Source organism: Scomber japonicus, chromosome 13, assembly GCF_027409825.1.
Source record: "Scomber japonicus isolate fScoJap1 chromosome 13, fScoJap1.pri, whole genome shotgun sequence".
Taxonomy (NCBI): domain Eukaryota; kingdom Metazoa; phylum Chordata; class Actinopteri; order Scombriformes; family Scombridae; genus Scomber; species Scomber japonicus.
The window spans coordinates 11393156-11464785 of record NC_070590.1 but is presented as its reverse complement, the minus strand read 5'-3'; the positions used below and the strand labels follow the sequence as shown (position 1 = coordinate 11464785).

At 38.5% G+C, this 71630-nt stretch overlaps 4 protein-coding genes across 7 annotated transcripts in view; 1 reads left to right on the top strand and 3 right to left on the bottom strand.

The window, feature by feature from the left end:
* Window positions 1-9172, bottom strand: part of ddx46 (DEAD (Asp-Glu-Ala-Asp) box polypeptide 46) — an 11709-nt gene extending 2537 nt beyond the window's left edge. Inside the window, exons 1-18 of the mRNA XM_053332374.1 lie at window positions 9043-9172; window positions 8656-8820; window positions 7823-7939; window positions 7582-7669; window positions 7251-7419; window positions 6680-6921; window positions 5166-5276; window positions 4788-4953; window positions 4465-4585; window positions 3912-4087; window positions 3565-3686; window positions 3086-3164; window positions 1840-1922; window positions 1485-1649; window positions 1168-1330; window positions 762-955; window positions 491-628; window positions 25-174 (exon numbers count right to left, since the gene is read on the bottom strand). Coding sequence (XP_053188349.1) covers window positions 25-174; window positions 491-628; window positions 762-955; window positions 1168-1330; window positions 1485-1649; window positions 1840-1922; window positions 3086-3164; window positions 3565-3686; window positions 3912-4087; window positions 4465-4585; window positions 4788-4953; window positions 5166-5276; window positions 6680-6921; window positions 7251-7419; window positions 7582-7669; window positions 7823-7939; window positions 8656-8820; window positions 9043-9059 — 2466 coding nt within the window. The 5' untranslated portion in view covers window positions 9060-9172. The remainder of the gene's footprint in view (window positions 1-24; window positions 175-490; window positions 629-761; window positions 956-1167; window positions 1331-1484; window positions 1650-1839; window positions 1923-3085; window positions 3165-3564; window positions 3687-3911; window positions 4088-4464; window positions 4586-4787; window positions 4954-5165; window positions 5277-6679; window positions 6922-7250; window positions 7420-7581; window positions 7670-7822; window positions 7940-8655; window positions 8821-9042) is intronic.
* Window positions 9173-13299: 4127 nt separating this feature from the next.
* On the bottom strand, window positions 13300-16648 carry camlg (calcium modulating ligand). Of its 2 annotated transcripts, none has more exons than XM_053332394.1 (4): window positions 16396-16648; window positions 15177-15640; window positions 14927-14992; window positions 13300-14584 (listed from the first exon to the last, which is right to left on the bottom strand). In XM_053332394.1, the coding sequence occupies exons 1-4, from the start codon at window positions 16547-16549 to the stop codon at window positions 14393-14395; spliced, it is 876 nt and encodes a 291-aa protein (XP_053188369.1). In that variant the 5' UTR covers window positions 16550-16648; the 3' UTR covers window positions 13300-14392. The 2 variants fall into 2 exon arrangements, with proteins under 2 accessions (XP_053188369.1, XP_053188370.1); XM_053332395.1 differs by having other exon boundaries at window positions 15177-15637.
* A 2781-nt stretch (window positions 16649-19429) lies between these two features.
* sec24a (SEC24 homolog A, COPII coat complex component) lies at window positions 19430-39825 on the bottom strand. Of its 3 annotated transcripts, none has more exons than XM_053332368.1 (23): window positions 39457-39825; window positions 35610-36251; window positions 32809-32979; window positions 31466-31528; window positions 30505-30671; window positions 29781-29968; window positions 29324-29426; window positions 28857-28983; window positions 28238-28347; window positions 27938-28050; window positions 27608-27726; window positions 27174-27229; window positions 26659-26865; window positions 26307-26430; window positions 25725-25883; window positions 25265-25438; window positions 25069-25179; window positions 23382-23557; window positions 23120-23257; window positions 22772-22876; window positions 21853-21945; window positions 21610-21713; window positions 19430-21043 (listed from the first exon to the last, which is right to left on the bottom strand). In XM_053332368.1, exons 1-23 carry the CDS (start codon window positions 39509-39511, stop codon window positions 20929-20931), a joined length of 3420 nt encoding a protein of 1139 aa, XP_053188343.1. In that variant the 5' UTR covers window positions 39512-39825; the 3' UTR covers window positions 19430-20928. The 3 variants fall into 3 exon arrangements, with proteins under 3 accessions (XP_053188343.1, XP_053188344.1, XP_053188345.1); XM_053332369.1 differs by having other exon boundaries at window positions 32809-32976; XM_053332370.1 differs by having other exon boundaries at window positions 39713-39791.
* Window positions 39826-42414: 2589 nt separating this feature from the next.
* sar1b (secretion associated, Ras related GTPase 1B) lies at window positions 42415-52437 on the top strand. Its single transcript, XM_053332398.1, has 7 exons — window positions 42415-42573; window positions 45553-45628; window positions 48000-48119; window positions 48407-48472; window positions 48773-48876; window positions 49652-49783; window positions 50699-52437. The coding sequence occupies exons 2-7, from the start codon at window positions 45571-45573 to the stop codon at window positions 50813-50815; spliced, it is 597 nt and encodes a 198-aa protein (XP_053188373.1). The 5' UTR covers window positions 42415-42573; window positions 45553-45570; the 3' UTR covers window positions 50816-52437.
* The last annotated feature ends 19193 nt before the right edge of the window (window positions 52438-71630 follow it).

Here is a 71630-nt window from a genome sequence, read left to right as displayed (position 1 = left end):
AATAAAAAATATAACATCACTCACATCCAGGGCTCCGTCCTCATCATCAGAGTCCTGCAGGCCGAGAGCAGCTTTCTGCAGCTTCTTTCTCTCATTGGCCAGAGCGTGTTCTGTCTCGTCAAACTTAAAGCCTTTTCCTGAGAAGCCGCTGCTGCTCTTAATGGTCTTACCCTCCTGCAAGTATGAAAGCGAAAAGGAAAAAGAGAGAGAGAGGGGAAATATATATTTAATTGTCACATATGCATTCCTAGATTGGTCAACTTGGTAACTGCGACAAGGATTGAACCTATTTATCCTGGTTCATTTCAGGTATTGATAATATCATTCAGCATCACAATAAATTATTTCTGGGCAATGACATGCTTTAAAATTTCAGGAATTCAAACAGTTACCTGCTATTTCTAAGTGCCTCCTAATGCAGCTTTAAGATTGAATGCAGGCTTGATGCACAGATACTCTAAATGTTTCAGATCACTATCTCTCATCTTACCGCTTTCTGTTGGTCTCTGAAGGAACTCCAAAGCTGCTCCAGTTCGGGAGGAACAGGAGAGCCGGACAGCTCCAAGGCTTTGATGATATCGCCAGCATAGCGTACCTGATCATCTGTGATGAAAGTGTAGGCATAACCCTGAGAGAAGGAACAAGATATTAATGTTGTAAATGTCAAGATTTAAACTCTGATAAAAGAAAAGATTTATATGTGTAATTTTACAGGATTCCAGGAAGTGAACTAAAAACACACTCATCTTTAAATAACTGACCTTGTTTCCAGCTCTGCCTGTGCGTCCTGCCCTGTGGACATAGTCCTCATAGTGGTTTGGACAGTTGTAGTTGACCACCAGGATCAGCTGTTTGACGTCCAGGCCTCTGGCAGCCACTGAGGTCGCCACCATCAGACGACAAGCTCCGTTCTTGAAGTCGTTGATGATGCTGTCTCTGTCGTACTGGTCAATTCCTAAGAAGAGCACAGGAAAGGAATATCAAAGACCAAATACTAAACATGTCCATCATAGAATACAGTCAGCAGATACTCTTCAGAATGGGTTATTTTCCTTTATCGATATGCAGACTTAAAATTGACCAACATATTTCAATTTTTTCAAGTTCTGTAAAGTCAGTAATAAGAGCCTGTTTATATTTATTCCCCGTGTAAATATGAGCCAGTACCTCCATGCAGAGACATGCAGGGGTACGAAGCTTTCATCAGGTCTTTGAGAAGCGCGTCTGCATGCTCCTGTTTGTCCACAAAGATGATGACAGAGCCCTTTTCCTGGTAGTGGCCAAGGATCTCCAGAAGCTTCAGGAACTTCTTGTCCTCCTCAATCACTAACTACAGAAACAAATGAAAAGAAACGGGAACAGGGAGACTGATGTGAGACCACATTTCAACTGTATTACAAATATGAATCAGAAAAAAAGGACACTTAAAAAGACACATCAGCTCATGAGAGCAATGAGAAAGAGATGAAACATAGATGATTTACCACGTGTTGTTCCACATCAGAGCAGACCACACTACGGCCTCCCACCTGGACCTCTAGGGGCTTTGACAGGATCCTACGAGCCAGCGCCTCCATGGCTCTGGGGAAGGTGGCCGAGAACATCACTGTCTGACGGTCTGGACGCACATTGTCCACAATACGCATTACCTGGTAGAGGAACCAGACACCTGGAGGTTAGCAAATACAATTTCTCATCTGCATTATTGATCTTACTAATCCCAGGTTTCTCTGCTTTAACAGAAGGCATAAATACTAGGCTACAAGAAATTGGCACAGTAGTTAGACATTTGTGTCAGATTTAAATCTGGTAATGGTGATGTATCTGCATGCCACCTACCTGTGGCTCAAAGCCCATGTCAAACATCCTGTCAGCTTCATCCAGCACCACATACGTAACTCTGCGTAGGTTGGTGACACGACCTAAATACCAAGGAAGAGGAGCGAGAGTAAAACAATTAACTTTAAGAAATGTCTGTCTTCACACGCATCCTGCCTTCTTCAAAACATAAGAAACTAATCTTTCAAACTCAGAACACCGTTTCCATCTCGAGACTATCGGACATTACTTGAGAGTAAAACAAGGCATCCTAACTTCAGCACATTCCTCTAATCTAGTTTCAAGTGGCCAAGTTTTTATTTATTTGCATTTTAAAATGATGTTCATTTTTTTAGTTGTCTCTGTTCTTGCGTACCATCTCATGGGCATGAGGGACCTGTAAAAGTCAGAAAACAGCCTCAAGATACAATACAAGAGATGGAGCCCCATCAAGCATTATCTGACCAAGCGCCTTTTCACCTACAAGGGAAACATATTACAGATTACCTCGCATGTGTGGAAACAATAAAACCCCTTCAATTATAATAACTGGTTAGAAAAGATTTACATAATGCACAATAAAACTGTCAGCAAATATAACTACTTACTATTCTAAAAACATTTCCAGGATTTATTCACATTTTTATGCAAATGATTGGTGCTGTACAGGGCTCTACAATGATATTTATTCTCAGAAGCAACATGAGCTCCTAATTAAAAATAATTAGGGAGACCAGCGATGCGTGATCTGTGAAAACAACAGGAAAATCTCTCTCTGAGCTTTGAATCTCAAGATGCACATGTGTGCCTTTTATCTCTTTAATGCAGTTTTGAATTTATTCAGGAGAGTATATGCTTGTTAAACAGCAACACTGTAGAACCCTGGTTGACCATTCTGGCTACTCTTATTTAATATAATAAGTTACAGGAGCTGACCAACCAACATTCATGTGGCAGTATAGTCATGAAATATTTTGATCATCTGTGGCTTGTAGACTGAAGAACTGCGGAGGCAGCACCAGGTCCACCTACCTGTACTTGCCCTGATCTTCAGGAAACACATCACTGTCTTGTAGATATGACTGATCCCAAAGGTGGTCAGATAATGTCAACAGTTTAGTAAGTGGTACTGACTTAGTTCATCATGTATTTTATCACACTAGAACATTTATTCCATGCAAGGTAATTTACACAAGACTCTCAAGGCATCAAAAAAAGCTAATCTGCATCCACTTATTATCAGAGTAAAAAAGTGTCTAAAACTCACCACTGTTGGCACCCAACATGTCAATCATTCTTCCAGGTGTGCACACGATGATCTCAGCTCCTCGCTTCAGCTCAGCAATCTGGACAAATAACAACCAATGACATTAATGCAATGTTCAAAGTTTGAATATGACAGATGACCAAAAGTAGCAGTCTGTCCTTATTTACTTATCTGGGACTGCAACTAAATCATTTTCATGGTTGATTCATCAAGTTGTGATTTTCTAAATGAATGGATTCATTGTTCCATATTAAAAACATAAAAAATTATCAGGAACAGTCAAACCTTCTGACAAACATTTGCTGACTAATATGATGATGTTTGGGGACTTTTCAGTGTTACTAAGTGGTTGCTAGGGCATTCACATCAGTATGTAGCTTCACAACTGAGGTTTACACTGAATAATCAGACCATTACAAGCCAATTAAAGCCCACTGGAAATACAATTAGACAGGCATCATTACTGTGAGTATGTTTACCTGTTCACTGATACCTGTGCCTCCATAGACACACACCACCCTGAGTCCCAGCGGTTTAGAGAATTTCTTGCACTCCTTGGTGATCTGCAGAGCCAACTCTCTGGTCGGAGTCATGATAACAGCTGTGTGAAAAGGAGCAAAACAGAATGAGAGAATATGTTTGTGTCTTTTACCATTTTGATGGTTAGGGTTTTGAAAGGAACGGGGGTAGGACGTCACAAATCCATGTCCCACAATTTAAGCCACATCAGTTATTCCAATTTTACTTAATATAATCAAAAGAAAATGGACCATATTTCATGAAATATTCAAGTGAAAAAGAAAGTATTAAATAATCTGTTCCTTACAGATGGGTCCCTCAGACTCTTCCAGGGGCCTCTGGTCCATGATGTGTCGGAACATGGGCAGCAGGAAAGCTATGGTTTTCCCGCTGCCGGTCTTAGCAATGCCAATGAGGTCTCGGCCTGCCATGACAGAAGGGATGGCCTGGGCCTGAATGGGGGTGGGCTTGTCGTAGCTGTACCTGAATACATTTAGGAGAAAACAGTATGAGTGCTTGACATAATTATAAAGAATCTATAAATGTCATTTAATGATCTGAAACACAGAGGATTTTTTTTTTCAGCTAGATCTTAAGAAATTCTCCTCTGTGTGTTTTAACAGCTATTTCACAGTATTGCTGCATTACCAGCAGTTTCATGTCCAGCTAAATGAATCTATGTACTTCACGCAACAAACAGGAAGCTGTTCTCTGCACATGAATCTAAAATCAGCCATTTACCCATTTACACATAAGCTGACTGCAGAATTTCTGAATTTTCAATTGGCCAGATAATTACTATACTGCAAAAAAGAAGTTGCCTAGTTCATCACATTATTGTCTCCCTCAGGCAGACTCACTTCTTCAGGGCATTGAGAATCTTCATAGACACCCCACACTGCACCCAGGTCTTGATGGGTTTGGGAGAGCCCTTCCCTTTAACAGTAATGCCCTCCATTTCCAACCGGTAAGCATTCACATCTGAATTGATTAAAAAGTCACATAAAAAGATGTTAGACAGGTAGCAAGGGTGCTAAAAAGTAATTAAACTTTACCAAGAAATATACATGCACATACAGTATTTGCCATTTTAATGCTGGAAACAAGTGGAATTTTATATTTCTGGCTGATTGTCATGGTATAATTAACATAACCATCTATTACAAATATTCTGTTTACGGACCTTCTGGAGTCATCCTGGCGAGCTCAGGCACCTCCACGTAGAAGTTTTTTCGGAATTGCTCGTACTGGATCTTCCCGTGGTCAACAGGCTCCAGGATCTTCCTTTGTTTGGTTTGGAAGCCTGTCAGAGCTGTCTGCAGATCCACCTCCTCCTCCTCTGATGAGTACTGTCACACAGAGCAGTCAGATTTAAGTTAGTTCGCAGTTTTATCCTTCAGGAGACACCTCATGAAATCGTCAGGCAGTTTGATGGACACACAATTTAGGAAAGAGGAGCACTTTTTGCTAAAGAAAGAAACACCATCATCAGTATTGAATAAATGCTGGTGAATGTGTGACTTCCTTCACAAGTAAAATAGTGATGAGGAAGAAAACTCACCTCCATTGCATCCTGGTCATTCTCCATCAGCTCACCCTTCTTCTTGTGAGTGTGAGGTCCTTTCTTTGTTTTGACAACTGTCACAACTTTGGTGACTGTCATTGCTCCCTTCTGTTGAAAATTGGGGGAAAATAAATAAATAAATATTACTGGGCACAACAGAAGAGGAAAAGATCCACAGAAATGACATCAAGTGCAACACTAACTGACATAAACTGATGTTGACAACCAATGTTGGACAATAAAAATGACATAAAACCACATATGGGGCTGTCCGTTGATTTGCAAACTAAATGAGCAAGTTTTTAGAGCTAATGCTAATGGTTAATTGACAGTGTGGCCGACAACGCAAAAACAATCTTACATATGGCAATATATAGTAATTCAAGAGGATGGGAGGTGATTGTCAATGCTTTACTTCTCACTCGCATCAATCTGATAGAGATCAATTATTACATATTTTATACATTTAAACCCCCTTTAATGATTACCGGCTAGTTATGGCAGAGGGTGAAATTGTCTTTTAACGCAGATCCAAAATAATGTTCCATAACTCTGACAGTATTAAACATCAGATGTAGGGCTGCAGCTGTCGATTATTTTTAAAAATCGATTATTCTATCAATTATTTCATTGATTAATCGCGTAATCCAATAACATTTTTTGCCTTACTAAAAAATCTAAACTAAACCCACTTATTGCATTTAACTTCAGTACCTTCTAAAACAAATAAATGAAAATAATAATAATACAGTAAAGTCAAATGACTTTGAAAGAAGACATATTTAAGATTTATAACTTAGACAAAGGCTATTAGGTCTGAATATTCAATTGTTTTAATCAAAACTAAACCCATTTATTGCATTTAACTTCAGTGCCATCTGAAACAAATACATGAACTTACTTACTTTTAGTGTGACTGATTTTAATTTTTGCATCATTAGGCTACCATACAAATTAAGTGCACTAGATTCCCCCGCTCCTCCTACCTCAGGCTTTCAGTGTAGAGACCTGAGATTAACATCTCCCTGCTCCTCTCCTCATCTCCTACTGCTGACTGGCTGACTGAGATCTTCTCAGCAAGTAGAAACTGATAGTTCACTAACTAGAACAACAAGCTTAATGATCCACAAGGTGACGTTAGAAAAATAAGACATGACGGGCAAAAAGAAAACCGATCGGTTTGAGTGTGTGTGGGTGTGTGTGTGTGTGTGTGTGTATGGGTGTCGCCTCCGACTAGATGCCGCACACACTTTGTAGTTTTCACGCTCTAGTAAACTGCTCTGCGACATAGCGAGTGACACGATGTGCGTCAGTAATAACCATCCGTGTGAAACACAAGCAGAGCACGTCATACAAACAAGTGAAATTAATTAAACAAAGCTTTGATTCATGAAAAACTGCCTGGATGATTTTTTGTAATCAAATTATTTGAATAATTTGAGTAATCGTTTCAGCTCTAATCAGATGATTTGGCTCTAGTCTCAAGTGATGCAGATCTCCTTCGTCCTCACCTTATCATTTCCTTTCATGGCTCCCATGTTGAACTTCTTCACCTCCTGTTTGACCTCCTCCATGTAGGCGTCCAGAGGATCTACATCATCCTCCTCAGTCTGCTGCTCCATAGGAGTTTCCTGCTCTTTCTCACCTTCCTCTCTCTTCTCCTCCTTAATATCCTTCTCTTTCTTCTCTCCCTTCCCTTCCCCATCTTCATCATCGTCTGCCTCCATTGGAGCTGACCCCTCCTCATCATCATCTGCAAGGAAGAATTAATTGTAAGTAACCCAATGTTGCATGCAAGTTAACACTGATATGGCAGGTCAAGTGATTGTTTATCTGATTAAAGTGTATTAATTATATATTAATATAAATATATATTATTATATTGTCATATAAATACTACTCAAGCACAAACTCAACTCAAACCCAAGACCTTCCACACAACATTATTTCTAAATTCACCAAATAAAACTTCACTTGGGCTTCCTTGCTTCACTTACAGTACATTACACGTTTGTCTGTAGCTATAAGCTGAGCACATGTAAATGAAATTGTTGCTGAATGGGTTTACAATTAGTTCCTCACCATCATCATCCTCCAGGCTCCACTTCTTGCCCTGCTTCATCTCCTCCAGTTCTTTCTTGATCTCTCCGATGTTTTCAATGGCCTTCTTCCTTTGTTCCTCCCTCCACTTTTCCACCCGCTCCTTCCTCTTCCTCATCTCCTCCTCTAGCTTGTTCTGGTCAAAGTCTTGCTGAATTGACACAAAAGGAAAGACCAAAAGTCAGCCACGTTTTTTCAAAGATTAATATTATGTATATAATAATCTTATTTACTCCAGGTCTGTCACATTTTACATCTGCTGTGCGACCATTAAGAGTTAGAGTTAAGCATAACCTGAAAACATTCAACTTACATCCTCCACCTTCTCATCTTCCTTCTCCTCTTTAGTCTTTTTTTTATCAGATACAGGATCAACACTGTCTTTCTCCTTGCTTACTGACCTGTAGGGAATAAAAACATTTTTAAAAAACAATGAGAAAAAACACATCATGTTGAAATTTTCCCAGTGAGTCATTGAAAGGTATTGTGAACACTGATGTAATCAGTGTGCTTAACACAACATTTGTCAGATCAACCAGGAGGGGAAGCCTCACTTTGCTCTCCTGCTCTTGCTGGGGCTGCCAGATCGAGACCTCCGGGCTCGGCTCCTGCTGCCCGACCTCCTCCTTTCTCTGCTTCTGGTCCTCCTCCTCTCTCTGCTCCTGGAGCGCCTGGACCAAAAAAAAGCATTACATGAAATTACAATCACACGAGAGAGTTAACATAGTTCATTTGCAGTTCTCAGGCTTTCTACACTTGGAAAATCTTGACTCGTGAATTTCTAGAGCAGGTGTTAACAAACTTTACATGTCTTTGTGTCAGTGTCTTTGCTGGACTGACAAGTTCTTTCAGTGCACAGTTGCTCATGCCCCTAGTCAAGAGTCAAAAGATGACCGAAGGTTACACAGAGATCATATGTGTTGAGGAAACTATAGGGTGGCAACAAGTGGTGCCAAATTCTGCTGATAGTCTGTAAAGAACTTAATTGTTTGGCTTCCCAGTATATTACTGCCCTACTGACTGACTACTTTATGCTGATGTTAGGCACCTTGAAATGCCAATCTGTATGAAAAGGTGCGATACAAAAAATTAAACTTGACTTGAGTCTTATAATAAGAGTGAAAACAAATGCACAGAACTCCACTTGCTGCTTGATTTACCTAAAAATGCCAATTCCTTTTAGATAGATAGATGTTTTATTGTCATTTCTATACAACGAAACTTTCCTTGAGGGCAGTCTTTATCACAACGGGATAAAAAAGAAAAGAAGTAACCATAAATAAAAGGAATATCAAGGATTGTGCAGTGTAAGGTGCAAGTCCAGTAAGGTGCCAGAGTCCTAACAGCACTCATACACCACACACAGTAATACACCCCTTTAAGTTACCTGGCTCTCTTTCTGTCTCTGGACCGTGACCGGCGCCGTTCCCTGCTCCGGGACCTCTCCCTCCTGCTCCGGTCCCGGTCGTCTTTCTTGGAGCGTTTGTCCGGAGAGCGACTCTTTGATCGGCTCCCTGACCGTCCCCGAGAGGCGGAACGCTTCCTGTAGTGTCTAAAAGGAGCAAAGACCAGAATAATCATGTAGCTGACAAACGGTAGATGAAAATACTACATTGTTTTATATAAAATGAGCAACATTTAAAAAGCTTTGTGCGGTAAAGTGTTCGCATTCACACCTGGACGTGTTAGCTACGATGCTAATGTTAGCGAAATTAACAAGTAAGATATATACGAAAGGTTGAAACAGCAAATTAAACCCAAACATTTGACTTACCTCGACTCGCGGCCCATTGATATCCCACGAAGTTTCACGTAGTAAAGAAAGCCAAATTAGTTCACAATTAAACACGACACTAGTTGAGCTAGTGTGGATATTTCATGGACGGTTGTTTGGGTCTTTGAACCTGTACGTAAGAAAAGTGCGACACGTTTTTCAAAAATGTTGCTACGTCAATTGCGTAGCGCGCCGCCCAGTGGTGGGAGGTCAGACCATAGACATCATATACATATATACCACAAACCTTGTTTATTACCATTTACAGTACTGAACTTATAGTGTTATTTTATCTTATACGTAACACATATCTTTTTTTATATATATAATAACACTACTACTACTACTACTACTACTATTTTATGCAGTTCTAAGGAACTTAATGTACAGATTCATGGTTCGGTTAACTGAATCAAAAAATGAAGTTATGATGGCATTAGCCCAGCCTACACAAAATGACACAAAATACTTTTATTGTTTTAACTCAGTATGTATTTATACTGTCTTGTTATTGTATTGTCTTGTGTTTTATTTTATTTTGTTTTGTTTCCAGTTGATGTGGACCTGTGGAGGCATCCATAAATAAAGTATTATTGTTGTTGTTGTTGTTGTTGTTATTATTATGATTATGATTATGATTACTACTACTAATAATAATAATAATAATAATAACTTTATATGATAGGCCTATAGCACCTTTCACAGAAATACAATTCACAAAGTGCTTCACAGAATACAAAAAAGACCATAAAAACATGCAAACAAGAAAAAGGCAATAAAAACATACAATCAATGAGGAAGATGCAAGAAAAACTAAATCAAAACATAAAAGACCTAAAATATAAAAGCAAAAATGCAGGCAAACAGAGGACATACAACAGAAACAAGCACTTAAACAATTTAAGGTCTTTTTTTGCTTTTTACAAACCTCTACAGAGGCTGCAGATCGTAACCCTGCAGGTAAAGAGCTCCATGGTGTTGAAGCCACTACTTGAAAGGCCTGATCACCTTTTGTATTCAGGCGGTAGGGAGACACAATCAGTAGGCCCTGGTCAGCAGACCTCAATGACCTACTGGGTATATACAACTGGAAAAGGTCATATAAGTACTCTGGTGCCTGATACTGCAGGGCTCTGTAAGTGATTACAAGAACCTTAAAATAAATTCAAATAACAAATAAACATGAAGAATATAGAATTAGCGTAATGTGTGACCTCTGGCTGGACCTGATGAATAGCCAAGCAGTAGCATTCTGGACCAATTGTAGGCAGTTCAGAGATGACTGGCTGAGACAGGTAGAGAGGACATTGCAATAGTTCAGCCGGGACGACACAAAGGTGTGGATGATCATCTCCAGCTCACCTTTTATTGTAGACTATTCAACAATAAAGGTGTTTTGCTCCATCTTGACATCAAAATGCTGCTTATATGTACACACCAATGAATCAGTTTTAATATTCAAATAATATATATATATATATATATATATATATATATATATTATAGTAGTATGATAAATATAACATGGTTTATTTTTATTATGGTATTGCTACTTAAGTACAATAGGTGAGTACTTCTACTACCAATGCATAATAGTTACATTTAGTAGGCATGGGGACTCATACATAAGAAGTACAAGAGGTTGTTTTTTTAACTTTAGAGCTAAAATAAATACACCTGATCTTATGTCTTTCATTCTGGCATTGCTATTATTAGGCCAAAGCTACATATTTGCTAACATTTAACCCTCCTGTTGTCCTCAGGTGAAGGAAGGAGGAAGGAAGGAAGGAAAGGAGTAAGGAGGAAAAGAGGAAGGAAGGAAGGAAGGACGGAAGGAAGGAAGAAAGGAAGAAAGGAAAGGAGTAAGGACGAAAAGAGGAAGGAATTTAGGAGAGAAGGGAGGAAGGAAAGGAGAAAGGGAAGGAAGGAAGGAAGGAAGGATGGATGGAAGGAGGAGGGAGCAAAGAAAGAGGGGAGGAGGGGAAGAAGGAAGGAAAAATTAAAGAAAGAGGGAAGAAGGAAGGAAAGAAGGAACGGTCAAAAGAGATGGGGTCAATTTGACCCGGGAGGACGACACAAGGGTTAATAATATCTCATTTTTATCACGTTAGTTAAACCTCAATTCAAAAACTGTTAATCTTACAAATATTTCTTAGGGTAGGTAAATAACACCTCTACAGAGACAACAGATGAAAAAAAAGCCTTTTGACTTATTCTAGTGCTTTTGCAATGTTTGTGAATGTGCATTGTTCCTGTTAAATAATCCAATAATAAATAAATAAATACTGTACATAAGGACGGTGAGAATCAAAACACAGTGTATCACACAAGTAGTATTTATTTGGTATGAATTATTCATTCCTGTGTATGTTTTTAAGCAGACTCTTTACATCATGTCAACACTAAATTTGTTACCTAAGTTCAACTACATCAGAACCATTAAAAACAGTTATTCTGTAAACATTATTGAAAAAAAAAAAACAATCAAGTAATTCAGACAAGTCTTAGGATAAATCACACCAATCCATTTACATGAGAAAAAATATTCACATTAATAAATTAATTTGGATGAAATTAAAACAGAGGAGTGAGAAAATAACAGCACAGAAATAGATTATATATATATATACGTGTATATATGAAGTATGTATGAGGCTTGAACAAAGCAAAGCGGGACATGTCACCAGAATTACCCAAAACAAATAAGACCCACTGCCCCACACTGAACTGCAGTGACAGCGCCTTCCAGTGAAACCCAAAACATCCCCGTCAATCACATATTACATGTACATATCTGAATGAAGTTTACTGCATTTACAAGCTCATAGCCGTGCAAAATATACACTCCACATTCAAGGACGAAATGCTTCTTCTGAGTTCACAACTTAAACAAAAGGAGGAAAAGTTGTTTGTGATGTATGTGGACCCTTTCTGAACACTTGATGACAGATCACGACAGAAAACATAACTTTAAGCATTGCCTATGAAGAAACCTGTCACAACACAAACACATGTGATTCATATCCACCTATTAAAAGGAGAGTTTTTTTTAAAGACATCAATCAGAGCCAGCAGGAACTGACTGACTTCTGTTGCGCTATTGAAAAAGTTCCTTTTTTCAGATGATGCACTACAAATCTACAAAAAATGTTCTTAAATTCTCAAACTATCTTTTTATTCCTAAACTAACCATAAGGCTGGAGGGCCATGTGTGTAACTGTTCCTTAGGTTTTGTAACCTCAAATTAACGAGCATTGAGTTTGATGTGATTGAAGAAAGTTTATCATTTATCCTCAATCCATGTGTGGTTTCACTCTCTTTAGCCTTCTGTGTCTGCTATTTCAAGATATTAAGAATACAATCAATGTTGTTGATCTCAGTTTTATTTATGTATTCAGTTGCCAGCACTTTCCGATGGACCTAAATTGATCTCACAGCTGTGTCTTCTAAACTTAGATCAATATAAGCGTGTTAAATAAATGCTGACTGTCAGGCTGTCTCTGCATTTCCTTCATGAATTTCTTGTTCTGGACAGGAAGCCTTAAAAAGGTGTTGGAGGTCCTTATTCAGCTGTGGATTATAGCAGAGGAAAGGGCTATACATGACATATTTAACCACAGACTTCACAAACAAGAGGAAATACTTCATAATTTAAAAAGGCAGAATCCTGAGAGTAAAGCCAGAAATCCAATTTTTAGTGTCTTGAAACTGATCTCTTAATACAGTTTGTTCAAATGGCCCTAATCCTCTTCTGTAAAGAATCCTTTGTCTTTACAAGAAACCTGCTCTTGGATCTCCATGCTGGCACCCAGTGGTTAGATAGCTGCCATTTATGACACAATTGCAAAGCTTCAATGCAGCCTACAGCTCGGGGGGGGCAGACGTAGCAAATCAGCAGAGGCAGTGATAATGTATGAGGGAAAGGGAACCACCTGCTACTGTCAGTTCTGATAATCCTCAATCTTAAGCCTTCAAGCTTAATTTGATCATCAGCTGTCAATCATAACGGATCAAGAACCTCAATAAACCTCTTCACTCCAAGGTTGTGATCACTTACTTTACACCTCAGTCAATTCATGAGCTGTATTATTGACTGAAATCATAAACTGGCAAAGTTTAGATGCAGGATTTGAATGTCATGAACTGAAAATGCAATGACCCCCAATTCTGCCTGCCTGATGTCCTGCAGGACTGACTAAAATGACAAAAAGGCATTCATAGTGTTGTTTAATAGTTAGGAGATAGACTACCTCCAAATTTCTTCAGCAGTTTTTAATTTTACCGTCAGATTTGGTTTCACAGCAGAACCCCCGCAAAAGAGACACACTAGCTGAGAATATGACACCCTGCCCAGCTTATGCGCTCTATTTGGAGACCGTTAATATAAAGAAACGCTCGAGGCTGAGAGATAATAGTTGTGAGGTTGTGGTGAAATCTTAACACACAATATGAACAGTGTGTGACATCTGTTTTTTTTTAGAAAAGTCTGTTGTTTAAAGCAAGACATTCTTCCTCCTACAAATAAAAAGTTGGTCAGTTTAATACACTCAGCAGTTTTATAGCTGTAGTCATACTTGGTCTGGAGTGACCACTAGCTTATGGCAGCTAATGCTAGCAAACTTTAGATAGATATTTTCTATACAGCAGGTTTTAGTGAGTAAGTTTGCTGACTTTATGACTCTTCTCTCCCTGTTGCACTGTTTTCACATTTACCATTATCCCACAATTGCCATAGAGTTAAGTTTTGGACTTGGATGCTGTAAAACACAACTTTTATCTTTTAGAGTTCTGCAATAGTTAATATCAGAATGGAGATGTGCACAAGCAACATCTCATTTGCCATATCGTAATATGCATCAATACTGGTATTTCTTTTATCAATAACATGAAACTGAAAGTTCAGAAACAGTGCCAAGCCCTAGAGGAGTTCCAGTGTTTCCAGATTATAAATCAGACTGAATCTGTGTCTGCTCACTATAACGTCAAATCTGTGCTAGACCTGACAAAAGAAAACATATCTCTCAGCACGAAAAATGCCAATGTACATTCTTCACACACAACAAATACCGTTTCTCTGCTTCTGCCCAGAGTAAAAGTAACATGGAGATCCGTAACCAACACTGGACTCTCTGGTCACATGAAGCTTTCGTAGAATCCTGAAGCACTGAAATAATGAGCACAAGTCCTGCTAACGCGTGAACCAGATCATGAAGGCAGCAAGGACTCATTTCCAGACCATCATAAACAAACCCACGCCAGCTGACGTTGATGAACATGCCTTGTTGTGTTGGGACGCAGAGGGAGGGGACAACAAGGATAAGTATGGGGTTGCTTAGGTCCTGCTGGTCTATCAGGGAGTCTCTGAACCAATGAGCTGCAGGATCTCATGAGAGATTATGAAGGTGAAGAAGTAAATGCAGAGGTCGGCGAACACGTCGCCCATCCTCCTGTAGGTTTCCATGGAGCGGTTTATGACCTCAGCAGGGATGCCGGAGAGCAACAGGGCGGCAGTGAGCACAGTGGTCTTGGTCTTCTTCTCTACCTGGAAGAACAGGAATACATGCAAAAGTCTTTAATCGCATAGCTAAAAATAACATGTGACCCCTTTATGGAAAAAGGAGTAAATTAAACAAACCACAATTACATCTATACCTTCATTAACATCACTCAAAATCATATCAATCAATCATTTTAAATCCTCCAGACTGACACCCACAAAGTGGCTTCTGACATTAATGGTTACAATATTTCTTCTTGAAAATTGTGTCTCAATTATTCTGAAACTGTCTGTATATTATTTATATTTTGTACATACATTATGTGCTACAACTTTCATCTATAACAACAGAAAATAAATGGTAAAACATATGTAGAGCAAACTCACCTTTGGAAAGTATTTGGACAACCCCATATAGGCCAGTTCAAGAGTCAGAAATGGAGCAAATATTGACTAGAAAGAAAGAATATGAGGGTCACATAATGTCTCCAGTAGTAAGATGCATTATTATGGAGACCACAAAATAAATAACATAAAAAGTAATATGTAAAACCTCTCTAATGATCATACACTGTTGGTTAGTTGTTAACATGTAACATGACCCAGGTGTGAATCTCACAGAAACATGGCGTCTTACCAGATACTTGCAGACAAAAACCCTGACGAAGATAGCGAGGAGGATGCTGCCGATGAGCCTGAACACTCTGAACGCATCAAACTCCTCTGAGTCAGACTCTCCATCCTGGGCTGGCTTCTCATTGGCCAGCTGACCTCGCAGTTTCATGGCGTCGTCAAAACGGGACAGGTACTTCTGGATGCCTCGGCGCGGGGAGCCGCTGAGGTCATCTGACACCCGCTCCCCCCTCGGTCTTTGTCGGACCCCTCCGATGTCATCTTCCAGAGTAAGGCCCAGCGGCTCGCTGCAGTCTGGCAGTGGTGAGCCCCTCCTCTCTGGGGTGGCACTGCGAGAGCGGCTGCCAAACCCTGAAGCCTCCGACAGGAAGGGAGATGGTCTCGGGGAAGATGAGGATGACGACCACGGCTCTGACCTGTCGAGATCAAGGTGGAAGCGGGGTTCTGTCGGACGCCGGGACGCTCCTGCTGAGGATATGAGACAAAATCAGTGACATCACATTTAACTAGTGCTGAAACATTTAGTCGACTGAGTAATTAAGATACTAAAATGACAAAGGTGATCTGTTCCTCTAATGTAACAACATGCTGCTTTTCTGTTTTAGGGGGTCGTGAGATGATTAATCAGAGAGGAAAGAAGAAAAAACAAAGTTCAGTTTGGCCTTTTATCTAATCTTTGATTTTTGGTGAAATATTGGATAATTTGAACATTTATTGAAATGAAACCATGTGAGACGTTTAGAGGGAAAAATCACTATTTGGTAGAGCTGTTAACAACTCATAGACATCTGACATTTGAGCCTGACTACACACTGCTTTTTGTAAGACGTCAAAAGACAAATAGGTTGGAAACCACTGGTTACTTCTTTAACAATGTGCTTGTTATATTATCCATTGTGTCAAATCTTCATCTGAATGGTGACTAAAGGTGCCAAATAAATGATGTGGAGTAGAAAGTAAAATATTTCATTCTGAAATGGAGAGGAGTGTAATCTAGTAAAGGTACCTCAAAATTGTACTTAGGTAGTGTATTTCAGTAAATGTATTTAATTACTTTCCATCACTGCATTTAGGGCCAGGTGGTTGTTATTTCTATAAATCCCTTTGTGTGAATATGAATGGTGATAGTAACATTATAGAACAATGGCAATGTGCTGACTGTCGACCAAAACAGCAGCAGTAAGACGAAGCAGGCGGTATTCAGACAGTTTTAAGCAGCATACCGTTGTTTTCAGCCTCGCTTTTGGTGAAGCCCACGATCCTGTGCATCCTGTCCTCTGAGTTCATCAGCAGCTTTCTCCTCCGGATCTCTGCTCTCCTCTGCGCCGCCGACAGCGAGCCCGTCTTCTCCTCGCTGCTGGCCTCCACAGACTCCATGTTGAAATAAATGAGCGTTAACCACAATGTATAGGTAGATACACGGCACACACAGTACACTAGTGTTACACGGCGGCGGTAAACATGACGGAGTGAGACCCGAACAGAGGGACGCACGGCGATGATGTCACCGCAGGGAAAGAAAGGACGCACAGCGATGATGTCAGCTGTAAGCATGACAAAGAGGTTTTGTTGTGTGTTTATGCCCTCAGTGTTGACTTACAGGAAAAACACACGCCTTAAAAAGGTTAAATCCACAATGTAATTTACAATTAGGCCTACTACTTGACTACAATTACTGACCGACTTTTTTCCCCTTGCTATTTTCCCTAAAACATATTTTATACAGCTTTAATTATTTTGTGAGCCTGTCTGGTAGAGATGGGATAAACAATCATGCTACAGGTTGAAATGGTTTCATTTTAACAGATTGAATGTACTTTGGATAGTTCTGTCATGTTTTCCTCAGGGTTCATTAACTCATCTCAGGCTCCTCTCTGTAGAAATGTGTGATTGTTTATTCTGAACCATTATTATTACACACTTTAGTAGACCACTCTACTATGTATAAATATTTCTTGTTGCAATTTAAGTTATCCAGTGATATGAGTAATTTAGCAGGGGGTTTGAACACTTGAATGCAAGGCATTGTATGTCAAATTCTCATTAGGAGCCCCCCTTAAGGACTGATCCTATCATCTATGAAACAGGATGCTAAGACATTAATTTGTACTTTTATTACTAGTAGGCTAGATTATTGCAATGCACTTTTTACTGGTCTCTCACAAAACTTACAATTTGTACAGAACTCTGCAGCAAGACTTTTAAGCAAGACTAAAAAAGGACAGACCACATCACTCCTATTTAAGATGACCTGCACTGGCTTCCTGTTTCTTTTAGAATTAATTTAAATGTCCTTTTAATGGTCTACAAAGCTTTGAATGGTATAGCACCTTTATACATTACTGAACTTTTAATACCATATCAGCCACAGAAAGCTCAGAGATCCTCCACAGCTGATCGTTTGGTCGTGCCCAAAGCAATTCACAACCAATGTGGGGAAGTGGCCTTTATGGTTTAGGTACCAAAACTGTAGACCCCCCTACCCCTATACATCAAACAGGCGATGTCTGTGGACATTTTTTTAATAGCGCTCATAACAAAACATACCTTTACTGCAAAGCTTTTAGTTTATTTGTGTTTAATCTTGTATTTTATACCGGTTTTTATTTAGTTTCCCTTTTTAAATGTATTTGAACTTTTGTCCCTTTTTACCTGTTCCAATGTTTTTAGTTTTTATTTTATTTTATTTTTAACCTATGTTGTTTATTTTCACTTGCTCTACTTGTTTGCCCTTGTTTTTTTTATTGTTTTAAATGTAACACACTTTGAGCAGGATTTTATGTATGAAAGGTGCTATATAAATAAAGTTATCATCATTATTATTAAGTAATATATTTTTTAATTTAGCTCTATTAGTTATATTAAACAAAATATGACTTGATAGTATCAATCTTTTTAATCTTCCCAAAATGTCGATATTCTTTTAGTTGATTAAGCTATCAAAATGTATTTGTTTTTTTCTTCCATCATTAGTAAGAGTCCTTAGGTTATACAGAGGGAAATACTTGTTTTTAATAAAGTGCTCAACAATTAAAAATAACTTGTCTGTGAGCTCACATCAACCACCAGGTTGCAGTATCTCCATTGATATACAGTGTGGGTGTGATCAGTGATGATATGGTTGTGTCTAATCAAGACTACACTGTCAACCACAGCACAAGAAGGTCAGAACAACAGAAATAGATCATATCTACAAGGAACTTTTGTCAAAAGTAATGCCAAATAATGTCAAATCTGAGAAACTGTGCACAGACAAAGAAACATTTTAAAAAGCAAAATTAAACAAAAATTACAATAAAAACCTTATTTAACATCACTTCAAAATCATGAAGGAAATCCCTTCATGCAATTAGGCTACTACGTCAGTGATGGGAAAATCCACAGCCCTCGTTTAATAAAAATGTATTTAAAAGTTCATTTGAAGCTAGAGGCTTCAGCAATCAAAATGAGTCAAATCAAGTTCCAATCATCTTTCAAAGATAGTCTTTTTAGTCCCACTTTTTTGCTATGATCCTTGCCGAAACACAATCAATAAATCATCAGATTCACTTTAAAGACATTTTTAGAAAAGAGCAGCTAATAATCTTGCTGCAGATCAACCGCAGTGGTGTTTTTATCTCTTCCATCATGTTTCCACTCAGTAGTACACTGTAAGCACATTCAGAGAGGATCTTTTAGTGGTCAGTGTGATCAGGAGGAAAGATTACAGCGGAGAAAACCTGTTTCAGCCTTCAGTTGGGCACCTGACTGTTTTAAGACAGCCTTGATAAACTGTGTACCTACCCTTTAACCTGTTCAACAACATGGTTGTCTGGTTACTTGCTGTCTAAATGATATCTAAAGAAAACCAACAAAAAAGTCTGTATTTAGCATGGACAGACTTGGTGATTTGGGGATGTAAATATATGATTCATATGCACAAAAAAATGTCTGAATAAAACACTACTTTACTTACTCTGAGTGTCAAAGTGCACTCAGAACAAGTAACATTAAGTAAACCTTAATAACCATGTGTCAAATTATCCAGCTTTGCTCTCATATCTCAATAGAGGACAAAACTTGAGGGCAAAAATGGATCTTATGTAACCTGTAATGCAGGACAGGTGCTCCTTTTACATTTTCAGTCCTGTCCATTAATTAAATCCAATTTTCTTTGGGAATCCATTCCCTCTCTTGTGGACCCAAGACTGTTTTGACTCGAATCTGACTCCAGTCAAAGCCATATGGGTGGAGTCCACACCTCTGAAATGTACTATGTACAAACACAGGCTATGTTTATTTTTGATCAGTTTCATATGAAAGACAATTTTGTGCATGAAGACCAAAACATATTTTTCTGTTTCTAAACACATCTTGCTTATATAATACATAGATTACAAACTGTATGAAATCAGACCAAATCAAAAACCTTCATTCAAGTTAAGTCAATAGAAAAACTGACTAAATTGGTCCATAATCTGCTCTATAGTTTTCACTGAATAAACGCTGTCCACTCACCAAAACACAAACTACATTTAAAAAGTCCCAAACATTTTATTTTCTTAGTCATTTCACCTTAATGTTTATACTAAAATTATCAGCATATCTTCACCTATATATAACGCATTCTTTTCAATATACAAGTATCAATAAGCATGATTAAAAGATCACAATGGCTTTGTTATGTCTGTGTTAAAGAATTTCCCATATCCTATTATATTAAAATATTTCATATATAGTGTCTGTATTTAAACAGAAGCTTAATAATAAAAAGTGAGTTCCCATACAAGGCAATTATCGAATTTAATCAGATTGGGAGTCTCATAAATTAAACAATCAGAGAAAAAAAAAAAAAAGAAAAAAAAGAAAAGGTTAACAAACAGAACAGCGATGTCGTCACAGGTGTTCTGAGTGTCCAGAAAGAGAAAGGATGACAAAGAGTTTCTGAAGGACAGATCAGACCAATGAAACAACTTTCCGCTGCCGAGTCCGCACATTCAAGGCAGCCGATGACGGCGAGGTCAGTCCACTTCCAAACACCTTTAAACAATTCTGCCTTTTACAACAGAGCCTCGGATTTGTTCGACACACACAGATATAATGACTGAGAAATTAAAATCACACATTCTGTCCTTCAGGTACGATATTAGAGTGTTATTAGAGCTCAGGTGTTCTGTATACAAATACTCCAGGTGACACCCAATAACAGTCTTTGAGCGCAGAAATACTAGCCTTCCTCATAAACCTATTCTTAAGCATACATACATACATACTTACATACATACATACATACATTTGACATGTTTTTAGTAAAGACAACTGTGCTTTGTGAACAAACACACTTCACACAACCATTTGCCTGGACTGTATCTGAACGATACCTCAGTTAGACAGCATTGTTCTATGAGAATAAACACTGATTCATTCGATCATTGACATACATAATTATCATCATCATCTTCGTTGATTTCTTCTTTTCTTCCTTCCAATGCATTGCTTCAGCTGGGTAAAAAGTGCCAAATAAGCATTAGAATGGATTTCTCATCTCTCCATCCTCGCCCCATTCGTCGCATAGTTTGATTTGAGTGACGCTTTACATCAGTTCAGCGCAGAAGAGGTTTTCTCAGAGAGACGGTGGACCAGAGCTGGAGATGGAGCAAGAGGCAAATTCAGCCTCCCACTACTTTCACTCACACACACACATATATATACGCACACACATACACTTGATGAACATCCTTGCTTCAGTGTGGCCGTCTGCACAGTTCCACTGTAGGTTATTTGGAGATTTGCTGTTGGATGTGCAGCAGGAACTCGTAGTAGGAGAGGGCCGACTCTGTTCGGTCTTCGATCATGTTCTGCATGAAGCTGGCTTTCAGCTGGCTTTCGTCCCTGAGAAAGGCAAATGATAAAATGTTTTTTAAAAAAAAGTCAAGTTGCTTTTTCATGCCAAAGTGCTGATGAAGGAAATTCAAACCTTCTGTTTTATTTAATTTTATTTTGAATGTATTCTGAATTATCATCTACAGAAACAAAACCTCATGATTAACTTGGTGCTTCTCAGTTTTCAATTGTCAGCAATGAACAATTCAATCACGCTAAGTGTAAAGTGATCAATTAAGCCATAACTTTCAAGGTTTTACCAGCCACCAACAGGGTTTTCAACACCAAGTGAATAACCGAGAAACTTAAAAAGGCCCTTAGGGTAGGATTTAGTGACATCTAGCAGTCCCCTCACTCTTTCCTTCCAAGTGTGTAGAAAAACCCCTTTAGATGTGACTTACACACCGGTCCTTTAAAAACACCAGTAGATTACCTGCCATAGAGGTTGGAAGGATGACTAACTTTACAATCTAAATGAACTACCACAGCAGTCATTAGCTGCTTTTAATTTCCCCACAGACTTGTTACTTGATTCTTTCCCCTCTTTTCCTGAATGTCGTCTGTCTGTTGCCCACCTGATGACATGCAGGGTTGGGTAGAACGGCCTCTGTTCCCTCAGCCAACCAATGAAAGCTCTGTTTCTTTGCGACTCTGCGGTGTCCAGCTCTGGAAGCATGTACTATAAGAGGACAAAATGACAGTTAAGTTTTCATTAGCAGAGTGGAGGACGGCATGAGCGTGGATCAAGACAGTGGAAGTCATTTGATGGAGTTTCGGTGCCTATATAAGTTAAACTGTGACTGCTGAAACATTCCTACCAGGTTTTCAGGCACGGCAGCGTAGTTTGGAACTCCCAGGACTTGCATGAGGAAGTTGGGGTTGCAGTTCCGTCCAATCCACAGGTACATCACCTTTTGGAGCAGAATAGACATATATTCAATATAATATAATATAATATAATATAATATAATATAATATAATATAATATGATATAATATAAGAACAATATAAGAACACTTGCACACCTTGTTACTGAGTGCTTCAATTTTAGAGATACAAAGCCACACTGGATACCTCTGCTATATTATGCTAGCGTTGTATTCTAAAATCTAGATGATGGATGCTTTTTGTAATTGTTATTTCAGGCTATATTTTTTTCCATAATGAACAGGACAACTACAATAGGGCTGCACCTAATTATTATTTTCTTTATCAATAAATCTCTCAAAGAATAGTCCCAAAAAATGTCAGAAAACGGTGAGAAATGTAAATCAATATTTCCCAAAGATGATGTCCTCAAATGTCTTGTTTTTTTTCACAACAGCCCACACTACTCACACTCTATAACCCACAGTTACAGACCAGTTATAGAGAAGCTACATCAAAAACATCTTCAGGGTTGACAAAAGTCGACTAATTAGTTAATTGACAAAACAGTTACACAATCATTTTCGCAAGAATTCTAATTATAAAATTGATAACTAATTTTCTAGCCTCTAAAATGGGATGAGTTTTTGTTTTTTTCTAATGATAATAAAGTGAATATCTTTGAGTTTTGAATGTTTACCAGACAAAAGCTAACTATTTGCAGATATCACCTCAAACTCTGAAACTGTGATGAGCATCTTTCACTATTTTCTGATAGATAAAGATTAACCAATAATAAAAGTAAAAACAAAATGAGCTTTTGTAAGCGGTGCCAATTTTAAAATGGTTTGGGGGTGAAATGCTCCGCACCATGCCAGCATCCATGAGGAAAGCTCCATCCCTGCTGAGCTTTTCCACAGACAGCTGCAGCAGTTGCGGTTGAGGGATGGTCCGATCGTTGATATTCAAAGCTCCCTGTGGATGAAGGGAAGAAGAGGAAAAAGATCATCACTCACTGACACACACTACATAACTGGGGAAAATATTGGAATAAAAAAAAACACCCCACATAAAAAATAATGTCTTTTCTGCCTCCTCTGAAACACCTGCTTTTAAAAAGAAGACTTTATCCAGGGTCAATACTGTTTTTCGCTGCTACATCTTTATCCACTAGCTGAGACGTGCAGACACTGAAAAGGAAACTTTCACCCGCCTCACCTCATCTGTCAAGTCATCGATGCGGTACAAAGCAGGGTGGATCATCAGCATGGAGTAGGTCAGCGGCTGGTACTTCAGCTGACACATGGCAAACACCCGGTCATCTAGCCTGGTGCTGGTGCCTGTCCTGAAAGCTTTCTGTAAAGTGCACACATAAACACACAAAACCAGATCAATAAAGGCATCACTGTGTATTTTAACAACACTCTAAGAATCGGAGTGCAACTGCTGTGAAATGACTGGATTTTGTGAAAACGCTCACCTGTTTGAGTAGGGCAAGGATGAAGAGGGGGAAGAGTCTGAGACAAGCTGGAACCAGCAGGCCAGGCTGCTGGATAGTCAACACAGACTGCCGGTACGACATCAGCGAGTCAATGGCAGCGTTGGTCATCGCATCTCTGGCGTCACTCAGACTGGCCGTCACTGAGCGGTCCACAGCTGCACAGAAAGGGGGGGGGGGGGGGTGGACATTACCAGCCATCAGTAAGACAGTATAGGATCTTAAATTTCAGACTTTGGCTGACCCAAGTGGTAGTAACACAGCTAATACATGGGCCTCACCAATTCTCATAGGTATTTGTTTGGCTCTAGGTTATTATTACATGATAATAATTATATATCTGTAGGTATTTAAATTGAGAGAGAAATTGCAAGTAGTAAGTTGAAATGTGCTTTTTATAATGTCTATAATGCCTAAAAATGTAATAGTAATAATAATAATTTAAAGGCGCCTTTCAACGCACTAAAGGTCATGTACTAACATATTGTCCTGTTGCTGATACGCTCATTAGGTATGAAGCTGCAGCCCTCAGCAGGTTAGCTTGTCGTCACTGTGAGGTTGCCAGGCAACCAGTGAGGACTCCAAGGAATCACTGCTCTTGGCCAAGAAAACATTTTTACACTGCAGTTTGTGTAAAGATTGAGAGCTTTAGAGATGCTGACTCTGAGTGTCACATTTAAAGCACAGATATGAGAGGGGTATCCATCTTCTCATTTAACTCTTGGCACATAAGGGCATTTTCAAAAACCTAAAAATCTAAAAAGTATTCTTGTATCATGTAGATTTGAATGACCAGTTTAGAGCAGCTTTGGGTTATCAGTCAAAGTAAGACACAAACAACAGAATTCACACCATACATGGCTTAGACTGACTATATAATTGAAGTGTTAGTGTTCAATTAATGCATCAGTAACAGCTCTCCTCCAGCTGACCTTCATGATGAAATTTAATTCAAAATGTCAAACTTCTTGATATCATATTCTGAAGAGTAGAAAATATCAGTGTCTGCTTTGTAGGTGAACGTGAACTGAGACTGCATAGATCTAAGTGCTCAGTGTGTGATGGTTGCTAGGCTACCACAGCTGTCGCCACTCATCACCATCTGTCAGTGCTTATAACAGTGAAGTCAATGAAAACTTTGCAATGATTTCACAGCAAGCCAATCAAATGAGTAATTATTGCATCCAAGAAGAAGAATTTCAGAGTAATGAATTATCTAAATCCAGGTTTATACACACACACACACACCAAGCTGATGCCTCTCTTTTGAAATATGATATTCATGTTGAAAACGTTATGATGGTCTGATGTAACTGGTATAAAGACAAAATGCCTTGAACACTGTATATGTTACAATGCTTTCATACTCAAAGTTACTATAAACAAAGATGGAAACACCTGAAAATCATAAATTGTAACAAATATTTTTCATAAATCATAATAAATATTTGGTAGAGACTACGGATGCATAACTTGACTACGTAAGTTCCCAACTCTGATGTCACACTTAATCATCATGCACACCACCAGAGTATGTTGGAAAAAAGTATTAATTTAGGATCTAATCTTTCAATATTGTGAGTTTAATGCGTATTTAACAACCTCAGTGACAATGTCCTTCTAAAAAAAGTCATCTTATATGTTCCCTTTCAAGTGTCACAGTACGTACCCATGCAAGCCAGCAGTCCACTGATGGCTTGAACATCGGCCCCAGCAAAGATATCTGACAGAGAATTAACCACGGGGAGACACAAGGTGTGGACTCGGATCCTTCTCTCTCCTAAAAAGAGAAAGACACATTATTTCAACAGAACAGAAATTTTCACAGCTTTGACTGAAACTCTAAATACTGTGTGTTTGTGTACCTTTGCTGGAGGTGTAAAGCAGCGCAGCCTGGAAAGAGACGACCTGCATGTCGTCCAGGTTTTCCTCGATAGACATCTGAACTGCAAAGCCAGCGTCTGGGTTCACGTTGGGGAGAGACAACAGATCTGTGGAGCGCACAAAGAAGTTTCCGTGGAACGTGTGGATGGAAAGACCTGCAGAGACACAGAGGGAGACAAATTGTAACACTCGACTGCAATTATCCCCAACAGCAACAAAAATCAATTATGTCTGGACTCTAAAGACAAAATATAAGATCAAATAGCCATCAAAAACAATCCTGAAAATTTAAATGATGCTGCATAAATCATAATAAGATGAAAAACAACTAAAAAGCAGTAATGGAAAAGAATTTACTAATCACATCTAAGAATGTACAGTATGTGTGATACTTGTGGGCGTGAGTCATTACTCAACCCAACAAATCCTGAGCCAACAGACCTTTGGTGCAGCGTATCCTCATGACAGCCTCGAAGCCAATCTTCCTGGTTATGTATCTCTTCAGCTCCTTCTGGAAACGCTCCACCTGGGCGGGGTTGTGCTGGTGGTGGTAGGAGGGGAAGTAGTAAACGCTCCCTGCCGAGTATCTGGATATGCAGCCTGGGGGAGAGAAGGCAGACAAGAGAAGAAATGAACAGATGAGATGCTATGTTTTCTCTCCCCAACTTTCTCCTGCTGTGCTCACATCTGGTATCGTGGTAAAGAGAATCTGATGCTTCTTGTGTCTATATCTGGCTTTTTACAATTATTGATGGTATTTTGAAGCCATTACTAGATTTCCAATGCTTTTTATCATTTATTTGGTGGTAATAATCATAATATTGTTCAACTAACTTTACTTGTAAAATAATGTCCTCCTGTAGCTACATACAAAACAATCAGAGGGTAAATTATAAATCTGAGGTTGCTGACAAAATCTGGAAAAAAAAACATTAGTTCAAATTGTTCTGTGTTGAGCATTAGACATGTAGTTTCTTCTTTTCGTCTATCCTCCATCTTCCATCCATTTAGTCCAGGACTCACCAAGTGATGCCAGGTCACAGTACTGAGCGCTGAGCAGAAACAGGTCAACAGCGACCTGCTGACCAGAGCAGTCCAGAGCCAGCTTCTTGTAAAAGTCTGTCGCTGGGGATAAGTGCTGGATGTCCTGAAAGAAAACAAAGAAGGTAGGACAATAAGCTCAAAATATTAACAGAAATTTGGCACGTTTTCAAGATCTAATTATAGCTGAAAAGCTACAAAACAGTTATACAACTGCTCCTATGATACAATGTATGCTGCTGCTGTCGGGTAAAAAGCTATTTAATCCCACAGTACAAGGTTCAACACACGTCTCACTGATATTATGGAGAAACCTCATCATTAGATCTCTTACCTTAGCAGATGCCCGCTGGTTGGGGTCCTCTCTGGACTGGAGTGCCCCCACACCGAGGTTAGGCAGTTGGGTCTGAAAAACAGACAGACGCCCTCCAGTGGGCGACAGCAGCTTGAAGGCTGCTTGCAGGGCAGAACCCAGGGCAGACTGGGTCTCCATAGTCTTTTCAAATAAAGTTGGCAGGCTCTTCAGAAGATCCTGCACAAGCTGAAAGACAAATACAGAGAGAGAGACTTATTTTCATGATGCACACTTGATCCCTAAAAGGGAGACATTGGTTTTGTAATTTCATCTTTATTATATCTGCGAAGAGGTTAGAGAGGATCAGCGAGAGTGTTTATTAAAAAAAAGGAAATATTAAATATACAGTAGTTGTCAATGTCATTTCCTATAAGGTACAAAGAAATAGAAAACACATGGCTAAGATTACACTTAAAATTCAGAAATATGACAAAGTGAGGAGGTTCTGGGCTAACATGTTTCCAACAAGTTTTAATCAAGATAAAGTTTCTTACCTCTTTGCATTCATTGAGGTTAACTAGAAGGCTGTCTGGTGTTGGTAAAAAGATATCTGTGCAGAACAAAAAGGTATCATGTAGACACATTAAATACAATCATAAACACTGATGTTATAAAAGTGATGAAACAAATTTTCAAAATCGAAGCTATCAAAAAGTGATTAATTTCAAAAACAAAGAAGAGCCACAACAGAAAAGAAGAAGTCATCTTGATAATATTCCTGAATTTGAATTTTAGCTCAAGATTTGGATATTTGGATCCATTTGAGTGTTTCAGTTTCAACTATGGCTGAAAGTAACACTTCCCTAAAACGCAACACCTATTATGAAGTTTGTTGACCCAGTCAGTCTGTGATCTCTTCATACCTTATATATTTATTAGCTCTACATTTTTGCACAAACATCTGTCAACTTGCAGTACTATATCTCACCTTCAATGTCAGAAACAATGAGCATCTGAGGCTGGGAAAGCCCCTCCTGGAGGTTGTAGAAGTGGATCGTGCTGTCAAAGGTGATGAAGCCTACCTTTGTCCGCGAGTCTCCAGGAAGCCTAGGACACACACATGCTTCAATAAACTAGTACTCAGGCGATGAGGATGACCTATTTCAGCTATATTTATAGTGTCCCATTTCAACCTGGCTGTCAGAAGTTATGTTAGTGCTGTTGAATCCTCATGGTGTTAAAGCACCAGTGTAATAATGACAAAAAAGGCCCTGATGTCTTCTATCTCTAATAACTAGAAATTAAATATTGTACATACGCATTGATGTTGTCCAGCAGTGACTGACAGAACACATTCAGGTAGCCCGTCTCCACTGCATTGTGGGATACGTCCAGAACAAAGAGGTAAACAGCAGGCTGTGGTGGCCTCAGCTGGGAAAAATCAGGGAAAGTACATGTAATTTAACACAAGGTCAATAGAAACATTTGTAAGTAACTTTAAAGTTTAGTATTAATTTACTACTAGTACTTTAATGCAACTAATCTATTCATTTACAATAGACTGAGCACACAGATGAAGAACTGTTCACATTTGTCAATAGTGTGTGTTGAAACCTACCATGTATTCTGAAGGAGCAATGAACTCGATGGTGGCGTTCTGGACCTCGGGTCTTTTGTGTGGCTCTCCGTACGATCTGCTGACTGGGTTGTACATAAACTCCTCTGGAACTACACACACAGACACACACAATCAGACACCATCTCGTCAGATTATAGTGTAAAATAATTTGCTGTGTGCTTTGTAACTCTGTGGTCAGTGTGAAGGCTGTATATAAAGATGGTCCACGGTCACAAAGGTAAAACTGTGAACTGAAGCTGTGGAGTAAGTACATGGTGCTACATAAGGCATACGACCTACAGTTATTTAATGCAGGTATTCATAATGATATAGTCATTACATAATCACTGTAATAAATTATCATGAGGCAAATAGCTGTTTTCCTTCTTTGCTTTTTTCCATATTTCAAAATCAGGTGAAAAGTTTCTGAGATGGTCTTGCCACTTTCTCAATGGATTACTTAATTGAAATACGTTTAGTTGCTTAGCTGTATTAGACTGAATCTTTGTCAGCTGCCTCCGGTATCTTCACTGAAAGTAGCTCTTTTAGAGAATATTCAGAGGATATGTCTGGTGAGAGACATCATATCTCTTCCATCATTCCTCCCAACTATTCTTACCATCATTGACCCGATAGCACAAGTTGCACTTCCACCTCCTCTGGTCCAGGAAGGAGACGAAGGGGTTGATGTATGTTCTGCAGGACCGACACCTGACGATGGTGCTGGATGTCACCACAGGAAGTTGCTGCAAGGAAAGCCACAGAACAAAACCGACCCCTGTGTGAGAAGCGCCTCCAGGCAAATGCATTTTCTTGTCTGCAGCTCATTGTAACTGGCATTTCAATAAAAGACTTTCTTGTTGCTGTCCAAGTTGTGCAACGTCTCTGTTGTCCGTGTCCTCAATTACGACAGGAACAGACGCCAATTCATTCCGACAGATTTTGCCAAGGGGAGCATTTAGTCAAATCCTATCCTAGTCGGGTTACGAAATGTAGCTGTGTTTACCGTGTTACTCTCAATCCCTTACCCCAACTTAATAAACCAGGTTTCATGTTTATACAACATTTAAGAAATAGGCTTTTTACCGAGAGGTCTTTGAAAGGATGGAGCAGCAAGCCTAGTGGCATCTTCGCTTTATTGAGCAGAGACTGGGTCTGAGGGATGCTGGTCAGTGTAGAACGGAAAACCCTGGAGAGACACAAACACACAGAACTTGAACTGCATGCTGAGATTATGTTATCATTGGTATTTCACATGTACCAGTTTGGTATGTGGGTGCCTGGGTTAGTTGTATGGATGAACCTGTGAAAACTCTTGTGTTCCCTCAAAACATTTTCCCAGAATGACATAACGTACTGTATGCAGGGACAAAGTCATGCTTATGTGCTTATGCTAATCTAAAATACATACAGTGCATGCACAGATGATAACCTTACCACAGACTACATTTTGTTATTCACTGTAAGCACTTTTACAATCATTTACTAAGCACAAATAGACAGAATATAGACAGATGCTGTTGATTAGTCCACCATGGCTTACTCTGGGTGGCAGTTTATCTTCTGCAGATCTTGGGGCAGGGGAGGTATCGGGGCAGGAACTGGAGTTGGTGGTAGCAGGTTCCTCTCCTGCAGCAGGTTGACCACTCTCAGGGCCTCTGGGGTGCTGGACTGGAGGCTCATGGCCGCCAAGGATGGGCTCAGCTGGGCTGGCCCGGGACCACCAGGTGGCTGCAAGACGCAAAAACAAGAAGCATTTAACCAAAACCTGAGACAGCCAAAATATTTAGTATGAAAAGGCAACCAATGCTTTGATTGATAATTTATTATCTTAAAGTCTTATCATTAAACAAAGTATTTTGTTTCCTCAAGAGTATTTTTCTTGTAAACACCCCCCAAAAAAATTAGTTAAATAGTTGTGGATAACACTGGCTACTGTCCCATGTGTAACAAAATGTTTGAAAGAAAAACTTAAAAAAAACATTTAGATATATCAGCAAACACTTGTTAGTTTAAGGTGCTGAAATCAAGACATGCATTACATAAGCAAACTGTGTTCCTTCATAATGTAAAATCAAGCACTCCTTTGAGTCTAAAAATGCACAGAGGTAAAATCTCAGCGTCAGCTTAATGTTTCTGTACAGCCTGCACAGACAGAAAGGTTTAGCTTGTGTGCTACGTGAAAAGAATATGAATGACAGAAGTGGCAGAGCATGTCGTTACACTAACAGCACGCAGTCAGTGAGCTGCTGAAACATGCCTCTCACCTGCTGGTATTGCTGAGGTCCTTGACTGTAAGGCTGCGTGGCGGCCTGCATCGCAGGGTGCATGGGGGAGGTGGCGTTGGGGGGAGCAGAGCTCTGCTGGTACCCAGGGGGAAGGGAGGGGTAGTGACCCAAGTGCCGACCTGGAGGTCCAGGCTGAGGTGGACCAGCTGGGGAAAAAATAGGAACAAAAAATTGTTTAGTTTTCTCAAGAAATCAAACCCACTGAGCAGCAGTTATCAGTGGAAGCAATATTTTATATTTTTCTTACACTTATACGATGTGTTACTCTGTCTAATAATGATTTCTGACTTGCCTTCCTTCTCTGTGGCACTCAGAGCTCATTCTTTTCTACTGAAGACAAATCTTTAAAGTGAGTCATTTTCATTTTTTAACACGACTCAATAGTTTCTAACAAATGTTGCTCAAAGTGCATTTGGTTTTCGAGATCATTATCACCTGATAAATACATATTTGGTGCTCTAATAAGTGTTATACTGTATCATCATGAACTTCAGTAGCCTAGTTAATGGTAGTTCTAGTTAATCAGTGGCTCGCTGATGTATTTTGTTACTGGACAACAAAGGAACTAAAAATTAAAATATCGCCAAACTTATCATTTAAACCTAAAAAACTAATCAAAGACAACTGTTACAGTATGAAAGCAGTTACTCTTGTGACATTGTGTATTTAGCAACATGTACAGAAAAACCAATGCAACAGGTCATGAATTTTAAGATTCTGAACAGAACTGAAGAACATATTAAATTATATTTTTAGATATTAAATAAAATGTAAAACAACATTTCAGAGACAAATAGAATTACTTTGCCTCCTCCGAGAAAAGAGGCTCATTTACTGTCAGGGTCTATCGCTGCTATGAAACTCTGAAGCTTAGTAAAAACAAGACTGTACACGTGGTCGGTGTGAAAAGCTTCCAAGATGTGGCAGAAAAAGGCCTTACCCATTTTGTTGTCAACATGATTATAGCTGTTAGATGGTTGTGGGCCATTGCCAGCCACAGTTCCTGTTCCAAAGCAAAGACATGCGGTATGAATAATTTCAGTGACACTTTTTTTACTCTTTCTATCTCAGTGTGCTAACCACAGGCGATAGATATAGAACGATCTGAACTACAGAACAAGACACGCATGAGATGGACACAAAGGGGAGGACTTTTATGAGACATTATTAACGATGGGTAATGATGGAAATGGTTGTATGGTGTGTAAAGAGACTTCATTATCTAGACACATGAAACATTTATTCAGTTTATTCAAAAGTCAAACAAGAGACACGGTGAGAATGGATGACAAGAGTAAGATAAACTACCGACAAGAAATATATATCACCAGGGATGCACTGTGAATGAGAAATGACTTAGCTAAAGCAGCATATTTAACAGATCCCTCAGTACTAACACCCAGCTACATAAGCACATAGTCAGAGATCAAAGGAAAGCATCTCTTGCCTAATATCTCTTGACTCATTTTCTTTCTCTAGAAGTAACAATGTTGGAGCTCCATATCATCTGATCTTCATATTTGGCATCAAATTAAGGGGTGAAAAAAAAAACAGAACGAGTGCATCCCTAGATTCAAATGAACGACAGGATGGGACACGACAACACTGACGGAAACAGCTAATAGCTACTGACAGATTTAGCCACACCTGGACATTCAATATCCGCCTCCTGGCAGTCGGGCTCAGTGGGGGACAGAGTGCTGTTGACAGTCCCCCCACACTGAGCTGGCATAGAGGAAGGATGGGGAGGGAGGGGAAACAACGGAAGCTGATCAGAACAAAAAATGATTGGCTTGTAAAAAAAAAAAAAAAAGAAAGAAAAAAAAAGGGACACACAGTCCCTGGCTCCAAAGTGGTACAATATCTGTCATTGCTGACAGTGTGCTGAGATGACACAGACCCACAAAATGTTTGTACATTACTTACCTAATTTGTGAGGGGAAAATGTGCTGTACTGACTTCCAACATTTTAACGAGCTCGCTAACCCAGTTTAAAACATATGCAGTCAGACTGAAACACTACTGAGACACAGGATCTGTAGCTACACCATAACCACTTAACAAATACATAGAAATCTTATAGAAACCTACCCTACCATCGATTTCATTTTCTTATCCAGTGCAACTAACATCAACTTCAATCCTCTCACAATAAATGACTAGTCCAGCTTGCTGAGCTCATACCAGGCTATTAACACTGTATCAGCCGACGTCACATGTAAATAAATAATCAAAACTTGCCTCTACAGGTTGTCACACCTGAGGACTATGCACAAAACTTACCATCTGCCTTTGGTGGTGGCGGAGGTGTGGCATTGGCCATTGGGGGTCCAGTGGGAGGGGGTGCAGGTTTCATGGTTGGTGGTAGACCTGTAGGTGGGGGCCCATAGGGAGCTCTGCTGGGCTGATATGTGTGGGGAGTCATGGGATTCATTGGTAGGGGTGCCGTGCCTACTGAAACAGACATACAACAGTGATTATTATTTAGGGCTGGTATCAATAACTACTGATTATTATTTTAACCCTTACATACTGTTCAAGGTCAGATCTGACCCATTTGAGAGCTGTAAAAACACCTCTTTCTTTCTGCTCGACTTTTCATAATGTGAATATATAAGAATTGAAATAAATTGCATATTTCTTACTTCTATTTTTGTGCAGCTGACACACAATTTGTATATTCAAATGTACACATTTTTTAAAAACACCTGTTAAACATGTTGTTATATTCTTCATACACTACAAAATGTTCTCCTGGTACATAAAATAGTGACTGTAAATGTCTTTTTTTCATAAATATATACAATACACTCTTCATTAAGGATTAATTAAACATTTGTTAATGACTGATGGAGAATTTATCAATGTGAATTGGTGTAGAGACTAATTATGAGTCAGAATATGAATAGTATGTAAGGTTGAACAGAGTCGTTTTCTTCTTGTTTCTTTTTGATAATCCAACCAGAAGATAAAAGCAGTAAATCCTCAAATTTCAAAAGCTACAACCAGCAAACTGTTTGGCTTTTTTTTGATGAGCAGCTCAAAGTTGTTAAGTAATTATCTTTAACATGTATTAATCACTTCAGAGTCCATTCATGTGGCTCAGCTGGCACTGTGAGGTCATTTCGACAGAGTGATGACTTCTAAATTTGTCAGCACTACTCTGTCATGCAAAACACGAGCGTGTTGTTGCAACATATCATGTAGACGGCAGATACGTTGCATCACAGAAGCGCTCGAACATTATAAGCTCTGAGTCGAGGTGACAACAACTGGTTGAAATACTGTCCAACAGCCAGCAAATGTCAGACAGAGCATCGACAGAGCCACAACGGTCTCTACTGACACACCAGTCACTTAACATGTGTCTAAACTCTTATTCATCAATACTGTATACATAATGTTACTATTCTGTTACTATATTTTACTACTGTTGTCTGTTTTATTGCTTGTGTACTTATTATTTATTGTTTTTTATTCTTTCTAGTGATGGTTAACTATTTCTTGCTATCCACTTGCTGCTGCAATAATGTAAATTTCCCCACTGTGGGACTTATAAAGAAATCTCTTATTTCATGTTATCAATGAATGTGGCAAATAAGTTTGAGTATGAAGCGTCCGCATTGTTTTTCTAAATGATACATGGCCCTCGTGAACAGCATAAATAATCGCCTATTACCCCATACAGCTTGATTATTCTTGGAGCAGTGACAGAAAAGTGTGATTGCCAATTTATTAAATTAAAAATCTATAACAGCAGGACCAGAAGACATAGGCATAGTCTTAATTAGATTAGAGATTAGATTGAGATAAGGCTGCATGATTGTGATTAAAATGATAATCCTCTTTACTTCACACTGTTCCCTGTGCTTTTTTTTTTTTGGATTAATTTATCATTCATAACATATCACTCATTATTAACGTCAGTGGTGAAATTAGTGATATTTTATTGCACAAACCGGAGTCCACAATAATTAAATGAACTGATTTGTCCTGATGGTGCTGCTGGGGAGAAAGGTCTCAAGTAAATCAAGTAAACTCTTCTTGTTGGTAGAGTGAATGTGAGCAAAGATTTTTAAGCCAGCTACAATGAGATTTAGAGATATGTTGGTAACAGCCACAGGCGATTATGTGACCTCTACTTTACTGCACTAAAGATAGCTTTAAAAAAAATAAACTAAAATCAAGGCTAATTCACAAAATGCTTTGACAAATCATTCAGACACTGAGGCCACAGATTACACAACCAACAAAACCACTTCCTCCAGCGAAAATGTTCATGAGTAGTTGACAAAGTTACTCAGATTCACTCCGAGTGGCCTTTTGTTTTTCATTATAAGCCAAATACTTCACCATGGAGACAGATGTTAAACTCTTTGCCCTCTTGGCATATTTTGTAATTGAAACAAGAAATCTAACCACTATCAAAATGGCACAAATACCCTTGAGACAGTTGTGTGTGTTTCTGCCAACATAAACATAAAAAAAAATGTCTTTTTGGGAACACAACCTAGGCCCAGAAACTGAAACTGTGCCAGAAAAAAAAAAAAAAGTAGATTTGCCCTCAACAGCCACGTCATGCATAAGAGAGCTACAGTGGAAACAATAAAATTTCTTCTTTGAACTTTGTACAATTTCAGAGCAAATGAGTCTCTGTGCCTGGGAGGAAATCCAGAGGCGGCATCGAGCCAACATGTTCAGTGTAAGAGCAGAGGGCAATGTCCAGCTCCAACATATCAGCACTACTACTAGATACTCATGTCTGCAGCACTTATTTAAGACAATGACGAGACACATTCAACCTGCTTTAGAGAAGTTATTGGGAGGAGTGTATGGTGGGTAATTTATGAAACAGTGTATGTTTTTAAAGATATTACAGTGATTATGTGATGGAGGGACCCTTGAGTTGATGAAGCTGAAGTTCTGATTTGAAACTTGAAATGATGATTCATCTTTTTATTGATTTGGCTCAAGGAGTGCCAGCTTCTCATTTACCCAGCCCTAATTTCATCCTAAAATATAAAGTTGTAGTAACATCTGGAAGTTACAGTAGCTGATACAAATGTGGCTTTCAGCGTTCGTACCTGGCTGGATGTATCCATGCAAAGAGGTGGGGGGTGCCATCCCTGGGCCTGGTGGCTGGGTGGCGCTTTGGGACACGGGGGCTGGTAGTGCAGAGCTGTAAGGTGCTGATGATGGTGGTGGTTGTGGTGTCAAGCTAGCAGCTGGGTTCACATGATTTGCCACAGGGCCACGAGGTGGTGCACTCATGGAAGAAGTGGTTGGCCCCATCGGTGGTGGAGCTGTGTTGTACTGCCATGCTGGAGCCACGGGCGGCTGCTGCTGATGATGCTGCTGCTGCTGCTGCTGGGGGTTTGGGTAGTAGCTACTAGAAGACACAGCCGGAGGGGGAGGTGTGCCCTGTGCAGGGGGAAGCCTCGGACCAGGGCTGGGGCTGGCAGACTGAGGAGGAGTATGTGATGAAGCAATTCCCATAGGAGGCCTAGTCAACAGCGGCTGGCCTGGAGCAGCCGGGTAAGAGGTGGGTGGTGGGCCAGACTGGTATGAGTTGACTGAGGGAGCAGGCTGGTATGGCCCAGAGGGATAGAGTCCAGGACCAGGGGGCATGGGAGCTTTGGCCTGCATTGGATTGTAGGTTGGTTGGTGAGTCATGCCGTAGCTGACCCCTGGCAGCTGCTGCATGGCAACTGGATTCTGTGACGGACCTGAAGACCGGAGGAAGCAAAAATATACATGTTAGAGACAGTAGGTCAAAAACAGCAGGTTCATGTGTATTAGTTACACATTCCTACTCCCAACACAACAACAACAACAACAACAACACACACTCCTTCAGACATGCGTTTCACATTATACATGTTGAACGCGCTTCTTTTTTAATATCATTACTTTCAAACTGCTCTACAGCATAGAGCCAGACCGATATATCAGTAAGCCGATATCGACCTATCACAGGCATATCGGTATTGCTGTGTTTTTTTATTCATAGCTAAATAAACTTATTGTATAAAATGAGTGCACTGAAACAATTACGGACACTGTAGCAGTACAAAAAAAAAGGCTGTTGGACCCTCTCTTGCGTACCAGATACCAAAATGTGCACAGGGATCGTAGCTCTCTAGGTTATGGACCTGCCACGCTTACCCAGAACCATTATCAACCATTACTATACGGTAGCCTTATGTGGAAGGTCGAAAGCCAAGTCTTTATCTTAAGAGAGATGAAGGAGACAATGTTACAGATTCAGAGGCTAAAAGAGCTTTTGTTCATGACATAAGGTGAGTGTGTTTTGATTAAAGTGAATCCTTGGGTTTAAATCTGAAGAACAGTACAAAAAGTGTAAGAAAAGCAGGTGTGCTGACAGTGAATGAAAACCACTCAGATGCACCAAATGACCAATGAACGGACAGCCTGGGGTGTAATCCCTTTACCTTAATCATGATCTGCGCTCAGTGACAGTGAGTGTGGATCTCAGAGCCAGAGTCAGACCTTTCTTTACTGAACCCACACACAAAAACTGGGCTTTGCTTTTTTTTTTGGATAAGAAATACGAATAAGTGTTACTTTTAAATTAAGTAAATGTTTCAGATACCAGACTAAAATGTTGCTAATGCCATATTTAAACACAGAACCATGGTGTTATACTGAAGATCAAAGCACTAATTGATTTACTCTTTCTTTTCTACTTAATTAAATCAAAGACTATGGTCTAGACCTGCTCTATGTGTAAAGTGCCTTGAGATGACTTTCGTTGTGATTTGATTTAATCTTCCTAGTAGTAGTAGAAACTGATCAGCAGGAAAAAAGAAAGAAGAGAGAGAGAAGAGAGAAGAGAGAAGAGAGAGAGAGAGAGAGGCTGGAGTGGTAATTCATATCAATAAATGTGTGTTATCTAAACAAGAACCGGTGAGGCATCAGTCCTTTCTTTGCAGAATCAGTGAGCGGATCCGTCTTTACACTCTTAATGATTACATAATGCCAACAGACTCGCTACTATCCACTTAGTCCTGCACTACACCACCGGGGGTAGAGCTAAGTCAGCAGAGTGAGATGGGATTAGTGAACAACTCTTCTCAATGAGCAAAAGATAGATGAAGGCACATAATCCACCTCAAATCTTCAAATCTTTGTCTTTCCTGAAAGATTTTTTTAAGAACTAAAGCTTCTGGCCAGAAAGGGCCTGAACTGGGCCGATCTGCCAAGCGCAATATAAAACAACAACAACAGAACATCAAACAACATGAATCAGCTAACATTGATGTGGAAGTTAGTATAATTTTACAAAGATGAATAAATAAATAAAAGCAGGTTACTGTGTGTTCATCGGTCAGGCTGGGTATCGGTACTCAATACCTTTAAAAAGGTATCAACCACAATAACTATACCGATACCAAGTAGTATTGAAACATCTCCCATCCAAAATATATTTGCAATCAATCCTTTTTGCTCCCAGAGCCTTAAAAAAATATGACTCTTTGTACAGACTTGATCACAGGCAATCAACACAAGCGGTTTATGATTTAATGCAACATTTGATTGGCCCACTGCCACAGCAGCTACAACCAGTCTGTGATGCTGAAATCACAGTGAATTTGAGTTATTGGTTAAATGGTGGTGGCTTCTTTACACATGATGGGTATTGAATGAAGTACTCAATCTGCATCACTTTAAGGGTGTGTGGATTGGCACTGGTATCGATACCCAGTCCCATTCATCAGATACAGAAACTTTTTTTTTTAAGGTGAGGTGAAACTATTTTAAAGATACCCAATCTCATCTGAATTGGTAATCCACATTACAGATATACCATGATAATAATTACTTTACATTCATTGCACTGAAGATCCCATCCAGCTTTAATGACATGTTGTTAGAGTTTGCTTCTTCTGTCAGAAAGACACTGTTTTCAGATTAATTCGGGCTCTAAATAACAGCTGAATTAGCATCATTTGGTGACCAATCTGATACAAGATAAGAACATGATTAAAGGGAGAATGGCAATGAAGATAAGACGCTCAGTTTATCTACAGCTTTAGAAAACCAGCATTATTAACTAGAGCTGTGCAATTGCTTCATCTATATAGTGTAAGAGGTCTCCTTATAAAGGCAGTGATAAGGAAAGCTAATGAAAGCTGCACTCTGTTGCACTTTTGTCAGCTGTCACTATTGTTGTTGTGCGATGTGTACAAGTAACCTTAAAGTTAGGTGAGAGGAGTCTGAATGAAGGATCTCATATATTTGGATCATCCCCAATGTGCCACATGTACAGTAAAACGGAGAAGGACAACTATAGACATTTAACTCCCTGACAACCCCGTGAGGACACCCAACAAACCTGGGAGATGAGGACTGCTCACTGCCAATAAAACTAAGCTACAAGAAAACGCCAAATAATCATGTGGATGTGTTAAAACGATGTGGCAAGGAGGGGGGGGACGTTGTACCTAACATAGTAGCCTCTCATAGTGGTCACTAATATCACCGTGTGTGTTTACTAGGGGGACACAAGGAGGTAGAAGTGGGGGTAGGGGACATCCCAACACTTGGCTTGACGGTTTTATGGTGTCTATGACCCCTCAGTTTGTCAACCTGTTGGGTTTTTGCCACCTCGACAAACCCTAAAGTTAGCAAACACTAGGCTAAATCCAGAGATAGTTGTAGTTAAGTTTGCCTTGGAGATATAAATTGTTTGCCTACTTAAATCAGTGACGTGGCAAGATTAAAGGCAGATACAATTGACAGCTCACTCTCGCTTGGTTACGTTAAGTTGCAGCGTTTCCAATCAAGCCAGATAGCTCACAGTTAGCACATTAGCCACAGAAGATAGCGTGAACCGATTAGGCTAGTATTAGCTACTTAGCCCTGTGTTAAGTTTACGTATAAATGTATGTATGTGGTTTTCTTACTCACCATTCGCATACGTCTGTCCTGTCCCATTTTGAGAGTTAAATCCCGCACTTGACATCTTGAAATAGACACCAGGATCTAATAATTTGGAGGTTTTGCTTGGTTGGCGAATAGCTAGCTGCGTCTTTTTAAAGCTAAGCGATGCTAACTAATTTAGCTGGCAGTAAAAACGTTTTCAAACTTTGTGTGTTTTTTTAAAGTCAAAGCGGCGTCTCGTAGCTGCTTGTTTCAAGAAAACAAAAAAAGTTAATTAGCTGACTTGTTGTGTGGCTGGCGATCACAGGGCCATGGCTGTTATCGAAACCCCCGTTCACAACTACCCCACACGGGTGAGTAACGACGGGCCTGCTCTCAGTTATGATCGTTACTTCTCCTCTTTCACCGGAAGTTGGGATCACCCAGCAGAGCGACGTAAAACTCGTCGGGCATGCGCAGTGTGTACACGTGGCATTTCCTCCCTGTGCTCTCGACTAATTGAGCGTACTGGAAACAAGAGGAGAGACAGCTCAGATTGGATGAAGATGAAGAAGAAGAAGAAGAAGAAGAAGAAGATACAATTACATTTCTCGTTTGGCAGCAATCCTTGTAGCAGCTGCAATCATTATAAATATGAATAAATATGTGTTAAAATAAATAACAACGTATTTAAAAATATGTATAAAAATAAAGAAACAACATCAATAAGAACAACAAGAACAAGTTAAAGTGTATTTAGTCATTTAGTTTAATTTTGTGGCCCAGCCTGGACATGCTTTGCAATATTAGTACTTCATGTATACAATTAATTTCAATACAGCTGTGCAATATACATATAATATAAATATTTCTTTCACTTTAATCTGTGCAAATACAATATCATCTCTGGTATATTACCACTCAATACCAATATTACTATTCTAAATAATGTAAATAATGTCATGTTTATTTTACTATATACCTTTTTTTACTATTATTGTTCTTGTTTTTCGTGCTTGCTGCTGTAATAATTCTCATTTTTTAATAGTGGTGTCCTTTACGGGAAAAAAACTCTGTCTCCTTTGGTCTTCAACCTTGCATTAGGCACAGCTATGTGGTTCCCGAACTCAAACTTCATGCAGGTTGTTAAGGGGAGAGTAGCTTTAAAATGTAATCCAGAGCCAGGCCATGAGGTGCCTTTATGTTATATGTAGGATCAACTGTAAAATCAGTTCTAAAACCTATGATGTAAGATGTATATTTATTGATCCCGCTTGGGAGAAATTCAAATTGACACAGCAGTACAGTGGAAAAAAGTAGCAATGTAATAGAATAAAATAAATAAAACACTATATACAGTAAACTGAAACTTTGTATAAATAATCTGCAATATATAAATGTGCAATATGCAGAAGTTCCTGAGATTATATACATGTGATTGTTCCTACATACAGAATATACCTCATACAGATAATTAAAAATAAATGTGCAATGTGCAAAAAATCTGAGATATATACATGTGCAATGTTTCTGTGATTTACATAGTAAGGTAAAGTAAATACACCTGTGCATACTGTTGTACATGTACAGCATCAGTCTTTTTTAACTGTGAGTTAGTGGTGGATTACATTTGTTTTTATAATCTTTATTGATTGACATTACTATATATAGACATTTATTTTATTTGTTTTAATGATAAATATGGGAATGTGTGTGCATTAGCACTGTATTTTTCTTTTCATAAGTGTTAACCCTTTGTAAGTCACACCAAGAAAAATGGTATTTAAAAAATGATTGATTTGCTTTTCCTACCTATTTGGGGCCATGGCAACATAAAACATTGATTATTTTTTCTTACTACCCTAAATATTACTTTTACAGGCCTCTAATAAACGGTTGAGCAGACCTACTAAGGGGAAAAGCAATTAAGAAATAGCATTTATGGTTGGTCATTTCTATTTCTATATTTAAACTAGTCACAGATGCTGTGTTTGAAATATAAGTGTTAAAGCACTTTGTAATTGCTTGATTTGGTAATAAATATACTTTACCATTATTGTATTGTATTATTGTTTATCTCTATCTTTATACAAAATTGATACTTAAGTGAATAACAAGATAATTTGTATGATGTTTACAGGCTAGATAGCAATTAAGAATTAATATTTGTGGTTGATCATCAATTTCTGAGACCCAGCCCATTGACTTGTGTTCTCTGTAGTGGACATTTTGTTCACATGCATCTCCTTTTACTGCTTTCATTTATTGATGTTCAGATTGATGTGCTACCTGTGCTGCCTTTTCACACTAAAATAATCCTGTCAAATTAAAAATTAAAATATATTTTAAAAAGTCTAAATTGTAAGATTTTTTGTGTGTCCTAAATAGGTAAGAAATCACACAAAAAATGAAATTGGAAGACACTTTTTCCCTGAGTTCCCAGGAGGAGAATGTGTTAAAGTACTTACTTTGTAATTGCTTGATTTAGTAATAAAAATACTTTATCATTAGGCTATTGTATATATTTCTTTATCTCTATCTTCATACAAAAGTCATGCCATCCAGTTTTTTGCCCCCATCTGCCAATTTAACTACAGTACCATGGGGTCAAGAGCACCCCACCCCTGGAACTCTCTCCCACCAGACAGTCGCACTTCTGGCACTGTCTCCACCTTTAAATCTCGCCTGAAAACGCACTTATTCCGAGTGGCATACTCTATTCACACTAACTATGCAATCAAAATATTTTATGAAATATTATATTATTTTTAATCATATGTGGAGATTGTATATTGTAAGATGAACATCACATTATCGTCTTTTTAATAGCAATTGTGGTTAGTCGTCAATTTCTATATATAAACCATATGTTATTATTATTTTTAATCATAAGAGTAGATTGTATAATGTGAGAAAAAGGTAATATTCTGGGATAGTTTCTGGTCTCTGGCCGGAGAGATGACAGTGGAACATAAACAGGAAGCGGCAGCGCTGAGTTTTCGGGGAGTTGTTGGACAGCCATTGCAGTGTCGTGGCTCAGTAACAAAACACGAAGAAAAAAAAGGAGAGGAGGACCTGGACCTTTTTTTTCTCTGGACCCGGGGGGAAGCCAATTTACATGATTAGTAGAGCGACTCGGTAAAGTAATCTACACCTAAATAACGGGTAAGTTTTTTGGGATAAAACGATATTAAAATCTTCTTTTATGGCTAAGTAAAAATCACCCCGGCTGCTAACGATGCTACGTTAGCATTGGCTACCTTCACTACTGTGTTGGAAGGAGTAAGATGGATATAAACTAGAGCCTCCTTTATTAAATTCATTTTTAACATTTGTGTTTATTTACTGAAAGGGGAAACACTCATTTTTATCACAGTTTTCTCCGTGAAGTATGTCTGATATTAGCTGATTAGCTCAACGCAGCTAAGTGCAACGTCGCCGGTTTTTTGAGAGTATGACACGTAAGTAGTGGCTTCCTGCTAGCCAGCCTGTTAGCCGGCCTCACCCACATATTTCATTAAATTACACTTAACGGGTGTGTTGAACTTTAACACCACTCGTTAATATTCTAACATGAGGTTGTTTGTGTTAATTTTTAGGCAGTGCTGGCGACTTTTAATTTCCACGTAGTGTTTAAAACTTACCTGCTGCGTTGACAGTAGATGTTAAAACTGGATGTAGTTTGACAGCATAAGTGTCTCTTTCACCCAATTATGGATTCAACTAGTCATCACATCTGTATTTATTCACAGCACCTAGCTTAAATCTTAACACAGGTGGAGTTTAATGTAAATCACTCATTACTTTTCATCTTAAATTTTGAGCTGAAACCAGCTCAAGCACCCCTAAATTTGATCTCAGCACCCCTAAAAATAAATAATAATGATTTAATTATTTTGCGAGCCCATCTGTTAGAGATGGCACAAACAATTATGCTGCAGATTCAAATGGTTTTATTTGGACAGCTTTAATGTACTTTTAGGTCATTAACTATCTCAGGCTCCAGCTGTGACTGTTTATTCTGAACCATTATTATACACTATAGTAGACCACTCTACTGTGTATGAATATTTCTTTATTCTTTATTATGTTATCCAATTAAATTAGTAATTCAGAGGTTACAACACTTGCTGATCCTAGAATCGCCCCTGGATGAAACACATTTTTTCTCCAGTATAATAACTCTTTTTATGTGATAACACCTTAAACAGACACTAAAGATATAGTTTAGAGGGTGAAGAGTAAGTAAAGCAAACTGAGAAGGTGTAATTTGATGGTGTTTGAGTTAGTCCAGCTCCTATTAACGCTAAATATCTTTTAGCCTGAAATAAGGCTTAATTTATTCATGTGGTAGATTTATTTCATAACTTATGCTTCAATGATGTTGAGATTATCTCTAAGGGAGTCTCTGTAATCTTAATTTACTAACAAGCTATTGTTTTATTAGTGTTACGTTAATGTCATGTCTGTCGATAAGTTTGCACAGTTAAACCCTGTTAAACAACAACCTGAGAGCCTTCAAAACAGGTTAAGGCTGCTCACTTTACTACATGGTTTTTTTTTACATTTGCAGCTGCATCATGTCACACGAGAGAGCATCAGTCTGAAACGTAGCCCCAGAGGTGTCACAGCAGCCGGGGGCAGGGGGGCGTGGGCGTGGGAGCATACTAGACTAGAGTGTAGCAGCAGCTGACGTGTAGTTCAGCTGTATTTGCGTGGTCTTGACCTTTGGCTACCTTATACTTTAGCCCTACAGTTGTTTGCATGTTGCGTAATTGGGGCTAGAGGTCGGCACAAGCTTACCTTGCTTCGATGCCTCTGTAACTGTCACGGACGTGAGAAATGAGAAAAAATGATGAGATGAAGCTTTAAAGAAGAGTGTACGTCCAATGTGGCAAAAATCGCAACCAGCTTCTCTTCTTACAGAGAGAGGAAGTTTGTTTTTTCTAACCCCTGTTTCACAGATTTTCATAATCTTGACACTTAGGGCTGAAACATCTGATCACATGTTTCTAAGAAGAGGGGGTAAAAGACGTTTGTGAGAATGACAAAACATGAGCCTTTCTTAAGCACTGGCAACAAGCTGCTGCATGTAGTCAGTCACACTCAAGGGTAGACGCTATAAGGAAATGCTTCTGCCTTCAACATTTTGGTCAAGCTGCTTTATTTATTTATTTATTTATTTATTCATAGTAAGATATGTTTATTTGTACGTGTGTCTTGAGTGCATGTACCGAAATAAACTAAAATAAACTAAACTAAACTAACTGATGATTTCACATAGTTACAGCAGGTCTAATATCCATGTCCACAAAACCCTCGTGTTGCCTGTTGAAGAGATGATGGTGTTTGATCATTGCTGTGAATCCCTCGACCTGCTGTCCAAAGACTCCTACTGGAACAAGCTAATCATTGTTCTTATCAGCAGTTGCCAATATCTGTTTGATAGCCTGATTGCATATTTATAGAGCTGATTTTCGTCACTTTTATTACGTGTGTGGTGAGATGTACTGATTGGTCCCTTGCTGATCTTACTATCTGCTGCTGTATTTGTCTCTTGGGGTCATCATGTAATCTCACCTGTTGACTTTAGGCATCAATATTACACCATCATTTATTCAACTGAAATAAATTACTGTAGAAACTGTTGTATCTTTATGCGTATATTTCAGTAATTTGTCAATATATCTTCATAAAGAAAATATACAATGTACAATAGCATGACAAGTTTAATGTTACACCTTTCCCTATCATCCAGCATTTTCTCCATGCTGTGGATGGAAGGAAAAAGGCTTTCCAAGTCTCCTCCAAAATGTTCCTTCACCTCAAATTAATGCTGACACTCTACTTGATGTCCAAGGGAACAGATACTGGCTGGATAACGTCACTGACAACATGCATACAATACAACTTAAAGTTGCTGAAAAATATTTAAAATAAGGGAATGATAAGAAAAAAAGGGACTAACATTAGATGATATCACATGGTCTTCATTTGATTTGGTCACTCACTGTAGGCTAATGATGTGTGTTACAGCCAAAAATAACACGTCCCTGCTATTTTGTTTCTCTTTGTGTCTGAATGTTTGTGTGAATTCATGTCTTTGCTGACCTCTAATATTTTTTTCTATTTGTTGTTTTTCAGGATTGAACAGCTCCGGATATGGCTTTCATATTTGATTGGATTTATAGCGGTTTCAATAGTGTACTACAGTTTTTAGGTGAGTACTGCTGTTGAGCAAACATCCTAACTCATAAATTATTCATATTTTAAAAGCTTTAACTGCTTTAGTATTTAAGTCATTAATCAAAATGGTTTTACCATGCAAATGTCCCCATTGTGGGAATAATAAAGGAATATCTTGAACCAAGAATGTTAAAGAGGACATGTCACACCTTTTGGGGTTTTATTTACATACTACTACTGTACAGATACTGATGAGCCGTTGTTGTGCATGCCCATAGATATTTCTCTGTTAAGGTTTTTCCATGTGTCGTTTGCACTGTCCACTGACATATTTCGGATTGGATTCTGGCTCAGTCGTGCACGGATATATCTAAAAAGCTGAAATTTCGAGTAAAGAACAAGAAAAAGTTGTAAAATCCTATCTCTGTAGTTTGTTGACATTGCCTCCTGAGTGGCCAGAGACACAGCTAACCAATCAGGACAGAGTGGACTCATCAGGAGGGGAATGGGGGGGGGGGGGCGGGGGGGCTGTTTCTGATAGAGGCTGAACTGAGAGGTTGCGTAAAAGGACAGAATGAGTTAAAAAAGGAGCTTTTAAGAAGTGCAACAATATTTTAAATAGGCCCCAGAATATGATTATAAACTGAAAATATGTTAAAATGAAATATTATTACTTAGTTGATAATGTGACAGTCTTATTGATGCATTTACTGATCACATGAACAACTTTAATTGTTCCAAATACTAGCCTGTCCTACACCTCGGTCTTAAAGTGAAAAGCGGGGCTCAGAGTATGGTGCACAATAGCAGGCTTTGTTCCCTAGAAATCCATCTTACCAGTGGTGCTAGAAGTTGATAGGAGGAAGCCGAGTTTCTCTGCAAGCATTCGTTTACTTTGTGACCCACAGACACAAATCTGAAACGCAAATACTCAACGGTTCAGCAGGCACCACTCCTTAATGGCTGATCCACACTATATGATTTCATGTAATTTCCTACAAAAGTTACTTCCTCAGCTAAACACTTTGGAAGGCCAGACACAGTTGCTTATTTCGTAATCAAATGCATCACAAGGCCATTTTCACGGTTTCTAGTAATGTGGAGCATGTAGTAAGAAATGAATGAATGAATCATCACTAGTGGCAACCATTCCTCTAAATGCTGCTCTGTAGCTTGAAATGGATGTTTATTATAACTCCCTGCTGTCTTGTGGGGTTGATTACTTCTGAGGCCACACAGGCTACTCATATATGCAGTCATTCTCCTGTAAAGTAACTCAAATAAAGGTTGTAATGGTGTGGCAATGTGAACACAAAAGACGGATAAAGAAAGAGTCTCTTAAAAAACGTAACATGACCTCTCACCCCAACTTTTTAAAGGTCATGGCCAACTTTATTATCCCTGAGGGGCAAATTGTGGTACAGCTAACAGCAATCATATATAACATACAATAACCAATGAAGACTTACAGAAATAATACACAAAACATACAGGTCACTCATTGAGGACCTTACATGCGCCTGTATTCAACGTGTCCATCTGAAATCTAGTGGAAGATCTTTTGTGTACCAGCTGCTCTTTTCCCCAGAGTGTGCTTTTCTAGTTTCTGTGTCAGAGCTGCTCCTGTGAAGCTGTCGTTCCTGTTCTCCCTGTCAGACAGGTAGCATAGCGCTATGAGTAATGGTGACGTCTCATAGAGCTGACTCAGTCAGAAATTTCACAAATTTGCTGGGTATCTCTACGCTGACTCAGGGGAGGGCAGTAAACACAAAACATTGTAATCTTGTCTAAGTATAGTAAAGTTAAGGGAGGTGTCACCTCAGTTTCACCTTTTCATTTGAGTTCAATCATTCAGTACGATAATCTGAGAGGTGTAAAAAGTGTAAAATCAAGTCTGTTTCCCATTGAAGCAGAAAGCACTTTTCAATAAGAGGTTGTATTGTCAAGATTTGTGTTTTTTTATCAATGTGATCAAACGCCACTCCTCCATGGAAACACAAATCAACCACTATGTACTTTTCCAACTGTATACAAAAGAGAATATGAGAGCACAAGTAAACTTTGGCAAGGGTTTCTTCTTTTATTTCATTTAACATTCATGTGTAGTAGATATTGGAGTATATCACAATCAGTAGGTGGAGCACACACTAGTTGTGCGGCTATGTGTGTGAATTGAATATCTAATGCATGCCTATGAACAAGTCTGAGCCTGATACTTCTTCAGTCAGTTGTCCCCCTTTGTACTGTAAAGATTGATTTTGTTTTCAAGCCATGACAGACATTCAATAAAAGATGGATTACCCGAGGCCACATGTAGAGATGTTTTCTTATGTGTGAAATTTCTATATACCAGGCATTGTATATTTTGATACCGCCCGTCTAAGATACTTCTGTCTTTCTTTCAGGACTGTACAAGAAATCCGGCAAGTTAGTATTTCTTGGCCTGGACAATGCTGGCAAAACGACACTACTGCACATGCTCAAAGATGACAGATTGGGACAGCATGTGCCAACTTTACATCCAAGTGGGTTGATGCTACTCTGTGACACACACAACCACACACACACACACACACACACACACACACATACATGCTCACTCAATTATGTGTTCAAAGCCATCCGTGCAGATTACTACAGACATGTATGCTTGCCATTTTTTAAACAAAGTAATTGATGAGATATGATAATAAGTGTAGTATTAGTCATTTTATTTATTCATTGTGCTTGTACCACTGACTTTTTTGAGCTGCCTGGCTTTTCAGATGTGTTTTGAGCTTCACCTATGATCCTTTTCTTTTACCTCCTCCAGCCTCGGAAGAGTTGACAATTGCTGGCATGACTTTCACCACCTTCGACCTTGGAGGCCACGCACAAGGTGTGTATGTGTGTGTTTACTCATGTTTTTGAGTTTTATTTGTCAAAGTATGTGTTAATGAAGCGCTGATTTCTCTTTCTCACTGCTGGGAATAAAAGGATCGCGATATTTTGAGCATTTTTCATAATCGAAAATGCAGAAATTGTTGCAGCACAGAAAGTAAATTCCCTCCCTCCCACACTAATGCTAACTTAAAGTCAATAAGAGATACCATCGTAGTGTCAGTGAATGCATAAAGTGTTTTATGAGTAGACAGAGAGGTCAGTAAGAAATTCATGTTTGTTTTTTGTGTATTCACAGCCCGCAGAGTGTGGAAAAACTACCTCCCTGCCATAAATGGTATTGTCTTCCTTGTGGATTGTGCAGACCTCACCAGATTGGCTGAATCTAAAGCAGAACTTGATGTAAGTACCTGTCACCTGCTTGGTCACAGTCATGCTGTAGAGCAGTGTTTTTGGCATCAGAAATCTCCTAAATATTCACATCACGCATTTCGGGTCAAATATCCGTTTGCTTGTCTCTACAGCACCAGAAAAGTCGAGATTGAGGCAGAGTAGTTGGTGATTCACAGTCAGTTCGAAAAAATGTTGTCAGTCTTGTTAATTCTTTTAAACCTGAGGCTTTTTCTTACTGTTGAAGACATGCTGCCCATCTACATAGATTATTACAAATAATTGATTAGAAGCATTTTATTAAAGTGGCTGATTTAAAACCAGCCTTAAAGTGTCATTCCCTCAGAAACAGAGCTAGGTTGTTTTATTCACCTTTCAGAAAGAATATTTAATAAATGTGCAAAGAGGAATCCTATTTAGATGAGGCAAAGACGAATTTCTGCACTGGCAATAGCTCATGAAATACGATCCTTGTTTGAGGGCATTTTTGTAACTTGAATAAGGTGGCACAGCTCATCACACCATTGTTGTACCTCCTCTCTGACTTTTTCCCTGCTCCAACTGTGCCGTGCGATTGTTCTTCTTAACATTAACAGAAACGGTTCAGTTAGGAGATTTTGAAAATGACGAGGTAAAGGAGAAATTAATTAGTGCTCACAAAAGCACTCATGGAAGGCATTAAACGTCACCCAGTTGATATTCAACAAGGTAGTACCTGAGGGGTAGATCTTACCATTTATTATCTTGAGGATAAAGCGTCGTAGTAATACCTTGTCTACTCTCCTAGGCATTAATGACAGACGAGACCATTGGAAATGTGCCTATCCTGATCCTGGGCAACAAGATCGACAGACCAGAAGCCATCAGTGAGGAGAAGCTGAGAGAACTTTTTGGATTGTATGGACAGACGACAGGCAAGGTAAGTAGACATTCGTCTCTGAGGACAGTCAGTTAAACCCTTTTTTTGGCATCTGATCCTAATTATTATAAGTTGGACAAGTGTGTGTGTGTGTGTGTGTGTGTGTGTGTGTGTGTGTGTGTGTGTGTGTGTGTGTGTGTGTGTGTGTGTGTATATATAAATCAAATATCACCTTGAAAGAAATGTCACTTTCAATCGTTTCGGGACTAGACCAGACAACTGTCTCTACCAGAAGACTAGATGAAGGTCGACAGGAAAGATGTGACCTGACCCCAAATTAGTCAAAGCAGACTCAAATCCCTGCAGCCCTGTTGAAATAAAATTCTGCTGACTGGTCTATTTGTAAGCTTAAAGCATTTCTCTATAACATTAAATATTATGACTAAAATAAGCAACAGTCAACCCAAAAACTATGATAAGATTATGATCATACATTGCTAAATCCTGATTGGTGAATGGAAGTACATGACATCACCTTAGGCCACCAGAGACCCCCCCACTTCAAATGAGTGAGAAGAGTGGAGAAAAAAACACAAATGCAAAAATCATCAAAACGGTTCCAGTTTAGCCAGAAATAGTGTTTTCTTGTGAGTGTCCATCACTCAAAATAAAAGCTAATTAAGAAAATGCCATCACAGCAGTTTAGTATTTTAAAAAAAAGTTTTAGTTTGCTGGGTGAAGTATTGTCTTGCAGCTGTCTATTCTGTAGCTAAGAAACATAACTCTCCATTTAATCTTGAACACATTTACATATTCAAAAAATTAAGGCCAGAGCTTGCTCCTGATCTCTTTGGAAACTCCAGGCTCACCACATGACTTAGAGTAGGTTTCTCCTGAAATATCTTTATAACGAGGGTCCAGACTGGAGTTGATACAGCGTGAATCTAGTGTAACCTTTTCCTGCTTTTCTCTCAGGGCAACATTCCCATGAAGGAGCTGAACACGAGACCACTGGAGGTGTTCATGTGCAGCGTGTTGAAGAGGCAGGGCTATGGTGAGGGCTTCCGCTGGCTCTCCCAGTACATCGACTAAAGCGGCCAACCCCCCCGTAACACACCAACGACACCACCACCATCAGGGGGGAGGGCGCTAAACCCAACCAGTCAAGACGCCCACCGTTGCCACCAGTACCATCATACTCAGCCCCATGTTTGGTTAAACAAGTTTGCCTCCACCTTCAGAGAAACCAGTACAACTTGATCCCAATAGACTTTTATTGGTCGAACATTTGGTTCCGCACTTACATTCATACCTGTATGCGCGCACACACACATATATACACACTCGTTTCCATCTCTCTTTCTTTTTCTAAGAGAGTAACATAGCATTGGTTCCACTGCAAAGGGTGTTCAAATTCAAACGGATGAATCTTTTCTATATTGTGTCTGTCGTTTGCTGCCCTCGCTCCCTCCCTTCCTGCCATCTGTTGAGTGTGATGATAGATGCATTCTAACTGTAAATCTGTACATGATTTCATTGGTAAATCAACTATCCTTGATGCCTCTCCCCCCCCCCCTTCTTCAACCCATTTTGAGCAATGACAGAGCAACATAGTTGTATACATTGGGGTACACTTTTTTAACAGTAGACATTCATTCAACATTGTATTTAATCACCACATTTTGGTTTGTCCTGTTTTTTGTTTTTTACATGATTTCAAAACGTACAATGTGTGGCCATGTATACACAGCCCCCATTATAGACATACGGCTGTTTCACCCATTTAATAAAAAATCAACCAGTGCATTTATCTTAGTGTAACAGAAATTAGATCCATTTCTTTAGGCTACTTTTGTTCCAGACTTCTATCTCATGGGCACAGTAGCGCTGAGCGGATCCAAGTAGTCTGTGGGCTCCCTTTTTTAAAGAGAAGCATGGGGTGGTAGTACAGTAAATGGGAAGAGATTTTTAATAGAGAATAATACTGGCTATAACCCCAACAAGGTTTGTTGAAATCGTGTAGATAGCACAATGGTCAGTTGCTGCAAAGAAAACTATTTAAGTAAATGATAATTTGGAATAACTAGCTTGAAAATAACATGCAGTGAAAGAAGAAGGGAGACTAAGCAGATGGTTTTAACATCTAGTGTTCGCCAATATTAGGAGTCCATCTACAGATGTATATTCCAGCGCAGACCTTTTTACAGGGTGAATCTAGTGACCAAGCGTAGATAACGAAGGAAACAGTCCCACAATGGGAATAGGTAGATAGGCCTAAGACACCTATAAGAAAGGGACCATATATATATGAAATGTACATGAACACCGTACATGGATTTTGTATTTATAGGTGGTATCCTTTTATCTATGTGCATTACCAGAAACTATTATGCATGCCTTGTTCTTTTGATTTTTAATGACCATTATTCCAGAGAGTACAACAGGAGGTTAAAAAAAGATGCCAAAATTTACAATGAGAGCTGATTGTCATGTTTTGTTCTGTTTTCTTTTTTTTCTTTTTTTTTTTAAAGGAAACAATGGAATTGCGCGTAATACACACTTTTCTGTCCCTGTCCCTTTGTGTCTCTTTCATTCCCTCATGACAACGTGATGAGCTGTTCCAACAAGGGTGGGACTTGCTGTTGTTTGCATCATTAAAAAAAATGTAATAAATGTTTGCAATGAATAACAGTCTTTAAAATTGATCCACAACACAGGCTGTTCTTTGTTTTTTGGTCACATTTCTTTAGTGATATGACTATAATTCATTCTTTTACCTTACATTGGTAGTTAATTAAATGCCTTTTTAGACATACACCTTGTATGCTCATATACAGTTAACTGAAAGTTATGAAAAAAACAAGTTATCTCTATTTAACCTCAAAACAAGCACTACACTATCAGGCCACTAGATGGTGCACATTACATGAAAAGTTGCATTTGTAGGAGTCCAATCTTAACTACATTCCCTTCACAGATGACAGTGGATCATATTTAGTATAAATGACAACAAATTAAGTTTAGAACAGTATTGTTATAGAAAACATTTATTTTTCCTCTTGTTCAACTTTAAGTTTAGACTTTTTACAGGTGTGCCAATGACTGAAAGGACCACACAATTGGTTTTATCCTAACAATGAAACTGAAACAGTCAGTTTTCAAAAGGATCACATGCGTTTTACTTTAGATTATACTTCATTTTAGTATTCTACAAAAATCACTCATAACTTCACAATCAGTGTCTTTATACACTTATTTATTTTGCAGTGATGCATGTTATATAATAGGATGCAGTCACATACAGTACTTGTACTTCCATAAAAAATGGAGGTACTTTCTGTACAGGAAACTTTAATATAAATTAAAACAAGCAAAAATATATTAATTACAAAATATTGATTAGTGTGTTGCATAGTGGTGTCACCTTGTCTACAAGGTCCCTTTTCCAGCAAGAAAACTTGTGAGTGCAGTAATATTGACCAGCTAACTATCAGTACTTGAGAGTTGGAGGTTCAGAAAATGCACCAAGGAGAGTTTTGAAGAACTGTGCCAGCTCCCAACTGCAGCACCATTCTGCAGAGGTTGTTGCATTAAAAACAATTATTCAAAAATGTTACGTCATGAAAAATGATGTGATTCTGTGAAGTGTGTACATAATCCATAAATCATTTGATAAAATAGTCAAATTCAAATACAAACGATGCCCATATAGCTCATCTTGTTCACTATTTCATTCGTTCATTATATCATTCAGTCTTTGCCATGTGCATCACAGCACGCTCCAGTCAGGATGTCAGCCATGCAGACTCCCAAAGCTACCAGTGGGGAGAAGACAACCAGGACAACAGCCAGCAACACATGACCACATAACCCACAGTGATGCTTCTCTGTCTCAGCTGCTCCATCACCCTTTCCCCTGTCTCCTCCTGCCTCCACAGCTGCACTCACAGCTCCATTTTGGGGCTGAAGTTTAATAGATTGGTGGTGAGTGTCTGAACAGGTTTGTGACCCGTGCATCTGCTCTTGCTGGAGCACAGGCTGGATGGACTTACTACTGCTGGTGTGACTGAGGAAGATGTCCTGTAGGCTTGATGGATCTGAGACAGTCGTGGAGCCTTGAGCACACAGAGATGGAGACCCTTGACCTGGATAGGGTGCTGGTGGTGTCCCTGGGCAGGTTTGCTGGGTGCAGGACAGAGTTTCTGTTCCTAGTACAGGTACAGACTGGGATGGCATGTTGCAGGAATATGTGATCAGCAGGCGTTTCAGTGGGTTGGACTGTTGTGATAAAAAAAAAGTTTATGAAAAATATTTTATAGGACGAGAAAAACAAGAAACTGAAAAGCAGTAAAATACATTTTAAAAAATAGCCTGCCTAGTCTCTCAATATGGTGGTAACATTAACTTTAATTTATTTCCTGATGCAATAGTACAATGTTCCACAATAACATAAGAAAACAAATCACTTACAGTAGTATTAATAGCAGTATTTAAAGTATTTAATTGGCCAGGTGTATAAAGCATCAGTGTCCTACCTCACAGTGAAGTCTTGTGTCAGCTCTGCAGAGGAAAACGCTGCTGCTTCTCCTCTTTTTTTCACAGGGATTTTAGGAGGTGATTTCCTATTAGCAGGTACTTTGACTCCAATGTCCCATCTTCCCTCCAATCAGCATTCAAGACACACCTGAACCTAGTCACAACAATACACAAGACGTTCACAAAAAAGGGCTCGGTAATCTACGGTACATGCTCAGACATAAACAGGGAAATGCTTACTGATATATTTTTAAAAGCAACTAATCCTCTTGAGATGGACTGGATGATAATGGCTCACAGGGTGTAATCTTGTCATGCAACAGGAGCTCTTATGTGAAATAATGGCTAGGAGGCATATTAAATAAATAAAAAGTAGAATAAAAGCAGCATTTTCTGTATCTCATAATTGTTTTTTAACACCTAACAATAAATTATGAAATATAACAATGTGTAGAGTCTATTTATGATTACTTAGCTGGTTGAAATGCTCTTAAACGTCACAACCAAATACATTTCTACTAAAAATAGGAGACTGAACTTTATCTTGATCAGTCTGTAGATTTTAAAAGTCAAAACAATCAAGAACGCAAAATATGTAACATAAAAGCAGCTGAGATGCCAAGCATTGTCACATTAAAATACAATGTGATGTATGATGAGATATAGAGCTCTTTGTTATTTTTTAAAAACATTTATATATTTAAGACATGTTTTTTTTGCTCCATGTTGATGTAGAGCTGCTTTTTTCCAGTGAAACACACCAACACACAGCAAACACTGGTGAAAGTCAGCTCACAAACTTTGCTCTGATTACATGTCACACACACACACACACACACACACACACACACACACACACACACACACTCTCTCTCTCTCTCCCTCTCTCTCGCTCTCTCTCTCTCTCTCTCTCTCTCTTTCTTTTGCAGGTGTACGGCAGTACCAGAAACATAAAAGCAACAGGAAATATTCAATGTTTTCAGTTTGCTTTGTCAGGTCAAGATGAGCTGTCAAGATAAGATGGGGAAATTTTCAGCACAAATACAACCCCCTACACACACACGCATGTAAGAGGATTTTCCATCCACTATTTATTTATTTAATCATTAGATTAATCTGCATAGCTGTCTTCAACCCTGTAACTGGCCTTCAATAATCTTAACACTACTCACAAATTCACATTTCATTTACTGAATAAATATGACTCACTTTGTGTACAGTTCAAAATGGTGACAGCACAAACACACACACACACACACACACACACACACACACACACACACACTTATGCTAGACTTGTTTGGGAAAGTCTTTCCGAAAATTTAAATGACAAACTTAATATTTATGGGTTTTTTACTGCCTTTATATGGTTCATTGGACCACTGGGGCTGTTGAAAATACAACTAATAACATTTATGGCAACTCCTACTGGTTAGTAGATCTCTGCTGTTTGAATTTTGTTACACTTACAAGCAACAGAGAGGAACAAACGGGATAATTAAAATGTCAAAGGTTCTTAGTTTTCAATGTCAGAGAAGGTTTGCGACTTTTAAGTGCTGAAAACAGTCTACTGAAAAACACTTCAGCATGTCAGAGGAATAATATTCACCATTAGTCAGCTCCATCAGTTTACAGTTTTTTCTGTGTGTTAATATACTGTAGCCATGGCAACATAGGCACATATAGAAATGAAAATGTTCCTAGAAATATGAGTAAGTGGAATCATCAATGCATTTATTTATAGCATTTGAACTTGACATAAGAAATTCTCCCTGTGGGTGCTGAAGCCCACACACTCCTGAAGTGCTTTAAATTTATAGATTGAAAGTTGCTAGCGCAGCTATATTCATTTAAAGCAATTCTTATAAATCAGGTGAATGTACAATTTGAAAAAGTACACTGAGATGAAGTGCAAAATTTCAACCACAGGTCATTTCCGCATATGAGGCCCATGGGCTCTATGCTTGGAGTCATTAGGTTCACTTTACCAAGACTCTCAGCGCAGGTGTAATGATTTATGAATATTGAACATTCACTCATTCATTCAAGATAGAACTGTCACATATGTCATTATAGGTCTATAAGAAAAATCTCTGTGCCTTTCTTCATAATAGTCTGTGCAAGAAATGAATGAGGCAAAATCTTCAATAAAAATATATTTTGAAGCCTGCAGCAGAAGTCAGTGCCCTTCACTTTAATAAAGACACTGAAGACTAGAATAACCTTATGTCAAAACTATAAGTATTATACTCCAGTCAAAAACAGTCAAATGTCACCTGATTAGTGAAGTGCTCAGAATTCATACAGTCACGTTTCTTTGACACTTGCGGCCACCAGTGTGGGGATGTGGATTTGGCTCATGCAGATGAATGGGGAAAAAAATAAATGACTTGTGGCATAAATACTGAATTTACTGAATGCTAACCTTGAATACACATAAATACTCTCACAATTTTAACTAAGTTGCATATTGGATCACTATTGTCTTCCAAACTAGTTGCAATGTCACAAATGCTATTCGTATGCACACGCCTTGAACTCAGATAACTCTTCCACTCTCTCTAGATGAATGTGAGTGAATGTCAAACTGCACATACATAACTCTGCACAGTGAAGCTCAAATATCCATCTGGAGGAACAAGAAGAGATTATCCCTAAATGTATGATAACAGTTGCAGGACAGCAGGAAGTAGGGAAATTGTCCTTTAACTAGACCTACTGATTGTGTCCTTGAGCAAGATGCTGTATTACTGTACTGTAGAGCTGTAACGAAGTGGCAAAAAGACGCTGCATAACAACAACAGATCATCATCAAGACATAAAAACATACTCTGTCTTAAAAGAATAGGACTAAGAGCCAAACAGAGGACAAAAGTGAGTTTAAAAATGTGCCTTTTTAAAAAAAGCCTGCAGTCTCACGAATGTTAAGATGAACCTGTATATAATTACTGGTCAATAGTAACCCTAAATGCCAGTCATAGTGGAGGCAGCAGTGGTAAGATTGGAAAATCATTGAGATCTCATTGATAAGGACACAAAGAGAATGAAACCAAAAGAACCAAGATAAAAACACAAACAGGTTATAAACAATTGGGATGTTCTAAAAATAAAAACATGGATCACATCATTTGAGTGAGGAATTACGTCAGAGGCAAACCCTGTACTTATTACTGAGAAAAGAGTGTGTGTGGGCATGTAACAGCTGTTACAAACAGAGGAGGCAGATAAAATAATGTAAGCAGTATCTGAACAGGGAGGCAAATGAAATGACTAAAACAGCAGCGGCAGTATACCAGCATGTCATGTTACAATGACTAACAACCAGCAGCATGAGAATCTGCGTTTATTCCACAAGCTTAAAGCAAACATGAAGCAGAGAACAGAGCGTCCTGCTCACAGATATGACCAGGGGACACTGAGGCTGAGGGGGCAGGTCCCAGAGGGGGCCACTGTCCCCGTGACAAGTCGATCTACATGTGCTGGCCTTTCCCCTCCCCTCCCCAAAATGCAGTGGTGATTTTTCCGGGAAAACAGATTATTTAACGTTTTTGTGGAAAAGTCATATTAGACACTAATTAGTAGTCAATGCAGAGTATTGTGTGTGTCTTAAAGCATATCCAGAGGGATTTTTCATGTGAAAAGTAAATTTTAGCCTGTCAAAACAATGTGGTTGAGTAAATATCCAATATTTGTGCCTGAAATATAGCAGAATAAGACTTCATAGTAGCATTAAAATGACAAGCAGAACCTCAAAATTATAACCTACAGTTTTATTTTACCTATGCTTTTCCTGCTATGAAATACCAACATTTCTGCTGTGAAAAAGACAGCTTTTAAAGACAGCAGCCTCATGGTCATCTCTTCTCCAGTGTTCATATTTGTGGAAGCAACTCATTACCTAAATAATTTGAACTGTATCATTAACTGAATACCACATTTTGAATCACTACTGAATATGGAAAGTCAAAATTTGAAGTTATATTATATGACTATGAGGACTGGATTGACTCCATTCAGGCTCAATTATATATATCAAATATTATATTTAGATGTGAATTTAATCTTTTGAATTTTAATTGTCTGATTTTGAGCAACCTCAGTTTTTGACTTAACTTTTTATATCTGCATTGAGGTTATTGAAATACAATAACTTCAATAACTATTTTGGATATTAGGATATTATAGTATCTGAATTTGTGAACCCTGATATAATCATATACTGGAGATAAAGTTTTTAAAATTGCATGATTTGACAGTGACTATTGAGAATTTCACAAAGTGAATACATTCAGAAAGATGGTTTTTAAAGTCAAATATTTCAGTGCAATAAATTCACTGGAAAATAGATTTCAACATGAAGTATTAAGTAGAGATAACATTTCAAATGTTGGCATTAAATTGATTATATTTTTCAAATTATGGCAATTAACTGCTTCCAGAGTTTCTTTAAAAGAGTGAAACAGCGCCCCTCGGGTATAAACTGGTATTGCACCTTTGCTGAAATCAGGCCAAGTGAAATTCTTGTCCTTTAATTAACGAGAAGGCAGACTGTCACAGACTGTATCAACCTAAACAGGGGTCACACCACTGCTAATAAACTGAATGATAAAGGTTAAGCATTATGATACAAACAGAGGAGTTTAAAGCAGAGTCAGTTTGTTTGGGCAATGTGTCTAAGTCATGTATTTGATACATGTACTGACACTTTTGCATGGAAATTTTAACTTTTATGTGAAATGAATGAATACTGCAGGGCTGCAACTAATGATTGTCATTATAGATTCATCCTCTGATTTCTTTCCTCTTGATTAATCAATCACTAATTTAGTCAGAAGATTGTGAAAAATGTTTGTCACACTTTCTTTTTTCTCTTAGTCCAGGGTCTTGTGTTTTTGTCCAAGCAACAGTCCAAAAACCAAAGATACTCAATTTAATGATATAAAACAGAGAAAAGCAGAACATCCTCACATTACAGAGTTGCAACAGAGAATCATTTGTGGTTTTTATTGAAAAAATATTTTAAATATGAATGAATCATCAAAATAGTCACCTGTTTTTTTCCATTGACTAATCAGCTAAATCTTTTCTATTGTGTAGTTTTTGGTGTTACAGGACTGTACTTGAATATTAGCTTTGCACATTGTAGAGGCTACCAGTACATTTTATATGCTAAGATTATGTAGCATGGTTTCTAGTCTACCACCACACAGTCTGAACATGTTAACTTTGTTGATACTTTGTGAACATTTCGTTTTTAGAGGGTCTGCCTGACTTTACTTTAAAAACTTGTCTTTTTTTAACACAATATGCCACAGCTAAATTTTCAGGGTCAATTTAACATGGCCCCTGTGGATTTAAATGGGCCAAAAATGCCACATTAGATGGGAGCTTCAAGGTGAAAAAACTTAAATGATGCCAGACAATCACTGCTCATCCATAATGTTTCCTTAAACCATCTGCTGGAATAATACACTTCAAATTAAATAAATTCAAGACTGGTGTCTCAGATAAAGACAAGGTCAAAAAAACATTGAAGCTTTCCTTCTTGGAGATGCTCCAACAAAGTTTTTAGATGACAATACTAAGGTGATTTGAACATACTATGAAGAAAAATGATGGCCTTCCTTAAAGTTATTATTCAGGTGTGATCAGGTGTTCAATCTGTTTTATTTTGTTAAGCCGCCTCTCCCTCCATCTCTCATTTTCTCTCTCATATTCTTCTGTCCTCTCTCTGTGTCCTCAACAGTCTGGTAAATATCTCTGAAAGCAAGGGCACACACAAAACACACACACACACACACACACACACACACACACACACACACACACACACACACACACAAACACACAAACACACACACAAACACACACACTAAAAACATCATTGGAAGCTATTTATAGTAGCAGGCAGGGAGAGAAAGGTACACAGGCCATGGAGATGTGTCCTTCACTGCTGCTGTGAACAATGCTGCCTGCCAGACTCTCAAACACACACAAACACACAAATACACACACTGACACACACACATGCCCACGCTCAACACAGTCAGGCAGGAAACTCAATTAATTTCATGTTATTTACAGGCTCGGATACAAACCTAGCAAACAAAGCTGTAAATGTCAAACATGAGACAGAAATAAGATGAGCAAGAGAGTTAAGTTAACTATTTTAACAGACACATTGCAGCTGCTGAACAAAGTTTTAATATGATTTGGTTGTGGTCTAGTTGCCATTTAAATCATTAGTCTGATTATTCTCTGTGATGCTATCATGCTAACACATTAGCTCTTACACCTGCAATGATGGGCGAATTCAGGTAAAATAACCGTTGAATGACAAAAATCCATCAGGAATGGAGGACAGCTGTTTTAACATTATTGTTGTTTTTTATTTTATATACAGTAACCTCAAAGATGAGAGAACATGATCTGTTAGAGGTAATGTAGACCATGTGTGACTAGATTTGGCAGTTTCGTATAGTAGATTGGTAAAATGTATAGAAAATATGGGTAGCACTATATTTTACAAGTCCCATACTTTACCAAGTAATTTAAAAGGAAGCTGATACATAATTGTAAATTCATAGGAAGGGACCTCATGTACCAACTTACATAGCTCTTTTTAGGGAGACTTCCTAGGAAATTAAATGTTGGAAACTATTCAGAAGTTATGGGACCTGTAACATAAAGCATAAGTACAATAAAAAGTAAATGTATCACAGGCTTCTGAACTATGGCAGCAGGGGAGGAAAAGTCAGTTATTCTTTAGTTGGATAACATGTTCTGTACATTTTTAATGTGTTCACATAAGAGGATGAAAATTACATTTAAAATAAATCTTTAAAATAATATAAAACTAAACTCTAACAATGTGTTCAAGTGGATCAGTTGTATTGGGATACAGTAAAGAAAGCTGATAATTGACATTTGCCAAATCTGTGCGGTCTGCACTGTTAACTGAACCAAAAAACAATTTGAATTCTGATTATGGCTCAAATCTCTTTGCAAACAGAGATAAATAGTTTTCTGTGTATTGCATTTGGGAGTTGTGGTGATTGCTCTGTGTGAGTATTAAGTCATATTTTAAGAAGACAGCAGAGGGCAGTACAGGAAGGCACTTGTAGATATCTAGCACCATCTCAATCCTTGAACTTCATTTTAAATCAATTCCTTTTTTTTCTGTGACTGACAAAAAGCTATCAGTTGTCCAAAATATTGGTCCCTAAAGCTGCCTGGGATGGAAACAGGAACAATCTCTTCATCAGTATTCATTTTGTTCTTTGGAGGTGGAAACTTTTTTCTCCCTATAAGTGTAATCAAAAGCAGAGGAGCCCCCCCACCCCCCCACCCCCCCACCCCAAGAAAATAGTTTATCTGAGCTAGTAAATTACTCAGTTCTTGATTCTGATGTGTCTCATGATCAATTTAGTTAGTAGCTGATTATCTGAGTGAGTCACACTCATTAACTATACACATGGCATTTTCTCTGTCATGTAAAGGTTAATGTGTTATTTCATTAAAAGTGTATTGAATTTTTCGAAGGTCCACCTTGTATGAAATTATGACCACCTCCTCCATACAACACTGTGGAAAACCCCTACAACAGTGGTAGGAAAATTGTGGCCTGTGGACCAAATCTGGCCCTCCAACACAAATATTTGTCCACCAAACCAAAGCTGAATATTTCCCTTTTATAGATTACATGAAATCGTTTACATAAGTCCTCATAAATGTACAGTCGATAACTCCAAACAATATGACCTTGTAATATATAAACTTACAAGATGTATAATAAAGGTACATAAGACGATATGGCCTATCTGACCTAAACAGACTTGTGTCAATAACAGTACTTTGCTTCAAACATAATTGTGTGTGAATAAGATATCAGTTACATGTGTAAAAGATATCTTCCCTAATGAGTATTTATACAAGCTTCTGTAACTCTAATCAGCCTTCACTTACTAATGGGAATTATCAGCTCTCAGATATAACAATAAAAGCGGTTAAAACAATTTTTATTCTTGAATGAATCAGAAAACGGCGGTTTTCACTGCGCATATTTGCAACGTCGGCGTCCCAGTAAGCAGTGGTGGGAAAAACTGACCCTAACTGCTGACCCATTGCCATTTGGAGTGTCGTTGTCCACTGTATTCAGCTCAGTGTATGTTTATGAGCTGGAAAGACATTATGCCCCTGCAGCACCACCCTCTTTTTAAACACCATGATGTCATCAGTGTTAAATTGAGGCCAGAGCCAGAGTAGGACTACTATCTAATATATATTTTCATACACTCATTATTACTAAACTGTACACTACACCAGAGATAACCTGGCAAATGGCCATGTTCAGCCAAAAGATTCACAGAGACATTCTGTATCAACGATTAAGATTTGTTGTAGTCTTATATTTTCTTCTTCTCTACGCTGCTTTGTACATTTATGTTGATAGAAAGCGGTAACAAAGCCCACACTGTAGAGATAACATTATCAGCCATCAGTCATGGAAGATTATTCAGTTCTGGTTGTGACTGTCATGTGGCCTTTAGTCAAACAAACTGCCTACATGCATGACAAATTTGATCTGCCTTATCACAAAAATCATTAACCATGATGATAATGTTCTGCTCACAAGCTCGTGTTGTGTTATATTTGGTTTTGTGTGTTCTATGCAACTATGCTAGGAATCTTTTCTCTACATGTTATTAGACTGACTTACATTATTGAAAGTTATTTTAATCACTTTTTAATTGGCATTTATTTGATATCAGGGTTGTGTTTGCTGCTGTGGGCTGTGGAAGCAGATTTTTTATTTTCTCTTTGTTATGATTTAGATTCTTTAGTCAACATTATGGCTGCAGGGAAAAAGCTGTTTTATATACATGTGGATCTTTAAAACTAGATTTCACTTGAATTATTTACCAGAGGGAAACAAACAGTCATCTGCTGGATTACAAATGAGATTCAGGTGCATATTTGTCTGCCCTTCTCTCCCTTAATTATAACTATACACTCACTGTAGGCAGCATTAGGTGGCTGACTCCTTCCTCTCAAGCTGTATCTAAGCAGAACATCCTCTTGTCCTTTTTTAAAAAGGTGATTGCCTCTCTGAGAATAAGGAACAAAGCAAAGAATTACTATGATGGAAAGAAGACCTGAGAGTGCATTTTCTACTGTAGTATTGCCATATACAGAGGAGAGACAATGCCTGCAATGTGCAACTGAGTACACATAATTGCAGCAAGGAATATTCTTAAGGGCATGATTGCTTTTATACAACAGTAAGCAATGAATTGACTAGAAATCTTTCTTCATTGCTGGTGTGAACTAAACAAAAAAACAGAAGAAAGTAGACTTGCAAGCAGATGTACCGGAGTCCATGCATCCAATGAAATTTGGAACCAATTAATCTTTATGTGCCTCATTCACAAGTGTTAAATGATCTCTGTTCCAGTGTGATTCACAGTATGTGCACTTAAAATGTAAAAGACCATAATAAAAAGATATATAGATAAGTATCCTGTTCACTCATTCGTTATACACTATAGAAGTGTGAAAGCATGTGAGCCAGCTACAGTATAATGTATGAGTATATTTATATTTTTAATCTACAAACTAGAACTACAGATAACATATTATCTGTAGAATGAAATATGATGATAAAATAACATAAACAGTAGTCATCCAAAGTCATGAGAGCAGTAGTTTAAATAAAATGAGGAACAATGAAGGAAATGATAATTAATAACAAATATATAACGGTATATCTCTTAAACCGGTTTTCTACTCTGTTTCTGTGTCATCTTCTTCAGAGTTATTGGCGAGCTCGATGCTATTTCAACATGCTTTAGGTGAAATGAAGCGATTGTTCATATGGCTGAAGTTTCCACCCAATCTTTCTGTTGCAGAAAATTTTGGCCTTTTTCCATCTTTATGATCAACATTCAACTTTGACTTTGTTTTTCCCTGAAGAGAAATTTGTCTTGCAGCCTGGTAAAATATAGAAGACTCAGAGATTTAAGCACACAGACTAAGGTACATAAAACATGCAAAAACATAAAAAAGTTAATGAAACACATACATCAATGACAACATAAAACCTAGTGCGTGTCATCACCCACTAATAGTTACATGGGAAACTCATCAAGAGCTGATGCGTCATTAATATTTAACAGTTCAGTGGCCTGAGAGAAAGAAGAATTATTCCACCTGTTAGACCCGACCTTTTCTGGTCTAAATCTCTACCTCGGGGGGAGAAGCTCAAACTCTTCTTACAGAGGATGAAGAGGATACTGTAAAATTACTTGAACAATTGAAAATGCTTTCCTATGGAAACCTGGACCGATCAGGTAGTTTAATACCAATGATCTTACCAGGGTTAGGGTTAGGGTTAGGGTTATCTTATCACTTTGACTATATGTTGCAACCTGTTCTTCTTACCTGTTTTGAGATTACCGAACCAAGTAATAATCCACCATGGAGTTGAATCCATCCAAAAGTTGATGTTATGCCAATCAAAATATACAAACACAGTTTCTCTTTTTATTCCCATGTGCTGCTGTATGTTTGTAAAACTTGTAAACATTTTTCCAGACATTGCATGTGTACAGTATCAGCGACTGCAGTGTAAACAGCGCTGATTATATTTTTTCGTGGGACTGAGGGTACTTCTTTGTGCTGATGTTGCTTGGCTGTCCGAGCCTCTCTCACTTTGAAAAGTAAAGTTAGTTTTCGAAAGGTTATTTGGAGGTGGCTGGCAGTTACTGAGATGCAGCACATTTAGCTTGAGTCAATAGATACTGTTACTGTGTTACTATATAATGAGGGCCACCCAGTTTTCCCAAGTTGGTGCATATCACCCACCATTTCTGAACAGATGGAAGTTTCTTATTGTCACTTTTTAATTCAACTGAGCCATTTTTTTTTTTTTTGCATGTTTAGGTGCATTTAACAATGAAAAAGATGCAAGCATTTAAAGTGTGCAGATGTTTTGATTTTTTTTCTTTATTGTTTTTCACATCCAACATCATCATTGTAATAGTCTTGGGAAAGTTTTTATTACATTTTTTTGATTTTATGAGTTTAGCTGAAACCAGAGCTGTAAATGTCAGTTGTGTACAGAAACAAACAGGAGGAGTTGCAGTTGCAGACACCAGGGCAGGACAGGTTGAAGAAAAGAAGCTTTAATAAATAAGTATAAAAAAATAAAAAATAATGGATGGGAGTTTTTCAGTCCGGCAATGAGAAGGCAGTCCAAACAAGCAAACAAGTCCAAAGGGGAAAAGCAGGCTGTCAGTTTGTAAGCAAGCAAGTATAAACCACAGCACAGGTAGAGGCAAAAACAGGTAATAGATAGGAACAGTATAACTGGTACAGGTGAAGGGCAAGTGTACAAATTTGACAGTGTGCAAGGAATGAATGGTACAGGACTAGAGAGGTAATGAGCAGCAGGTGAAGATAATTAGGAGTGACAACAGGTGAGCAGGTAGGTGTGGTGGACAGGTGGAGAACGGCAAAATGGCGGGGAGCTGAAGGCAGAGACCGGCAGAGTGGGGGAAAAAGAAACAAAAATAACAGGACAGGGGAAGGAATTGTAACAATAAATTTGAGTGTTGGACTCCAGTCAGACAAAATTATGTCTTAAGAACTGACTAGGTGGTGGCCGTATATCTTAACATGAGATTTGATTACAAAACCATCCAAGTTTAAAGTTTTGATCCAGTAAAATTCCTGGAACAATGAAAAAACGAGACAGTCATAGACAGGCCTTGCATATTCAAACAAGTAAAATGTTTTATTATTAGGCCTATAAATTGAAACGACCAGCTGTCAGTTTATGTATAAAAACACAAATGACACAGCTTTGAAAGGCAAATGTCCAAATGCTGTCATTTTAATTATTAGTGCTCAGGTACCCACGAGACTTGCAAACCATTTTGTAGACCATGATGCTGTGTTTTAAAAATTTGAATGTGTTTTGTTTTCTGGCATCCATTGGTTACAATTATTTTCCGTACAATATGAAAATCTATAAACAGACTCTTAAAACTTGCTTGAGTTATGTAATCCATCCCAGTGAACATAAAGTTTGGTTTTATTTTATTTTAGTCTGAACTGGATTGTTATTATGAGATAATGCAGAGCAGACTTTTAAAAATCAATCTGCTCACAAACTGTAGTGCCTTGTTGAACAGAAATGAATCATGACCAACAACTGAAGGAAAATATATCCAAAAATCTGCCATGTAAAGTTTGTTTTTTTAGTAGAGCTTTGCCAGTTATAGTCTTTCATAGATATATTGACATAAGCAGCAAATAAATTGATTGCAATTTAGTCTGCGTTCCTCAATTTACTCAGTTCTCAGGTTTTATGGACAATGTTTATATATATTTGTATATTTTTCATATCTTCATTCAAATATATTTGTAGTTAAGAAACTAAAACCAGACACGCTCACCTTTTAATCCAACTTTGTTCTTTCCGTCTGGTGTTATTCTTTCATAGCCATCTCTCTTTCCCAACTCACCTCCACCTTCCTTTGACTCTACTAAGTATTAAAAAGGGATCTTGTACGGGAAACACTGCGTCACTTACTGAAGAGTGGTCTGGACTTGGAAAAGAGGAACAAAAACAAACTATCTTTCATGTCCACAGAGTCTGGCGTCTTTCCCCCCCCCCTTTCTCTTTTTCATGCCAAGCCCTCTGCTGAGTCCATTGTTTGTTGCTTTAAGAGGAACTAGATGACTTATAATTCATCAGGAACACACTAGACCCCAGTGGCCTCTTGACATTTCAGACTGCTGTTGTACTGGATGGTGTCAACACCTGACATGTGAAAATACTGGCCTGGTGTGGATGTGTTACTGTACTCGATAAGGATCTCCAGGGAGAAAGGAATGAAAAAGAGAGAAAAGAGTTCAAGTGCTTGTGTCAAGACTATGATGAGGACTATGGTGGTGTGTATATGGAGTCACTGTATATGTGCATGCGTGTAGGACAGTATATCAGATTGTAACAGAGAGAATTGTTCGCCCCCCCCACCCACCCCCCACCCCAAGCAAAGCTGCCCACCTCCTTCCTCGTCATTTGCTGGATGTCCTGAAACTGATGTGGATTTCACGGTTTCACAGTGGTGAATGTCAGCTGCCAACAGTTTATCCAAACAGCTTTCTGTTCTCTATTGATTCTTCAACAATGTGTCAGATTAACTGGCTGCTAGCATGAAAAGGCTGTTAAATGGATGCCTTGACATTTTGAATTTTCATCTGTCATTTTTCCTTGCCAGCCACTTGTCACATCATGGAGGAAACTAGTTCCTGCCTTGCATCGTTCTTACTTTGCATTCCTCACTGACACATGTTAAGTCAGTTAGCTATAAGCATAATATGATGACAGGAACCCAAAAATACTGAAATCTCTCCTTTGAGGTCAGGAAACAGAAGGGATTTACCAGTGAAATACACATAACACAACACATTTCTGCTGAAGAAAAAATGTCTATCTATGTGAAATTAAAAGTGTTGCAGTATCCTGTTAGCCTGCAGTGGACCAAATGAGCAAAGTAACTCTGCAGGATGCAGGTCAGTTAAGTAAATTCACCATCTTCAGAATTTAAGAGACTTAATCAATCTTCAGTTATCAGCCGGTGATCCCAGTGGATTTCTCTCATGGATTTGTGTCACTTCAGTCAATCAAGCTTAAATTTCTGCACCGTGGGGATAAAAGATCAGTTGAGTCGACAGGCTGTGTGAGAGCTGCCGCATGTGAATGATAAGTCAATTTACTCGACAAACCTGCAAAATTACTTGGTATTGCCACATTTCCCTATTTCAAATAAGAGGAGAGGTTCACATGAAGTGTATAGATTTAAACATGAAACAGCTGCAACCAAATTCTTACTTAAATACAAATATACAAATAACAAAAACAACACAATTTCCCCCTTATCTCTAGTAGTACTGTACAGTATAGATGGTTTTGGCTTCATTTGCCCAGGTTTTGAGATACCCGTTTAAGATTTTTGCTTCCACCTCAATAAAGAGGAGTGGATGGGAGTTTGTTTGCATTAAACATTTTGACATTGGTATTTATTTCCAGACAGGTTGCCCCTGTTATTACAGAAAATCCATAATCCTTGCTATCTGGAGCTTTTAAAGGGACTATTTCTTCTGTATAAGTTCTTCCAGATGATTTTGGTGAGAGATGTTAAATTCTTTTTAAATATAATTTTGTAATCTCAAAACCTGGCCAATTAAAACCAAAACTACCCGCATGACTACACATTACTACAGCTAGGTAATACAATATGTTTTTTTTTAATTTGGCTGAACTCTCTGTGTTATTTTAAGATTTAGATGTTGTATTGACTTAAGCAAATTATGAAATTATGGAATCTGACCTCCAACCACCAAAAACAAAATAGCACACATCATGTTCATGTTAAAAACCTACAGTATTTCTTCTATTGTTTTGTAATAAAATAACAAAGAAATCCAAATTTACTTAGAAATAGGTTTGTGATCACTGTTTTAGGAGACTGTGGGAGGACAAATACTCATACCAGACACCAGAGAGTGTGTGGTATTGGGGAAGATGTGATGTTCCTCTGTATTGCAGCCTTATTTTGTGATTTAGGCTGATAACACAGGTGCATTTTTCACATTCAAAAAAATGTGTCTACCACAGTTTAAATTACTGCCACTTGTAAAAACACCTGGCGCTGTGGCAGGTGGATGAAAAACTACTCCTGAGTCCTTGTGGTAAACTCAACTCTGAAAATTTGTCCTGCTGTTTCCCAAACGCCATCCAAGGATGTGAAGCTGGAAAACCTCTAATTTATGCGAAAGAAAATGGAATCCAAAGCTCCATTTTGGGGTCCCTGAAGTTGCAGTCTAATAGTGGGTTAGTAGTGTAACTATGCAGTAGATTTAGCCTGTTAAGCCTTCACAATGGCCTGGAAAAATAACATTTATATTGCAAAACAAAATGATTTTCAAAAGCTCCCCCGAGGAAACATAATGAAAATGAGGGCTTTGTGAGGAGAGCCAGGTGTTTTTGCTTTGTGCTGCTAAATTTATCTCTATTATTTTGAATATGTCTGTTTGTATGGCTGGTTTCCAGAGTGTGTTTGTGGGAATCAATGACAGATGGGAGAGTTGAGGTCTATCTGAATACAATGGAAGGTTTTAGATTATAAGGCAGTCAGAAATGAGATACAAAAAGAATCCAGGGGAGACGGTCAGATTATGAGAGAAAATGGAGCTTTACTAAATAAACAAGAACAAGTGTCTGAAGACATGCTGGCTGCTCTGTGAGGCTGTACAAAAGTGCTTTGAGATAAATTCACATTGTAGCATGCTGATGTTAAAGGATATGGCTGGCGATTTTCTACATTTTTCTTATTGTCAACAGATCATGTACAGAGCAAAACAAAACCAACAATGAACTCATCCTGCTTATGAGATTAAGTATTGTGTGTGTATCTGAAGCTTGATATATTGCATTCATCTGTGCTGTAGACCTCCGTTGTTGTCGCAAAAACGATTTAAACCGTGTCAATGAGACAGGCTGCTGCACCGGGTGAAATGTTCCTTCATTCAAAGAGTGTGGGCACAATGGTTTGCTTAGAAACGGCTCAAAAAGACTAATAACAGCGACCCATTTTCTGAAATTTACAATGTAGTACTAAGTTAAGTCAACTTTGTGGTGAAGGACCATGTCACCAAGTGCAGTGGAATGGTTCAGTGACATGTTTTAAATCATTTTTGGGCAGCAGAGATCTACAGCACAGAGGAATACAATATATCAGGCTCTAGATACTCACACACACACACACACACACATCATACCTGAAGTAGGATGAGTTCAATGTTGGTTTCACATGTGATATGCTGACAATAAGAAAAAATATTTTCAAAAATCACTGTCCAAACCCATTTTAACAAGGTATAATGTTTACTGTGTTGGCATGCTAACATTTGCTATGTGGTAATAGTAGTTTTAAAAGTATTGGACAAGTTGAAATTCTGACAGGGTTTTGGCACTAGAGGAAAAGTTGAAGGATAACCAATGTCAGTAAAATTCATCATCTGAAGACCAAAACTGTCTTTAAAATATTTCATAACAATCCATCCAATAGTTGTTGAGATATTTCAGTCAAGATGTGGCTGACCGACCGTTTGACATCCCTGGAGCTATTTCGCTAGCATGACTAAGAAGAACAGAAATAGATGAGAAGATAGTTAACCAACTCTTGTTTTTCGCTTTTAGACCCTAAGGAAAACCCACGAGAGTAGTGTCTGAATTTAATGGGTCTTCATAAAGTATTTAACGCCCCAGCCTTTTCCCTGCATTTTATAATGCTACAGCCTGGATTCCAAAATAGTTTAAAATGCATCTACTTTAAATATACCTTAATGTAATATGGTTTTGGAAATGAGACAAAAACTGTAAAGCAGTATTGATTCAGTGATAATTCACACCCTTAACTCTTCTTTGGGAACATCTGCATGAGCTTGGCACATTTGGATTTTGCCAATATGGCTCGATCTTCAAGTCATTCCACAGATTTTCTCTGGGATTCAAGTCTGGGCTTTGAGGCTGCTGAAGGACTTACACATTCTTGTTGTGAAGCCACTCCAGTGTTTATCTGGCAGCATGTTCGAGTCCTGTTGGAGCAGAGAAGGTTGGCCTCACTCTCAGGCCTCTGGCACTTAGAAACATGCTCTCTCCTCGAGATTTGCCTGTTTGGATTCCCACATTGTTCCTCTACACTTCAGGGCCAAGTCTGATCATGCTTTGAGGTATGGATGGTGTTACAGGGTTGATAAGCTCTGTCCGGTTCACAGACACATTAAGCATTACAACTGAATTGTTTTGAATTTTCTTTAATCAGATCTCAGATCTTCTGCGTCATGCTCTGTCTTTCACACGACAAACTCCAGGCTGCTGCCATGTGTTGTTTTCAAGGAGAGGCTGACTTCTGCAATTTGTGAAGGGCAGTGCTGACAGTTTGTGTTCCGGCAAAGATTTTCGACTATGAAAAAAAAACAAAAAAGAAAATCATTGGAGTCTTGTTATATTGGTTTTGAGATTCTTGGCAGCCATTGCGGTTTTTTAGTTTGGTCAAAAACAAGGTCCAGAAAAAGTCCTGGTAATTTAATTTTTGTTCATGTTTTGACCTTAACATTCTGTTCAGGTCAACTTTGACTCATTTTGAAATTTGAGAGCAGTAAAAACACATTGAATACTAATTTATTTAGCCTTAAATTTTAATTACTAATATTCTCATTTTCAGAACTTTCAGAAACAACAAATTATCCCCATACAGTATATTGTACCTCAACTCTTCAAATATTCAAATATTTTCTG

Bases quoted from the DNA above. Each gene is read 5' to 3' on its own strand.
- camlg (XM_053332394.1), bottom strand. From the start codon at position 16,549: ATGGAGTCTGTGGAGGCCAGCAGCGAGGAGAAGACGGGCTCGCTGTCG. The intron at 15,641-16,395 runs GTATGCTGCTTA...TCATATCCTCAG, and splicing joins AAGCGAGGCTGAAAACAACG to CAGGAGCGTCCCGGCGTCCG. The intron at 14,585-14,926 runs GTGAGTTTGCTC...CTGTTCTTCCAG, and splicing joins TGTCCAAATACTTTCCAAAG to GTAGAGAAGAAGACCAAGAC.
- sec24a (XM_053332368.1), bottom strand. From the start codon at position 39,511: ATGTCAAGTGCGGGATTTAACTCTCAAAATGGGACAGGACAGACGTAT. The intron at 31,529-32,808 runs GTAAGTTTTGTG...GCTTTGGAACAG, and splicing joins GCCACCACCAAAGGCAGATG to GAACTGTGGCTGGCAATGGC. The intron at 25,884-26,306 runs GTGAGTCCTGGA...TCTCTCCCCCAG, and splicing joins CTGTGACCTGGCATCACTTG to GCTGCATATCCAGATACTCG.
- sar1b (XM_053332398.1), top strand. From the start codon at position 45,571: ATGGCTTTCATATTTGATTGGATTTATAGCGGTTTCAATAGTGTACTA. The intron at 45,629-47,999 runs GTGAGTACTGCT...TCTTTCTTTCAG, and splicing joins TAGTGTACTACAGTTTTTAG to GACTGTACAAGAAATCCGGC. The intron at 49,784-50,698 runs GTAAGTAGACAT...CTTTTCTCTCAG, and splicing joins ATGGACAGACGACAGGCAAG to GGCAACATTCCCATGAAGGA.